Source organism: Castor canadensis, chromosome 1 (assembly GCF_047511655.1).
Source record: "Castor canadensis chromosome 1, mCasCan1.hap1v2, whole genome shotgun sequence".
In the NCBI taxonomy this organism is placed as follows: Eukaryota; Metazoa; Chordata; class Mammalia; order Rodentia; family Castoridae; genus Castor; species Castor canadensis.
Window position 1 is genome coordinate 134806922 of NC_133386.1, and position 72089 is coordinate 134879010.

Below are 72089 nucleotides of genomic sequence, written 5' to 3' on the forward strand. Positions count from 1 at the left end.
TAATATCTTCTTGGTTCAGTTATGGTTGGTTATATGCATCTAGGAGTTTACCATATCATCTAGGTTTTTTAGTTTACGTGAATATAAGTTTTCAAAGTATGCTCAAATGATTCTGTGGAATTCATTAGTATTTATGGTCATGTCCCATTTTTCATCTCTGACTTTAGTAATTTGGGACTTTCCCTCACTCATTTTATCATGCAGACTAAGGGTTTGTTGATCTTGTTAATATAGTCAAAGAACCAATTTTTTATTTCACTGATTCTTTGTATAGTTTTTTTTTTTTGTCTGGATCTCATTGATCTCAGCCCAGATCTTTATTATTTCTCTCTGTCTGCTAATTTTGGGTTTGTTTTCTTAGGAGCTTAAGGTATATAATTAAGTTCTTTGAGAGGTGTCAGTTTTTTTAATGTAGGCACTTGTAGCCTATAGACCTCCCCTTAGCATGTTCTTTGCTGTGTCCCACAGATTCTAGTAGGTTGTATTTTCATTTTCATTGGATTTGAGGAAATTTTTATTTCTTCCTTTATTTCTTTGGTTCATTTCAGTTTTGTGTTGTTCATTCTCCAAATTTGTTTGAATATTTCTGTGGTTTAGTTTTTAGTTGAGGTCTAGTTTTATTCTGTTCTGATCTGATATAATGCCGGGGGTTATTTAAATATTCTTGAATTTGTGTAGATGTGCTTTGTGTCCTACAATATCTATTTTGGAGAATGTTCCATGAGCTGTAGAAAAGAATGTGAATTACCTTGTTGTTGAGTGAAATACTCTATAGAGAGCAACCATGTATATTTCATCTAATGTGTGGAGTAGCTCTAAAGTTTCTTGGTTGATCTTTTGCCTGGATGACCTATCAATGGTTGACAGTTGGGTATTCAGGCCTCCAGTATCATCTGTGCTCTTAGGTTCATTAGAGTTGCTTTTTTTTTTTTTTAATGTATGTGGGTGCCCCTGTGTTTGGAGCATATATTTTAAGGATTGATATTTTCTCTTGCTGAATTGTTCCTTTAATTAATATGAAGTGACCATCATTGTTTCTCCTGATTAATTTTAGTCTGAAGTCTACTTTTTCAGAGATGAGTATATCTACTCCTGCCTGTTTATGGGATCCATTTGCTTGGAAAACTTTTCCCACACTTGGACTCTAACCCAGTGTTTTTTTTTTTTTTTTTCAGTGAGATTAGTCTCATATAAGCAACATATGGTTAGATCTTGTTTTTTAACCCAGTTTGTTATTCTATGTCTTTTGATTGGGCATCGAGGTCATTTACAGGCAGTGTTAATATTGACAGGTGCCTGTTTTTTCCAGTCATTTTCATTCCCCTGTTGTTCAGTTTTCCCTATTCCTTATTTATTTTTCTGCTTGCTCAAAAGAGTTTTTTCTTTCTTGAGTATTCCTGTCACACTCTGTGTTTGTTTCTATGTAAAAGTCCTTCAGGTATCTTTTATAGTCCTGGCTTGGTAGTCACAAATTCATTTAGTTTTTCCTTGTTGTGGAACATTGTAATTTCTCCTTCAATTAGGAAGATAGTTTTCCTGAATAGACGAGTCTAGGTTGACAGCTTCTTTCAAGGCCTGAATTATGTCTTTCTATGACCTTCTTGCATTTAGAGTTTGAGTTGAGAAATTTGCTGTTATTCTAATGGGTTTGCCTTGTGACTTGTCTATTCTGTCTATTCATCTTTTATTTAGGTTGATTGTTTCATTATTTCTTAATTTAAACACTTCTTTGCATATTTTGGAAGCCATCATTTTAAAAATAGGTCTTTGACAAATATTTTCCTTCAGTCCATGGCTTGTTTCTTTTAGCCATCCATGCATTTTCATGATATTTGAAGTATTTCTTATATACATAGTCAAACACTAGTATAGAGAATATAATATACAGGAACTCAAGGCAAGAAAAGTTTCACAGTATGACCAATCACCTGGCTGGTGTCTGGGCAAGGAGAAGCTCTTCCAGAAATAGTAATGCTGGACCCTTGTTGGTTTTTGTAATCCTCATCTTCTGGTAGCAGTTAGCAGCTGGAGGAGACAACAACACACAGCAGTAGGAGGCACATTTTAGTGATACAGCTCTACTATATGACTTCAGTGTTGGAACCCTTAGCCACATAGCAACTGTTACACTTTTCGGACAACTGCTAGGATTCTCAGCCCTTGAAGCTTAGAACTTTAAAGAGACCCATTTTTTTTCTTCTCTGGATTTTTATGGCTTTCTATCTTTCTTCAACCTCAGCTCTCTACCATATCTTATCTTTTCTCTATTTCTTTTATTATTATTATTCATATATTCACATGTGCATACATTGTTTGGGTCATTTCTCCACCCTGTCCCCCTCCTCCACCCTCCTCCCCCCATTTCTGCCATCTCTCAATGTCTCTGCTGCTTTTGCTTTGTGTTGTTCTTGCCCTGGCTGCTCTCTAGAACTCTTCAGCTGCTTGTCATCACTAGTGTTATCGTCATCTCTGCTGCTGGGGTGGAGGATGCCCGTGCCACCAGTCACTACCACCACTGCCAAGTCTCCTGTTTTCTCTGTCACTATTTCTGCAACTCCTGCTACTGTCACCACAATAACTACTGGTTCTACCACAGCCTCTGCCTCTGCTGCTGCTGTCCCTGCCAGTGCCTTTGGGCTTTGTCATTGCTCTTGCTGCAGATGCCACTGTCACCTCTGCTCCTATGAGAATTGTGGTTGCTTCTGCCTCTGATGCCATCTCTTCTCCTTTCTTCCTTTTACCAATTCAACCCTCTCTACTAATGATGAAGACTAAAATTATGCAAGAAAATACCACCAGAAAGAATTTTTTAGTGGTCTAATGTTGCAACACTAGGGGCCAGCACAGGAAGGTTTTTCCCAGCTGATTTACAAAGTGAGCTGATTCCCCTGAATACATAGCCAGAAAGGGGTGTGACAAGGGTGTCTGAACCAATCATGGCAGGCAATTCATGCAAATGAAGGATTGTCTTTACAGCAATTGCAGGCTTTCTGTGAGGCTAGGAGGCAGAAGGTTTCCCTTTCTGATTTGGTAGATATGACCTCAGGGTCATCTAGATTTCACTGAAGCTTTTGATGGAAAAGTATGGTGCAAGTTCTTATAAACAGTCATGGCTGCTGTGATGCCTCCCTGACTTGGAGTTGTGCTTTGGCAGTTAAAAGCTGTGGTTATGGTGTAGCTTTTTTCAGTGGTCAAAATAGTGAGTTTTGGTGTGAGGAAAGTCTGGCTGCTAAACTAGCAGTTCTTTAGTCAAGGCAGCCAGGTAATAGAAAAGGGTCCACTGCTGTAAATTAGGGAGCCAATTTGACCCAATCCCCCAAAACTTAGGTTATTTAAAGTAAAAAAAGAAAAATTAAGAGAGGTATTATTAATGAAAGATTACCATTAAAATAAAGGTGCTTACCAATACTTAACAGTGCTCCATAATGCTAAAGTCCTGCCTCAGAGCTTCAGGGAGAATTGGGTCTGCCAAACTGCCTCAACAGAAATAAAATATTTAATCTTTAACAAAGCCAGAATTCTAATATAGTGATGTTATTTCATATTGATATTAAATTTATCTGCATACTATGCTAACTCCCCTGTTAATAATTCCTATTCATGGGTTTGCAGTTTAATTGTGTGCATTCATATGTTATCTACTATATTAACCTTTAATAAGCTTAAGAGGATCTCTCATACCTCTAAGAATATTAACACTTTAAAATTTAAACAACTTCATTTTATAATCCTTATTAAAGATTATAGTCTGTCAAAAGTTATGTTTTGTATTATCTCATTATATATGTGTGTATAAGTAAATATGTGTGTATATATATATGTGTGTGTATATATATGTAAATATGTGTGTGTGTGTGTGTGTGTATATATATATATATATATATATATATATACTGAATAAATTAAACAGGTTGAATCTTCAAGAAGAGAAAACTGGAGTTCAGAGAATTTATGAAATCAATAGCACAAAATTAGTAGAATAGCAGGAATTATGTTTTACTTAGATTTATTTTCCAGTCCTGAACATATATGCTTTTTGACTTGAGGGAAAATCTGATACCTGGGGATAATGAACATGCCTGCAATAATTTTGTCATTTATCATGTAATTCATTGCTTTAAATCCTTCACTTGTTTAGTATGGGAAATGTCTCCCTGAAACCTTTGTGTCCCAGAAGAGAACTCATGTATTTTCTCTTGGAACATCCCTGTGGACTTCCAGAAGAGCTCAAGGGTCTGATACAAGGATTAAAATGCATAATAGTCATTAAAATGCATAAAATTAATTAAAATACATAATATTATCTTAATTAGCAAAGCAATTCATTTCTGAACATAAGAAGAAAGACTTTCTATCACTTACAAAATATTTACTAGTGATAATCTTACCCTATAAATGGAAATGCATGACAATATTCAATCTAACACGGAGGATTCAACCTAACTGAAAATTATCCTACAGATGGAATCATAGTCCTTCCATGGTATGCAGAGCAATTGGGGAGGATTCTTTAAGTATTTGGTTCATTTGAGCTTTAAATTAGGAATGTGCTTTGGTTTACTAGTAAAACAATAAGAGAATAGGACTTGTAGAACTAAGAAATTGCATTCATAATTCACAAAAATTACCAAACACGCATAAATATTGATGTTTAGTTTTACTGCATTTGGGGTTTTTTTCTTATCAATGGAATTAAATGAAGTTTAAGTTAATTTTCTTGTTAGGAAATTCTACAAGTCAAATTAGCTTTCTTTTTCTAATTTCACGGTGTACTTTGCCTTGATTGCACTATGAAAGTTAAAATATGCAAGCATGTGATTTTGCGTTATTTTACCAGATAATAATTCCTGAATGGTCACATATCTTAATATCCACAATGTGGTCTGGTGGAAATAGCATAAATATGGAACAAGAGAATCCTAGACTACTAAATGGGTACTAACTGTGTGATTTGGTTGTTTACTAGCTTGGACTCAGTTTTCTCATCAGTAAAAGGATGCTGTAACAATTATTTTCCATGTTATTATGAATATTACATAAGAATATGTACACAGGGTGGAGGTGTGGTTCATGTGGTAGAGCACTTGCCTAACAAATACAAGGCCCCGAGTTCAGTACAGTCAGAAGAAATGTGCACAAACCAGTATATTAATAATGTGACAGATGCTATTGTACCTTTTCTTCCTCGTGAGCTCAGTGTTGGCGATACTATTCCCTAGGATGCTGAGTGATTTTTCGTTTAATGACTGTGAGAAATAAGGAACTAATTTTACTTTGATCTTCAAGATTGGTTATGTGTTGCTAAAATTATGTCCATTACTTATTTTTTACATCAGTCAAAACGAAATCAGACAGATGTGAACACAGTTTTAATTTCATAAAATATTAGCTCACAGAGAGGTCTGTGTCCTTGGCACTTTGGATCAAGGGTCTAAAGTTCAGACTTTTTGACCATCTTGCTTCCTGTTCCCTATGGTAAATTATGTAATTGCTCCAATGCGACTTGACTGAGAACAAAATAAAGTTCAATGCGTAAACCATTTTGTTGCTTTAAAGTCAAATTAAAGAAATCAAAGTACAAGAAACATTTTATTCACAAAAATGTAAAAGGGGTTTGTAGTTATGCGTAGTAATTATTTGAATGGTATTCAAATGGGAAGGATGCACTGATGTGGGTGTACTTTCAGTCTAATACACTAGAAAATAACAGGCTTCAATAAGTCTAATCTTATTAAATTTCACTGTATTATTAACTGTCATATAAAACCATATATTTAACTTAAAAAAGAAATAGCTTTTTTGTTCAGTATAAATTGTTCAAGGCAAGTTGAAAAGTTGATGTCACACATTCTTATTTACTTAGGTTGTAGCTTAGTAAAATTGGAAGTGATGTGTCACATGTTTTTATCTTTCATAAATCTTTAAAATATTAATTTAATAAAATAAACTTAATGTATTTCATGAGTAAGAGCTTGCAGTAATGATATCTTATTCATATGATTGATACATCACTGAGAATTTTGGTCAATCTCATTTGTTCTCTTGCTTTAAAAGTTAAATACTTTTTCCAAGCTCACACCCTCATTAAGTGCTAAATTTGAGATTGCAGGAGTTTATATTCTCAGTATAATTTTATGTATGTCCCATACTTTCTTCTGTCAAATTTGTTAAGGAATTAACAATTAGAGATTTAAGAGAAATTTTTCCTGTGTATATATGCCAATTTTTTCTTACATGTTTTGAAAAGAAATCCATTAGTGGATCACCCACCAGTATTTTTCTAAAACATGCTTGCATTTTTTCTATTTTCATTTATTTCTATATGCCTAATTCCTGTCCTGTTCTTCACTATAGAAAAAATATATATATGTACCAAAGAGGAGGAAGAAAGAGAATGAGGAAATTTTTAAACGTGTATACTATTTGTGATATTCAGTTAATACATGAATGCATAAAGATACATATATAAATATACTGTCAATTGATGTTTCAATAGCTATTTCATTAATCTACCACTAAAACTGGTATAGAAATTATTATTTTGTGTGTGTTTAGAAGTATTTAGTACATTTTCTCAATGTACTAAGGAATTACAATTTATTTTAATTTACATCTCTAGAATTCTCCAAGAACTAATTAAGCATTTTGTTTGTTTGCTTGCAAATCTCACATTCTTGAAGATATTGATCCTATACTGGAAAAATCTTCCACAGGATCTTGGGGAAAAATGTGCCCTCCTCTGCTAAGAACACGTTTTTACTGTCTCTCCCAATATCCTCTTGACAGATGGAAATTTCAGTATGACAATATGAAATATGCCATACTAAAATATTGTTAGTATATTTCACATCTAATATTAATCATTCATTCATGTCTGCTTCCAGGCAAGCCCATTGAACAGCAGATATTTCTATCCTTTAAATGCAGTTTGCTATATAATATGATGAATGAAAAATAAAAGGCGACATGCTGAAATTTGTTGTTTTCTTTGGTGGGGGGATTCATTGCTTCAGATTGAACCCATGGCTTCACAAATACAAGGCAAGTACTTTAACATTGACCTACAAACCCAGTCCTCATTCTGAAAACTTGTGCACATTTTGGTGGATCTTATATTTGCATTTCAATCACAAATCATTCTGTACATATATTGAATATTCTTCAACTTTTTTGTTGTTGCACATTTGTAGCTTACATGGTTTTTTTTTGTTCTTTAGCAATAGCTTCTGTGAAAATTGTATTAGTACTTTTTGCGTGATATTTTATTTATAGAAGTTGTGAATACTTCATGAGATTGATAATAGTTTAACATATTGATTATTATTTATGACATAAATGAATAAAATATACTTGAGGTCTCTGCACACATAATCAGAATATAAATTCTGACATCTGGAATTAATATTAAATTAAAAATTTTAAATACCAGTAAAAAAAAAACTACCCAAGGCCAGAAATGAATAATTGGTGGTATTTGTTTCAAGAATGAAAAGTGTAAAAACAGAACAAAAACTCCATAAAATTCAAAAGTAACATTGACTTATTTCTATGCAAACAAAGTTCACCTATTTGAAGATCATCTGTTCACCCCAGTACTTTAAAAGTACTAATGCAATGGGATAATTTTCCCATGAAAGAATTTTGGACAGTTTGGACAGAAAGCATGTCCATAGGGAGAAATTGAAAAGTAAATATATTCTATCTTATTTTGAGTTAACAAGTAATATTTATTTAATAATTTTCTCATTGATTTCCACAGTTAAACTTAAACCAACATGACAATGTTAAGTATGTTTGCTCTTATTTTAAAAATGGACACACTGCAGAAAATTATTCTGTGTTTTATATGAAACCTAGTATGAGTCCTCAGTCTCTGTGAGTATGAAGACAAGATAATATGAAAGCAGGTGAAGAAATTTGACAGAAGATCTACTGAAAAATATGGCTAGGGTTGTAACTCAGTGATACAAGTTTTGTTTTACATGTTGAAGTCCTGAGGATCAATCTCCAGCATGATTAAAAAAAAATGAAACACAAAGAAGATAAACTAAAACTTGATATTAGACCAATTTAATTGACAGATTATTTTAACATGACAAGTTTAGCTAACAACTGAAGATAAAAATTTTCAATTCACTTAAAAAGAATACTGAATCATGTTGGACTGATGTTTATCAAAGTCAATCCTATCAATGGCAAGGATTTCATTATCCCTTACCAAATCATGACAATTACATGAGGATATAATTGTCATATACTATTTCATGGGTATTTCCTTTAGAGCATACAAATAACAACTGAAATGCCAAGAATATTATCAGATTTGGATTTACACAGAATTAATACAATCAATGTGACTGAAGTCTACATGTTTATACTGTCAGGCTTCACAGATGATTATGAATTATAAGCCATCTTATTTTACTATTTCTAGCAGAATGTGATAGGGAATTTAGGACTGGTTGTACTGGTAATAGTGGATTCTCAACTCCACAACCCAGTGTACTATTTTCTCAGTGTTTGTCATTTTTAGATTCCTACTATTCTACAGATGTCAATCCAAAAATGTTGGTCAATTTCCTGGCAACAAATAAGTCCATTCCATATGGTGGATGTTTAACACAAATGTTTCTCTTTGTGACATTTGGGACCACAGAAAGTTTTCCTTTGGCTGCAAAGGCTTATGACTGCTATGTAACCATTTACAAACCACTTCTGTATTCAGTGAGCATGTCACCCAGAGTCTATGTGCCACTCATCTTTGCTTCCTATGTTGGTGGCATTTTACATGCTATTATACACACAGTAGCTACATTTAGCCTGTCCTTCTATGGATCTAATGAAATTAGACATGTATTCTGTGATATACCTCCACTACTTGTTATTTCTCATTCTGAGACTAGCATGAACCAGCTTCTATTTTTCTATTGTGTGGACTCTATTGAGGTAGTCACTATTGTGATTATCTTAATCTCCTATGGTTTCATTCTTTTGGCCATTTTGAATATTAATTCTGCTGAAGAGAGGTGAAAAGTGTTCTCTACTTGTGGTTTTTACCTAACAAGAGTGTCCTTTTATCATGGAACAATCCTCTTCATGTATCTAAGACCAAGTTCCAATTATGCCTTCGAACATGATGTGTTAATGTAAACATTTTACACCACTGTGATTTCCATGTTTAACCCTATTACCTATGGTTTGAGGAATAAGATGTAAAAAGAGGCAATGAAAAAATTATCTGAGAGAAATTGGTTTACAAATAATGTACATTTTTAAATTTGAGTAGACCTAAAAATTAAGTTGCAAATAAATTCATTTTGTCAGAAAGCAGAGAAAATAATCTTAACTCTACATAATAGTGCTAATATTCCAAAACTATTTCCAAATAATGCAGTATCTGCCTTCCAATATAACATTCTAGAATTATCATCATATTTTTTCATTCATATGTCTTTGACTATGTTTAAATTCATCTATATTATTTAATTATTTGTACACATGTAATGCTGTTGGTGATGGTGATCTTTACATGACATCTTCTTCATGAACTGAGTCTGAAATGATTTCCTCAAGATTCTATGGCTTGAAATATCCCACATTGGTTATGTTCCAGTATAAATTTAATTCCTCATTCTTTAATCCCTCTCCTATGAAATATTGCTGAAATTACCTAATTTATCCTCAAATAATTAATCAAACTAGTCATTTGTACATTCTTTATACCTCTTTGACTTAAAACTGTAGATTTTTCTCCCATTATAAAGCATTTGCTTTCCACTGTCCAATAACAGAAATTAATTAGCTCTATTCTAAAACTCTAAAAATTTTAGTTGATAGTATATAGTAATGTTTATTGAAAGTATATCCAAAGATCCAATAAATTAAAAATATAATATAGATAATAACCTAATGCTGCTCCAACATCTAAACAGCTAGCCTACTTTATGGTATGATCCTTGCTCATATATTACAAGTCCTTACTCATTTCCTATTCTGTCTTTGTAGTCTCTCTGTAAGGAATGGCCTTGCACTTGTTATCATTCCACAAAGTGTATGCCCATTGAAGAAGACCCAGAAAATAGAAAAAAAATCACATTTTGGTTAAATTTATACATTCTTTTGCAGTATTTATTCTCTATATTTATTTTTGTTCCGAAATTTCTTTACATAAAGAGATATTAAGATGAGACATTGACTTGTCAATTGATGGAACTCTACCTCTGGAAAGGGAGATATTTTTGTATCTATACAGGAAAAATTGCATCAACCATATCAATCAAATTTATTTCCTTTAAGAATTAACTCAAAACATGTGGGATTGATATTCAAAACAATAATTTCTAGTACTTCAATATCTAAATTATTCAGATTCATTATGCAAAAGAGTAGCCACACATCTTTATCAGAACAAGTAAATATTCATCAGAAGAATGTAAACTCAAAGTACATTTTTAAAAAACTCAGCTAAGAGTGGTGAAATATGTCTATAATTCCAGCTCCTCAGAGGGTAGATATCAAAGGATTTTGGTCTGAGTCCAGCCCAGATTTAAAAAAAATGTTGGTAAGATTCTATTTCAAAAAGTTACCTGGGTATGGTGGCTTATGCCTGCTATCCCAACTATGGTTGATGTGGAGGTACTTGATCATGGCCAAAGCAAACGCTGGAGATCCTATCATAAAATAATTAAAGCAAAACACCTGGAGGGATTGTTTAAGTGGTAGAGTACTTGCCTAACAACCTCAAGGCCTTGAGTTCAAACATCAGTGCTGGGCCCATTCCCCAAAATCCAATTTTCTGACAAAACACTTTCATTGCATACAAGATTTTATTTTCTTAAACCAAGCTCTTCAATGCCACAGCACCTAAAAATTTATCTTTTATTTTTATATTTATGGAGAGTTTTGTGGAGGAAAGGAATAATCTACCTAAAATATTTTTGAATGCTTTTCTCATGAAAAAAATTGTGCAGCTTTCTAGGATCATATTTCAGATTTTCAAATCTTCTCCAGTTAATTGACTTTTTTTTTTTTGCTGCTTTAAATTATCAAAAATAATCATTAACTTATAAAGGAGAATATGGGCAAAGGGAACTAAGATAATTTCATTTACACATAAAAATGTCTGATTAATATTTTAAACAAACTCAATAGGAATGGATGTCCTGGTAATCTGTAATAAAATTCCAGTATTCTCCTTTTAATCCCAGAATGACTGAAGCCAAATAATGAGGATTGTCACTTTCAATCATGTGCTATTTGTTCCTGTCAACATAAAGTAATGAAATTATTAATCAATCAGGTTAATAACACTTGATTCTACATATCTCAGCTCAGTTCTACTTTCCTTCAGAATAAATCTTCCAGGCGCTGGTGTCTCACACCTGTAATCCTAGTCACCCCAGGAGGCAAAAATCAGGAGGATCATGGTTCAAAGCTAACCCAGTCACATAGTTTTCAAGACCCTATCATGAAAAAAACTGAATACAAAAAAGGGCTAGTGTAGTGGCTCACATGGTAGAGCTTCTACCTAGAAAGTGTGAGACCTTGAGTTCAAACTGCAAATTCACCAATAAATAAAATAATAGTCATTTGACTTCGGTTGTCTTCTTGTGACCTATTTTTCTTATTACTTGACTGTTGCTATTATTTTTTTCAGTACATGATTTCCATTTAGACCTATCACAGTGCTGACAAGATAATGTATCCATGAAGCCTTATAATTTTATGAGCTGGGTATGAAATTTACTTTAGACATATGATTTACTGAAGAAAATATTTACTTAAAAAATGATGAGTCTGTGAATGAGTTACATTACTGAATTGCTTAGATTGTTCAAGGTGCTTAAATGTTTCAATGGGCTTAGATGTTTTCCCTTCTGTTCATTCAATATTCTTTTTGTTTTCTGTCTTTATTTACTATTTATTTTTGTGGGATGTAGATTTGAAACTCAAGGCTACATGATTTCAATATACTTTTAAAGTTCTTCCCTCTCTTTCAGATTACTTGCTACTTATCTACTAATTCAACTTACTTTTTCACAGTCACCATTTAAGATTATAATCTTTTTGAAACTGTAGCTAAATCATCAGATTTAAAATTTTGGAGTTCAGGAACATAATGCATCAGAGTCTGTGACCTTGGCTTTCTGAAAATTTTGAAATTAAGGGGCTCAAAGAAAAGTCTCTATAATATTCTCAAATCCTTATTTTTTCTGCACCTTTCACCCCTGTGAAAATTAAGAGATTAAAATTTGTCCTCCCCAAGTGGGGACATCAAAATGAGGAGACATCTTCCTCAAACCAAGTCAGAAAAATTAAATCTACATAATCATCAGAGACTACTTTGAGAACTTATATTCCAGTAAATTGAAAAATTGTGAAGTACGGGACAAATTTCTAGATACTTATGACCATCCAAAAGTGAACAAAGAGGATATTAAACTCCTAAACCGATCTATAATACATAATAAGATTGAAGCAGCAGTAAAGAGTCTCCCCCCCAAAAAAGTCCAGGACCTGACTGATTTTCAGCCAAATCAAAATCCAAAAAGGAAAACTACAGGCCAATTTTCTTAATGAACATTGATGCAAAAATCCTCAATAAAATAATAGCAAATTGAATCCAAGAACATATCAGAAAGATTATTCAACGTGACCAAGTCTGCTTCATCCCAGGGATGCAGGTATGTTTAAATATATGCAAATCAATAAATGTAATGCAACACATTAGTAGAAGACAAAAAAAGCTTGATCATTTCAATAGATGCAGAAAAAGCTTTTGGTAAGATAAAAGGCCACTTATGATAAAAGCTTTTAGAAAACTAGGAATAAAAGGAATGTATATCAACATTATAAAGGCTATATATGATAAACCTACAGCCAACATCATACTTAATGGGGGAAAACTGAAACCATTTTCCCTAAAGTCAGGAATGAGACAAGGATGCCCACTCTCCCGATTCCTACTCCACATATTCCTGGAATTCCTAAGCAGAGCAATAAGGCAAGAAAAAGAAATAAAAGGAATACAAATAAGTAAAGAAACTGTCAAAGTATCTCTATTTGCAGATTACATGATCCTATACCTCAAAGACCCAAAATGAACTAAACAGAACTTTTTCACCAAATGGCAAAAAAAAAAAAAAGAAAAGAAAAACATTCTCACCAACCCGGGCCATAAAGAAAATGCAACTCAAAACCACACTAAGATTCTACCACACTCCTGTTAGAATATCTAACATCAAGAACACCACCAACAACAAATCTTGGCTTGGATGTGGGGAAAAAGGAACCCTCATACACTGCTGGTGGAAATGTAAGGTGGTACTACTACTTTAGAATCATATGGCGCCTTCTTAAAAAACTAAACATAGATCTGCCATATAATCCAGCAATACCACTCCTAGGGATATACCCAAAGAATATGACTCAAGTTATTACAAAGGCACCTGCCCACCCATGTTTATTGCAGCACTATTCATAATAGCCAAGCTATGGAAACAGCCAAAATGCCCCACTTCTGAGAAACAGACTCAGAAAATGTACTTATACACAATGGAATTTTACTTGGCCAAAGAAGAATGAAATTTTGTCATTTGCAAGTAAATGGGTGGAACTGGAGAACATCATCTTAGCCAGGCTCAAAAGGCCAAAAATTGCATACTCTCCCTCATACGGGGATTATAGACCTAAAACAAATGGAGTAATATTATTGGACATTGGTCACACACTAAGGGTAGAATGCACACCAGATGAATAAGAAATGTGAAGGAAACCTAGAACTGAACTGTGGTTGGTATGCTCACTGTAGAGGTGTGAATAAAGTAATCTTAAACTGGCAGAGACCACTATGGAAAGGTGAACACAAAGTAGTGGAGGGGTCTGGCAGCAATGAAGCAATGTGGGTTTCAATATACAAGTGCATAGAAGCAATGCTAGGAATCTCCCTGCATAGCTATCTTATCTCATACTAGCAAAACTGCTATGTCTTTCTTATTATCTCCTATGTTTTCTCTTCAACAAAATTGGAGAAGAGGATGGAACAGGTTCTGCCCAGAAGCTGTTGGGTGGCGGAGAATGGGATGAGGGGTTATCAGGCCTCAACAATGTATACATATGTAAGTAAATGCAAAAAACATTAAATAAAAGAAAGAAAGAAAAAAAAGTCATTCACAGAATATCAGCATGTAAAAAAATTAAAATATAAAGCCTGGGCTACATCTATTTGACTTAACCAAAGAGAGAGAGAGAGAGAGACAGGGAGGGAGAAAGAGAAAAAATAATGAAAAATGTAAGGAAGGATAGAAAAAGCAGGTGATGAAGGATGGATATGATCATGTACATTACATGTATGTATTAAAATATCATAGTGAAATCTACTAAAATGTTAAATAAAGGAAAGAGATGGGGATGGGTGAAAAGATCGTGTAATGGTGGGGGTCATCTGATCAATCACAATATATGCATGTATGGAAATACAACATTGAAATCCCTTTTAAACTTAATATATGCTAATAACTTTTAAATGAAGCAAAGTATTTAGCAGAATAAGAGCAGAGAGGATGAGATTAGGAAGATCTGTTCTCATTTTCAGGTTCTATTACATTTTTAAAGTGCAGAATAGAGATACTTTACTGTTTGGAATGATGGAGATATATAAAATGATAACAATGGGCGAAATTTAAGAGATTATAGAACATGCATTTCTATATAGGCTACCAAAACTGAATCCCATTTAACACTCACACTAATTTTAAAAATTATAAAATCTAAAATGTGCTAGTTTTCTGTGTGCTTAATGGAGTGCTGACCATGTATATACCCAAATAATTTGAAATCCAAGAAAAGAGAAGAGTCCCTGAAAATAGACCACATGAATCATTTCACTTTAGAAAATAGACAAACACATGTTAGAATGTGTAGCCATCATACAGTATGTAAAAACAACTCACCTACATTTTAAGGAATTGTTAAAGTCAACTATAAGTAGTTGAAAAATAAGACTCCTGAAGTGGAAGAGTGAACATTTAGTGTCATTTAGTGTCAAAATCTTCTCTGCCACATCATACCATTCTTTACAGAAATGACTAAGAAACTCAACTTGTATATATATATATATATATATATATATATATATATATATATATATATATATACATTGTCATGTAGCTTTTAAATAAAGTCATTGATAAATACTTGAGAAATGTTATAAGACAGATGGTAAGCAACATGCATGGATATGCCAGAAACATCATGGAATCTACAAATATATCCATTCAAATACTGGAAATAAACAGGAATACATATAAACACATTCAGAAACCAGAAACAAAGAAATCCTTCAATGGGCTCGTGAGTAATGTCAATTCAGATTAGGAAAGAATATGTGGACTTCACCTTGAAAGTAAATTGATAGGTACTAATTTAATAGAATGATAAAAAAGTGATAATTCAATCTGCAAGAAAATGGCCACAACATTCAGCAGTCTAATACACAAAGAAGGAAATATTAAGATACATTTTTGGTGATATAATGGTCGGCACGTCTTTAAAACAAGAAATGAATCAAACCATTGATCCAAAAATATAAGACCTAAGAAGGACAAATGTGAAATGCCATCAGGAAGTGGATATCTTCATTTTAGGTGAAATAAGGCAGATTTAGGAAAGTATAATTTCTGTTCTTTATAAGCAGAATCTTGTAAAACAAGATGACATGAAAGTGGAAGAAAACTTTAGAAAATCAGAAGTATATGAAGGTATGACAAGAGAGGGTAATGACGGAGCACATAAACCAAATGTATGCACATATTAAAATATCATGACTAAACATATTATTCTGTATTAAAATTGTTTCTGTATATAATAACTTCCTCTGTCTATTTATAAATAAAGAGCATGACAGTCGGTCATGATTGGGGTTTCTCTTAATCCTAAGAATTTAATACAGTTCTTGGAAACAAGAGAACAGCCAATATTAGATATAAAACATTAAAAATAATGAAATTACTCCTATGAAACTGGATAAAAAATGAAGCTCAACTGATAAATCTCAATGGTGATAAACTAAATTAAGTAGAAAACTGTGAAGTCATTTAGAGGGAAAGGAAAATCACATACAAAAGAAAATGGCATAGGGATTATAGCAGATGCAATGAGAAACTGTCAATTACTGGAATTATTAGTGATTAATATTTAAAGTAGTAAAACACAACTATTAACATATTTTAATATCCATTTAAATATCTAAATTATCTTAAAAATAGATCAAGACAGGATAAAGTCTTTTTTGGGAAAATTAGTTAAACACACGAACACACAATCATGTATACGCAAACTAATGTTGAAATAATTTATAACCATCATGGCTGTGCTCCAATTATTTTCCAAGAATAGGGAGTATGGTAGCAGAAGGAAACATAGATCTATGCAAAGAAAGAACAAGAAAAATGTGAAAATGAAGATAAATATAACAAATTTTAGAAATTTTAATTCCTTTAAAAATAACTAACTAATGGAAAACTATATTAAAGCATTGGAGGTTCAATCTGTATCAAAATGTAAAATTTATGACAGGAATAGCACAAATATTGAAACAGTAGAATTGGATTTACACCACCATTCTTATACTAAAAGTTACATTGAATATGTATACTTTAATGCATTAAACCAGCATGTTATAGTTCAAGTACACCAAAAAGAAGAGAAACTACCAAAATTATTAATATCACCAATCAATGAAGGAATGCCAGTATGGACCTCACAAACATTAAAAGAAAATATAACAATCTTTTCCTAATAAATTTGTAATTATTACCTACAAACAATTTGAAATCTTTTTCCTATTTCTTTTTTTCTTTTCGTTCTCTCTTTCTTTTATTTATCTACTTATTTTGTTCATTTATTCACATGTGCATACATTGTTTGGGTCATTTCTCCACCCTGTCCCCCTCCCCCAACCTTCCCCCCTTCCCCCACTCAGTTCCAGGCAGGTCCTATTCTGCCCTTATCACTGATTTTGTTGAAGAAAAGACATAAGCATAATAAGAAAGACAAAGCGTGTTTTTGCTAGTTGAGCTAAGGATAGCTATACAGAAAGATTCCTGCTATTGCTTTCATGTACCCATGTGTTATGACCCATGTTGATCCAACTCTAACTGATCTTTCTTTATTCATTTATCCATATGTGCATACATTTTATCACTAAAATTTCTCTTCCTTGCCTTACTGGTCTAAAAAAGAACTCAAGCACTATATTGAGTAAGACTGGAAAAAGTGGGCACCCTTTTTTAATTACTTATTCATAGGAAATGATTTTCATGTTTTCTGCATTAGGTATAATGTTGGTGATTTGTTTAACATAGATAGCTTATATTTGGTTTAGGTATTCTGTTTCTATTATAATTTCTTCAGGGCTTTCATCATGTGTGTTGTTGAATTTTGTTAAATGCCTTTTCTTCATCTATTGAGATAATCATGTGATCTTTATCCTTCATTCTACTTACATACAGATAAACATCCTGAAATCCCTAGAATCCAGCAAATTTGATCATGGTTTATGATCATTTTAGTGGTTTGATTAATTCATTGTGCAAGCAATTTATTGAGTTCTTTTCTGTCTATGTTCATCAGGGAAATTGGTCAATAGGTTTTTGTTGTAGTCACGGTAATTGTGGTAGTTCTGTCCTTATCAACTTTTGGTATTAGGGTAATATTGGCTTCATAGAAAGAGTTTAGAACTACAATTCCCTTTCTGTACTATGCGATCATTTGTGATATATTACTGTTTCATCTTACTTAAAAGTCTCTTAGAATTTATCTGTGAATCTCTCTGGTCCTGAGATTTTCACTGTGGGGATATTCTTTATTAATGCTGCAAATTCACTGCTCATTATACATCTATTTAGGGTTTATATACTCAGCTCACTTTTAGTGGGTGAAATTTGCTTAAAGTTATCCATTTTTTCTAAGTTGTTTGGAATTGAAGTTTTCAAGATATCCCCAAATAATCATCTGGATTTTATTGGCAAAAGATGAAATATTTCTTTTATATCTCTCAAGTTATATCTACATTAAGACAATTTGACACTATATTTACACAACACTAAAAACTTCAACAAAAGTTCTTACATCTGCTCAACACTTTCAGCAAAGTGGAGGAAACAAAATCGAAATATTAAAATCAATAGGTTTTCTACATATTGATAATGAATACATTTAGAAAGAAAGTAGGATGGTCATCCCATTCACTACACCCTCAAAAAATACCTAGGAATAAACCTATCTGAGAAATAAACTCACTGTAGAAAAAAGATTGAAGAAGAAATTAGAAAATGGTAAGACCTCCTAAGTTCAAGTATCATCAGAATTGCCATTGTAAAAATGGTTACACTACTGAAAGCAATCTACAAAGTCAATGGAATACCTACCAAAATCCCCATGACATTTTTCACTGAAGCAAGAAAAAACCCCAAAATTCATTTGGAAGCCCCCAAAACTCCAATTATCCAAAGCATTCCTGAGTAAAACTAGCAGTGCTGGAGGTATCATAAAAATCGATTTAAAATTATACTACAGAGTCCAATAAGTTCAACAGCATGGTACTGGCATAAAACCTGATATGCAGACCAAAAGAAAAAAAGAGAGGACCCAGAAATAGGCCCATGCAGCCACATGTGATTCTTTGCAAGATTTTTTCTTTAATGTTGTTTTTGTGAGCATTTCTGGGTTCCTTAGTGTAATTTATCATTGTTGTCTTGAGATCAAGAATTGGTCATCCATTTTCTTTTTTTCCTCTGGATCCTGTTTCTGGCTGCATGTATGAAAATGAAATCTTTTTTTACAAAGAAGATATGCTAATAACTTTAAATGAAGCATAGAATTTTTCAGAACAAGAACAGAGACAATAAGACCAGGTATATCTGTACTTATTTTCAAGTTCCATTGTATTTTCTAGGTGCAAAGTAGAGATATTTTACTGTTAATAATTATGGAGATATTTAAAATCAATGGATAAGACATAAGGGATTGTAGATCATGCATTTGCACACAGGATACAAAAACTGCAAACAATCATTCTTCACATCATTTAAAAAATTTCTCAAAATGTAAACTGTAATAACTTTCTGTGAGACTAATCCAGTGCTGAGCTTGCATATATCCAAATAATCTGAAATTAAGAGAAGAGTCCTTGAAAAGGATATAAAACACATGAATCACTTAACTTTAGAAAATAGACAAACGATGTGAGAGTGTGTGGGCTTTACATAAATGTATAGAAACAACTCAGCTACATTTTGAGCAATTGTAAAAGTCACCTACATGTAGTTGAAAAAGCATACTCCTGAAATGAAATTAAACATTATTCTAAAAGTCTTCTTTTGGGCTGGGATGTAGCTTGGTGGTACAGTGCTTGCCTCACATGTGTGAGGCCCTGGGATCGATCCCAGCACCAAAAAGGGAAAGCCAAAAAAAAAAAAAAAAACACCTCTCACCTAAAATTCTTCTCTTCTAGGTCATACAAATGCTTATGGCAATGACTAAAAAATACAACTTGTGCAAATACAAATATTCCTGTTAATTTTTAAATAAAACCATTGATAATTACTTGAAAGTGTTACAGGGATGAAGGTAAAAACACACATGAATATGCCAGAAACATCATTAAGTCTACAAAAAACTGTGCATTCAAATACTGGAAATAAATATGAATATACACGAACACATTCACAAAGAACAGACAACTCTCCCAACAGGCTCAGCAGGAGAGTCAATACAGATTAGGAAGAACATGTGAACTACAAATTAAACTATATGAAATTCAAAAAGGAACTACAGATCATAATATTAGGTAAAATAAGTCAGATTTAGGGAGGTATTTAAATGGAATATTATAAAACAATATGACATGAAAGTAGGAGGGAAGCTATTAGAGAATATGAAGTGTATGAAGGGGAGAAAAAGAGAGGGTAATGAGGGAGGAAATGAACAAATGTATGCATTTGTGAAAATATCATAAACTCACTACTCTGAATAATTAACCTATAAACAAAGTTCCATGTGTAAATTGTTTCTGTATACAATATATCAAGTTCATATTTAATAAAAATAACTTGCTGTGAATTTATAATCAAATACCAGTGGTTATTTACACAAGGGCATATGACTGAAGTCTAAAGTACTTTGGAGGTGATATTGGGGATATCTCTTGACCCAAGAATTTAATACAGTCCTGGGTAACATGGCAACAACCCATCTCAGAAATAAAAGGGTAAAATATAATTAAATGCATATTCCGAGACTGGAAAAATTTCAGTTCATTATATGAATCTCAATGTTGAAAACAAAGATAACTAGAAAACTGTGAAGGTATTTAGAAGAAGATAGATATTACATACAAAAAATGTCATAAGGATTATAGAAGATACAATGAGAAAATATCCCATTACTGAGATTACTGGTGATTATTATTTAGTAGTGAAGATAAGTACTAAACAATATTTAATATCTATTCAAATATTTTAAATATCCATCAAATAGATCAAGACATGATAAAGACTTTTTCAGGAATATTAAGTACACAAGTACACTTACATATAAGCATATGCAAAACAATGCAAAGGTTAAGTTAAAGACATTATGGCTGTGCGTTAATTAATTTCCAAGCATTGGGAGAAGAGTAACAGAAGGAAAAAAGATCTATGCAAACAAAGGAGGAACAAAAAAATGTGAAAATGGAGAAAATATAATAAATTTTAGAAATTTTAATTACTTTAAAAATAAATGATTAAACCAAAATTATATAACAGCATTTGAGGTTGAAACTGTAACTAAAAATAAAATTTACGATAAGTATACCACAAATATTGGAAGAATGAAATTCAATCTACAACACTGTAAATGTCTTATAATAAAAGATATAATGGATATGTATTAAAATGAATATATTAAAATTTCATTTTATATTCCAGGGTTTCCAAAGAGAAGAGGGAATGCAAAAGTTATCAAAATCAGTAATCAAAGAAGAGATGCCACTATGGTCCCACAAATATTAAAAGGATATATATTATAACAATCTTTTGCTAATAAATTTGTAATTATCACTTGAAAACAAAGATAATTAAAATTTTTCTTTTCCTATTTATGTCACTAAAATTGCTTTTCCTTCTCTTATTGCTCTAACTAAGAACTCAAACACTACATTGAATAAGACTGGAAAGAGTGGAAACCCTTTTTGCATTCCTTATTCTTAAGAAATTACTTCAGTTATTTGCATTTGTATAATATCAGTAAAGGTCTGGGATAGAGAGACTATATATGGTTCAGTTGCGCTCCTTCTAATACAAATTTCCTCATAGCTTTCATCATAGCTGTTGAATTGTGTCAAACAATTTCCACATCTATTGAGATGATCATATGAGCTTTATCTTTCATTCCACTTATGTGCAGTATTACCTATATTGATTTGTGTATATTTAAACATTATTGAATCCCTAGAATGCACCAAACTCAAACATGGTTATGATCATTCTAAAGGTTTGTTGAATTCATTTTTCAAGTACCTTATTGCATATTTGCCCATTTATTTTCATCAGGGAAATTGGTCTATAGGTTGTTATTGTAGTCATGGAAATTCTGGTAGTTGTGTTTTCACCCACTTTTGGTATCAGGGTAACAGTGTCTTCAATTTATGCTGACAGAATGGTAGACAGCAGTAGTAAACTATTTTTCACTTTATCACGATATTTATTATGCAAGGATTTTAGATATAAGTAACATATTTTAGGTTTAACAACTTTCCTGACGGTTGGATATTATAGGCACAAAATGTTTTTTTTTTCAGCAAAGGCTTAAGAATTTTCTTAGAATTTTCTTTATATCTTATAGATTTTATGTCTATTCCAACAGCATAAGCTGATTCTCTTCATAGAATAAATTTGGAGTCTGCTTCATACCTTTATCTGTTACCATCCTAGACCAAGGAGCAATTACTTTTGTGTTTAAACTTACTGCTACAATCATCTAGCTCTTGTGTGGTTTATCTTTATTCTTCTCATGAAACACATTGAAATTGACTCAAAAGGAAGAAGTTTAAAGCATAGAGCCTAACAATAAAGTTTTATCTTTACTGTTTTGTAGAGTGATATGGATAAATACTAGACTGAACATTTTAATCACAAAATCTACAAGGCGTTTTGTTACCAGAAGGAAAAGTCCAAACCTTTGTAATTGTCAACTAGTAGAAAACATTTTTCTCAGTCCTTGCATCTATGTACTCACTTAAAAAATATCTACCATACATTAATAGTAAAAGGGTTCATTTTGATTATTCCATAGATGCATGCAGTGTACCTTAAACAAATTAACACCTCTATTATATTCCCTTAACTACCTCACTTCCTCCACTCCCCTTGAAAAACTGTTTAATATGTTTATGAACTTATCTCTTTTTATCTGTCTTGCTCACTTAGTTGTTACTGCATGAACTTCTAGCTCCTTCCAGCAAATGCTAGTCCTCTAACTGCCTAGAATTTTTCCATATTCTTCCGTTCCGAAACTCCATGCAAATAAATTCATATTGATTTTGTTCTTTTCTTAATGAGACCATTGCTCACCATTCCACATCTTTCTCTCATAGTTCATTTCTATTTCAAAGTGGTTCTTACCATCTTAAATTTTACATATTTTGCATGTGCCTTTTGTTTTGTGTGTTTTTGCTCATGATTAGATAACTCTATGAACAACAAATATTTCCCAAAAGTTGAATCAAGGCTTCAATAAGAATACTTAGTAGCTATATTTTACATGAGTAAACTGGAGCACAAACAAATTACATAACTTGTTCATGATCGATCACTCCACTAGCAAGAATAATCTCACATTTGGATTCAAATTATCCTTGAGCCTCTACTACTCATCACTATTCTCGTATGTCATTTTCCATAATATTATCTGCCATGAAGAAACTGGTTTCTTTTTGTACTAAAGAAAGCATAAACCAATCAAAAGTAATCGTTATTGACAATGTATGCTGTTGTCAAATATTATCTACAGCTGCTGTATAAGACAGTGTGATTTAGGGTAAATCATCTGAAATATATAGAAACAGTATTACATTACAATAAAAGAGAACATGGTAAAGGAATAACAACTTGTGGTATGATGGGGTTGAGAGAAATTTTATTTTTGGAAAGAAAACTGAATTCATTTTTCCATGGTGCTTTGCATACTTTTCAAATCTTATACAGCACTTTGACATGACTTTAACTTGTGTTCTAGAATATATAGATTAAATTTCAAAATAAAATTTCATGACTTGCCTTGGTAAGGATTTTAGGATGCCATTATATCTTCATTGTCATAAATTTTTCACCATCAAGAATATATAAATGCAAGGCAAATATTTAATTCAAGAGTTCATTTTTCAAAATATTAGAATGCTAAAGGAATCAGATATATAATTCATGAATTCTCTTTTAAGAATATTAGAAAGCAAAATAAATCAGATGAAAAGCAATACACCAGTTTACCAAGACTTGCTATACCAGCAGTTTTCTCATTTGAGCCTGAAGTTCATGATATTGATGGAATTAATGTGTTTTCATGTTTCCTCAGAATACACATAAATGGTCTCACTGCATAAAGATATTTAAGTTGTTAAATTTACTGTGTTTTAGGTCCAAAGAAAAGACAAGTGAAACTCATAAATTTGGCTATATACAGAGAAAACAACCATCTCACAGCTTTCATTAACAAAGAAATGACCAAATGTTACAGTTTTAACTAAATGCAGAAATTTCTGCACAGGAAACTATAGAAATTCCATTTGTATAAGTATGTTTACTTATACACTCACAATTATTTACAAAGAACCTGCACCAAACTATGAATAACTGTCACAGTGTTTCTTCTCATAAATTTTTGTATTTTTAAATTTGTCTCCAATACTAGAATACATCATTTTCATAGAATTGTCAGGTGAATTCTACCAGACTTATAAAGATAAACTAATACCATCACTCTCTGAACTTTTCCATGAAATAGAAAGGGAAGGTACACTGCCTAACTCATTCTATGAAGTCAGTATTACACTGACCCCCAAACCAGATAAGAACACATCCAAAAAGGAACACTACAGGTCAATATCCTTAATGAACATTGATGCAAAAATCCTCAAATAATGGAAAACTGAATCCAACAACACATCAGAAAAATCATTCATAATGACCAATTTGGCTTAATCTCAGGGATGCAGGTATGGTCCAACCTGTGCAAATCAATAATTGTAGTAGAGGACTTTAATAGAATCAAAGAGAAAAACCACTCGATCATCTCAATATATTCAGAAAAAGTCTTTGATAAGATTCAACATCACTTCTTTATAAAAGCTCTAAGAAAATTAGGAATGTACCTCAACATTGTAAAGGTTATATAGCCAACATCATACTTAATGGGGAAAAGCTGAAACCATTTCCACTAAAGTAAGGAACAAGACAAAAATGCCTACTTTCCCCACTCTTACTCAACATTGTCCTGGAATTCTTAGCCAGAGCAATAAGGCAAGGAAAAGGAATACAAGTAGGTAAAGAAATAGTCAAATTGTCTCTGTTTGTAGACAACATGATCCTATACTTCAAAGACTGAAAAAACTCTGCCCAAAAACTCCTAGACACCATAAACAGCTTTAGCAATGTAGGAAGATACAAAATCAACTTACAAAATCAGTAGCCTTTCTGAACATCAACAATGAACAACTTTGAGAAATAATGTAGGAAAACAATTCCATTTACAATAGCCTTGAAAAGGAATCAAATACCTTGGAATAAACTTAACAAAGAATGTAAATGAACTCTACAAGGAAAACTACAAATCACTGAAGAAAGGCATCAGCGAAAAGACAACAGAAAGTGGAAAGATCTCCCATGCTCATGGATTGGCAGAATCAACATACTGAAAATGGCTATACTACCAATAAGCAATCCATATGTTCAATGCAATTCACATCAAAATCCCAATGACATTCATCGCAGAGATTGAAAAATCTACCATACAGTTCATTTGTACACATAAAAGCATATAAACAGCTGAGGGAATACTGAGCAAAAAGAGCAATGCTGGAGATATTACAATACCTGATTTCAAACCATACTACAGAGCTATAGCAATAAATAATATTGGCAGAAAAACAAATATGAAGACCAGTGGAACAGAACAGAGGACTGGACATGAACAGGACTAGGAAAAGGAAAAGAAAACTAAACCTTGAATGTGTTTGATGTGGTCACTGTAGCAGAGCAAGGTACTAACCTTGTTGTGGCCTGAGCCACTATGGGAAGGGGACCAGGAAAAAGTGACGAGGTCTGGTAGAGATGAACTAATGTGGGTTGCCATACACATGTGCATGGAAGCACATGTAGGTTTCTGTTGTAGTCATGATAATTGCAGCAGTTGTGTCCTTATCCACTTTTGGTATCAGGATAATATTGGATAAATAGAAAGAGTTTGGAAGTGCCCTTCCCTTTCTATATTATGCAATAGTTTGAGATGCATTGTTTTTAGATCTTAATTAAAAATCTTTTAGTATTTTGCTCTGAATCAGTCTGTGTGGTCCTGAGCTTCTTATAAGGGGGAGATAACTACTTCTATAAGCTAACTGCTTATTATGGATATATGTAAGCTTGATATCATCTTTGTTTAATTTTAGTAGGTCATATGTGCCTGAAATAATCAATTTCTTTTAACTTTTCTAATATTTTGGAATGCAAGTTTTCAAAATATTCCCAACTAATTATGTGGATTTCAGTGATATAAGATGAAATAACCCCTTTTCAGGTCTCATATTATACCTATTTTAAGATGATATGACCCTATACTTAAAGAACACAAAAGGCTCCAACAGAAGCTGATACATTGGATCAAAATTTCCAGCAAAGTATAGGATGCAAAATTAAAATACAGGGATGAATAGTTTTTCTATATATCAATAACAAACTTGTTACAAAGTAAATCAGGACAGCCATCCCACTCACAATAAGCTCAAAATATATTGTGGAATAAAACTACTTTTACAGTGAAAATCATAAAAATCTAATAAAAGAATCTGAATAAGACCCTAGTAAATGGGAAAACCTCCTATCTTCATGGACCACCAGTGTTCATATTTTGAAAATGACTGTAGCATTGAAAGTAATCTACAGAATCAGTAGAATATTCATCAAAGTCTCCATGACATTATTTACAGAATTAAAAATAAATTGAAAAAAGCATATGGAAGCACAAAACTCCAACATGATTTAACATGAAAATATTAATTTTATGCAAAACACTTGCAAACTGTCTGAACATCATAGTAATGAACAAAATAATGTTACTATTATCTACTAATTGATATTTGTAGAAGCAAAAGACAATGCATATTTTGCCATTGTGAATTGCATTCTTTTTAAATACTATATTGCATTCATCCTATACAGTATTTTAACATGGCAACCTGAACCACAGTATTACAATTTAAATTATTTGAGACAGCATCTTATACTAAATAGAGCAAGCAGTGATGTAATTTTGAAATTATGGGGCAAAACCCATAATTTCTCATACTGCTTTTAGAAGATACCCTTTTAAAATACCGCAAAGATACGTATTGGTCTACAAGAAAAAGAAGATAAAGTAATCTTAATTTAATGAATTTAAGAATTTTTTCTACTTAAATGCTGTTTACAACATTACATATTCTAATGAGAATTTTTGCAACACAAACTGACACAATAAATTTTCTAAATTATGGGAATAAGTGAATGGAAGGTAAAGGTGATTGATATAAAAATCACTAGAAATGTGGAAAGAAGTTATGAATCTATGAAATGACATAGGCATTTACAATGTCAGAGGTGAATCCAAAAGGTCAAATATAAAATTTTGTTAAATTCTTATTTCTAATTACAATTAAGAACAAATAGTGATATAAACAAATATACATTGCAGACAACAGAAATACAAAAGCCAATAAAATCACAATACTTTCATATGTCATCAATAATGAAAAAGGCAAAATCTTGAAATAAGAAAGTGGAGAAATATAACACAATTTAAATATTTAATATATTAGTTGAGAGTTAATTTTTGCATAATTTCATTTAACTGTTGAAATAGAGAACTTGTGCTTTCAACATTAAGAAAGCTTTTAGAAAAAAAATCATGCATAATTTTATGCAAACAATCTTAATATAAATTTCAAAAATAATTGACTCATGAAACCGTATTGGTTTAATATTGTTATTCAGTATTATAAAAGTTCAAACAACAAAAATTACTTAGAAAATAAATATTTCTAATATATCCTTTATATCACAGACAAAATTAAAACTTCAATTCCAGATCATATAGATAAAATTTAAAAATAAAGAAATGTTAGAAACTGATTTGGCCAGAAAATATGGGATGCCAATATATCTTAATTCATTGATAATTATTTATAAATAAAAATTCATCAATAAGAATGAAAATAGATGAGGTAAATATTTAATTCAAGAATTCATTTTTCAAGAATATTAGAAAGCCAAAGGGCGAAAGGCAATGAAGCAGCTAACTAGTGTTCTTTTTTTTTTGTATTGCTGGGATTTGAACTCAGGGCCTTGGACTTCCTAGACAGCTGCTATATCAATTGAGTCACTCCAAGAGCTCATAGTGCTTGATATTCATGAAAATGTTTGGATTTCAAGTTTCTTAGAAAAACACATAAGAATTCACACTGCTCAAAGATTTTTTAGTTGGTAAATTCAGTGTGTTTCAGGTCCAAAGCATTGCAAAGATAGACTTGTGATTTAGTCTAAATACTGAGAGCAAATTCATTTCATAGCATTCATGGACAAATAGATGACCAAAATCACAGTTTTAACAGAATGAAAAAGGTCCACATAGGAAATGACAGAAATTCCATTTACAAAGGTCATGGACAGATATAAACTCATGATTATTTACAGAGAATATGCACAAAACTATAAATAACTGTTACAGTGTTGCTCTTCATAAATTTTTGTATTTTCCAAATTGTCTCCAATATTAGAAAACACCATTATGCTATAACTCATTTTTACTTCAATGGCTTAATTTACTCTCGGTACAAATAGGGAAACTACTGACTGTTTTCCTTTGTAGCTATTTTGTGTTCATGAATTAAGTGAACTGACCTGAATTTGTAAAACAACAGTGCATATTCTGTAAAAGACATGTTCATTACAATATTGCAGGAATGTAAATCCTGCAGTGATAATGGCCAGCACTCAGGATTATTGCATTATATTCATCTTATCCATCTTCTGATCACATGAATGTGGAATTAGTACTTATGTTGTAGAAAAAACTAAGTTTTAAACCTTGAGTTACTTATAAATGCTTGTATATCTAAGAATGTATTTCTTACTTTAAAGAGAATGACTTCTGAAATGTATCATTGTCTAAAATGGATATGATTTTTAATTTAAAAATGTAAAATTGGAATATATTAGGAATTTTACAGGTTATACTGCTAAGAATCAGGTCATATTTTCTTATTGTGAATGTGATTTTCCATTAAAAATCTCATACAATTAGCCAATAGATTTACACATACCTTATGACTGCAATCACAGCATGGAAACTTAAATACATCCTCCTGCATAAGTCCAAAACCATGTTTGAATAAATATATGTCAGCTCCACAGAAATATAAACATGAAGCAAATCAATTCTTTTTATACACCATGTCCAACAGAAAACAAAGAAAAAATGAGTTGAAATGCTTAATGTTATTGTTTTCTTAATACCTTGGAGCCACCTCTCTTCTGCATGACTCTATTGAAAGCATTTTTCACTTCTTTGTTTCTAAGACTATAAATAAGGGGATTCAGCATAGGGATCACAATGGTGTAAAAAACAGAAGCCACTTGATCCTTTCCCAAAGAGTAGGACTTAGTTGGTTTTAAGTATGTAACGATCATGGTGCTATAAAAGATAATGACTCCCAGGAGATGGGATGCACACGTAGAGAAGGCTTTCTGCTTTCCTAATGTGGAATCAATTTTCAAAATAGTACAGAAAATGGACATATAAGACAAATATATTGTGATAAGTGACACCATTAAGGTAGAACCTGCAAAAATGAATGCCATAATTTCAGTGTAAAATGTATCCTCACAGGACAGGGCTAAAATTGGGGATGTGTCACAGAAAAAGTGATGTATTACAATGGACTTGCAGAAATGTAATCTACTCATGCAAATCATGTTGACCGAGGAATCCACAAAACCTATCATATAGGTTCCAGTGAGGAGGGAAGAGCACAGCCTTGAGGACATAATAACTGGATACTGTAGAGGATTACAGATGGCTACATAGCGATCATAGGCCATGGATGAAAGAAGAAAACATTCAGCACCACCAAACAGGATAAAAAAGTACATCTGTGTGAAGCAGCCTGTGAATGAAATGCTCTTCTTGGAAGTCACTAAGTTCCCTAAGGTTTTAGGCGTGATGACATTTGAGTAACAGAGGTCAAGAAATGACAGGTGACGGAGAAAAAAGTACATAGGAGTGTGAAGCTGTACATCCAGGTGAATGATCATTATCATCCCTACGTTCCCCAGCACAGTGACCAGGTATATCAGGAGAAAGAGCACAGAGAGCACCAGCTGGATCTCTTCTGAGTCTGTCAGACCCGTCAGGATGAAATCAGGCACAGGCGTGTCATTCCACATTGCTCAGTGTTTTGTTCTATACAGGTTAGAAATCAAAGTTTATGCTTAGCTGAAATGATTCTAAAGTGGATTTTATTTTAATTGGCTTCCCTGTATTTTTATAAGTCTCTTAAGTAGTCTCCTAATTAATACTAAACTTATGAACTATCACTGAAATAATTGATTTTCATCATTAGAATTTACTTGAAGGGCAGAATGAAGATGATCCATGCATTCCCCAAAGGTGAAAATTAGCCAGGGAGACACTTCTCCTTCCCAGGAAATATCTGTTTGTATCAGAGAGACACCTTCATCCTCAGGCGGTAAAACAAAAAGTTATAAAATCCAGTTGCCAACCTGACCCACGGGACCATGGCTTTCCGGGTCCCAGGGCATGCCCCCATGCAGCCTTTCCTTTCTCTTTTCTCCAAATAAACATCTTTGACCTTGATGCTCCAATCTGCCCTTGATTTCTATCTCAGAGAGGACTAAGAACCCTCATTACCCAGAAGTTCCTGCATATCATCTGTGTATCATACTTGAAACTATTCTAATTTCTTTCCATTAACATATTTAATATACATTCAATATTATACCATTGGTTCTATGTCATCCAGATATTTTAAGGTAAGTCCAAAATAACATGCCTAAAGTCAGTACCAATGAATGATGACTCTATGATTTTATTTTATAATTTTGATTTCAAAGAGCATAATAGTGTAACCCTTTTCATAATGAGTTCAGGAAACTGAACAAAATGCCAGATATATAATGGACAATGATAGAAAACATCTTTAATGTATCATTTATTGTTTTGCTCTTAATATTCACAAACTCTAAGAAAATTTTATGGTTGTGTTTTCTTAGTGAATATTATGAATATAGATCACATAAAAGCATTTGCATCTAGGAGATGAAATGTCTTCCTAACTTGATAATCTGGAAACAACTTTCTTCCAGAATTGTTTTCAAAATATTCACATTTATTTTAGAACCTTAGTCTACATTGCTTTTTCCAAAATGATGCCAATACACAAGGTAAAGCCCAAATAATACATGCATAAATATTCTTCTAATAAAGATCCTCCATCATTTTATCTGATATAAAACATTTCAGTTTTAAGAATACTTACTGTGAGACAAACTTAGTGGAAAAATCCTTCTTGTAATATCGTAGGTCCCAAAATTTATCAACCCAACTTTTCTTCACATGTAGAATGTGAAATCTACTTGAGGTGAAAAAATCTGTAATGTAGCACTGGTGGTCCTTGACATAGTTATCTTTAAATTTTTGTGCAGTCATATCAGCCTTGATGTCTTCTTTAGTTTTCTTAAAGAAATATTTACCAGGAATGTATTTTTCAGGAGAATTCCAAGATGCTAGAGCTACTATGAATATATGCAGAGCAATGTGTGCTGCGCTTCTTAGTCTGATAAGTCCAGAGTGCCTTGTTCAGTGGACATGGGGATGATGCAACAATTTGCCACCTCAGGGACCAATTTCCAATGAAAATTACTTGGCATGTTTTCAAAATTTTAATGACTAAGTAAGCAAAACTTTTGCGTTTTCACATAGAAGCTTCACAATGAAGAAAATGGTGAACAGATCTCTGCTTGGTGTACTAATTTATTAAGATATTTTAAAATTTACTCATAATATTTACATAAATGTTTGAAGCATAAGATTTACATAGCATGGTTAATAAATTAAGAAAAATTTTACTGGTGTGCAAACGAGGAATTTTTCAGAAAATGCTTAAAGTTGTATGACTAACACTATCAAGGATGAAATATTTTATATTTAATATTGAAATGTATGTTTCTATCATTAGAAAAATGTGTTGTTTAGAAACAATAAAAGAACCAAAATTCAAAGAATTGAATGAAAGCAATTTGAAACTGTTAATATATTAACATGATTTCCCTTTCCACATAATACTTATTTGAACACATACATATAAATTTGCATAATTATTACTAAATTATTTATTCAGTTTCATGCCCATTTTCCAGCTAAAATTCATATAATAAACCATCATTTGTGCTATGTTGACCTTTCATAAACCCCACTATTTTATCTGCTTTGCGTTTGCTGATGTCCCATCATTCAGTAAGTGAACTGAGTGTTCAGCAGGTGATAAACACACCTTTTGAGGCATCATAGAAATGTGCAGATTCTCTGTACTGGTTTCATATTGTCACCTATTTTCTGTATGCCAAAAATAAACAGTGGGCTTTCATATCTTATTGCCCTTTTTTAAGTTTAATAAAAGATAATCAACTACTCAGGATGTAGAGATCATGAGGATCTTGGTTCGAGCCCAGGCCAGGCAAAAGTTTGTGCGACCCCCATGTCAACCTAAAGCTGTGAGTGGTGGCACAGTCCTGCTATTCCAGATGCTGCAAAAAGTGTAAATGGAAGGAAGGCAGTCCAGGCCAACCCTGGAAAAGTCCAGCCTATTTGATGCATTGAAAGAACCTTTATAAATGCTACAATATACCCCTACCCAGGAGAAAATAAAATACCAAAAAGTGAGACACTGCCTCAAATATCACCAGAGCAAAAGGCTTAATGGAGTGGATGAAGAGGTAGAGCACCTACCTAGCCAGTGTCAAGCCCTATGTCTAATCTCTGTGTAGCCAAAAAGAAAAAAATTAAGAACAGCAAAAGAAAAATCAGCCCTACCACTGGGGAATATTTTCATTTAATTCAGGGGTCAGCAGTCATCTTCCTATGTGTGTAATCAAGCTGTTTTTTGTTCAAATAACAGTTCACAGTATCTGTGGCTGGTGTATAACTCAGTCATAGAGCACTTGCCTGGCATATGCAATGCCCTGGGTTTGTTCCTCCACATTAAGAAAGAAAGGAAGGGAGGAAGAAGGAAAGAAGTGAGGAAGGGAGGAAGGGAAGAGGGAGGAAGGGAGGAAGTGAGGAGGAAGGAAACCCTTTTTCTTAGCACTTATGACTTTATACTTTTTATTAGTTTTTGAATTCTATTTAGACATTCCACTTAACTGAAACTACAATTTATTTGCCTCCCCTCATAATTTTATCAGCAAGGACATAAAATTTACCTAGAAAATATAATTTACTAAAGAAAATATTTACAAAGTACAGGATGAGTCAATGAATTAGTTACATTTCTTACATGCTTAGGTTATTCAATGTGCTTAAAATTTTTAATGAGGTTAGATGGATTCTTTTCTGTTCATTCAATGTACTTTTTGTTTTCTATTTTTATCTAATAAATGTGCTAATTAATTAATAATGTATTTTGGTGGGACTTTGGTTTGAACTCTGGGTTTTACAGTTGCAAACAGCTTCTCTACTTCATAAGCCATAGATGCAGTCCTCAACATACTTTTACCTAAAGTTCTCAGTTTTTGAAGCTCATTAGTCACTCACATAACAAGTCAACTCTTTTACCCACTGCTACCAGTTCTGCTTATAATCATTTTGGAATCTTCGCTGAAGCTTCAGACAGGTAATGTTGGGGGTTAGGAATATAATGCATCATAGTCTGTAACCTTGGTATGCTGATTATGTTGAAATTAAAGGCCTCAGAGAAAAAATCTATTTGATCATTTCCAACCCTCATTTCTTCCATTCTTGTCCCCCCACATCAGGAAAGAGATTGAAATTTCTCTTCCCCAAATGGGGACATCAAAATGAGGGGATTTTGTTCCCAAACTAAATCATAAAACAAAGAGACATCTCTCTGAACTTCTACATTTTCTGTGTTACAAGCTGACCATTAATGAATTCTCTGGCACAACTTATTTGAAAGTATATAACTTGACACTCATGTCAGATAAGTCCAGACTTACACAAAAAGAAAGAGTGAATAAAAAGAAGGAGGAGTAAGAAGAGGAATGGAAGGAGAGAGAGAAAAGAAGGATGAAAGAAAGAACAATAAGAACAACTATGCAAGGAAGTCAAGAAGAACCTGACAGACAGGCCTTGTGAAATCCTTCTCCTTCAATCTGTTATCTGTAGATCATAACCTTTTGTTAAATCACATAGTTACAGAATTGGCCTTTCTTCATGAAACATAAAAATAAAAAATAGGCAACATTCCCTGGGTCATTAGGTTTTCATGCTTGCAGGAACTTGTGTAACATAAAACAGGTAAACTGATTTTATAAGTTGTACTTCTATTCCTATCTTTAAACCTTAGGCACATGGAGGAAAAGTAACTACCTTATGGTAATTATAATTTACACATACACGAAACTTTTTAGACACAGAACAATTATATAAATTCTTTACATGTATTATTTCATGTGATCTTTATAACAACCCCAAGAAAGGTTTTTCTATTCTCTTTTTATCACAGATGAGGTAAACATGTATAAAAATTTAACTAATTTACTCAATTGTCCACAGTGTTAAGAATGTCATCAACCCTCAAATGTAAGCAGTTTGGGTACACAGTTTCCCCCTGTCAGCTTGTTGCACATGGGATGCAATGAGTCACTGACCTCACTTAACAGTTTTTTTCTCATTTTCTAGACAAAAAGTTATGAAATACTGAAAGTCTTCATTTAGTCAGTGGCAGAAATAAAAGACAGGAATGCATTAAAATCTTTTGGAGCAGTACCTTCACTGGATATTATAATTCATAGCATTCATTAGATGCATAGTTTGTACTTTCTGAGCTTGTGTGATCAACACTAAAAAGGGAAAGAAAAATGATACAAGGCAGGAAGCATGGATAAAGTAGATGAAATAAGATGAATATGATCAAAGTACATTAAATGTACATATGAAAATAGCATAAAGAAATGCATTAAAAACTGTCAAATGGAGGAAATAGGGATGAGTTTAAGTAAAGTATAAGAGATCAAACACAATACATCCACCTATGGAAATACGACAATGAAATCCCTTATGCAATAATTTTTAAATGAAGCAAAGAAATCATTTAGTGGAAAAATAGCACAGAGCATGAGATTAGTTAGCTCTGTACTTATTTTCAGGTTCCATTACATTTCAAGGTGCAGAAAAGAGATATTTCACTGTTAGCAAATGGAATTCTCCATGCAGGAGATTTTAATGAAACCATAGCAATGGATAAGACCTAAAAATTTTAGAGCATGCATTTCCACACAGGATATAAAAACTGCAAACAATCTTAACCTGATATTATTTTTTTAAGAAATCCATAAAATCTAAAGCCGAATCCAGTGCTGAACTTGCATACATCCAAATGATCTGGAATTCAAGGAAATAGAAGAGTCCTCAAAAAGGAAACAGAGCATTTGAAATCATTCAGTTTAGAAAATAGACAAATGGTGAGAGAATGTGTGGCTGTCATGAATGCATATAGGAAAACTCAGCTACATTTTAGATAATCATTAGAATCAACAATGAATATTTGAAAAAAGCAGACTACTGAAATGAAAGAGTGAACATTTTTTTTCTCAAAGTTTTTTCTGCCAGGCCAAAAAATGTTTATGAGAATGAATAATAAAAAACTTGTGCAAATACACAAGTTCTTGATAGTTTTTAAATAAAGCCATTGATAAATCCTTGAAAATATTCTTGTGCAGATGGTAAACAACATGCATGAATATGCCAAAAATATCATGAAGTCTACAAAAATGTGCATTCCAATACTGGAAATAAATAGGAATACACATAAACACGTTCACAAACCAGAGACAAAGAAAACTTCCAGTAGATTCATCAGTAGAGAAAATGCACATTAGGAAAGAATAAGTGAACTTGAAAGTAAACTGATAGGTATAAATCAAACCTAATGATAGAGAGGCAGTGCTAATAAAAAAGTGAAAGTGCATTGCAACCATATCCAACCATGTAATATACAAAGCAGGAATAATGAAAGATAAATATTTGAAGATATATTGGTCACTCTTTGTCTAAAAATAAGAAATCAATCAAAACATTTGTCTGAAAATATGAGAGGGCATCAGCAAGGACAAATATGAAATGTAAACAATAACTTCAGATCATGTTGTCAGGTGAAATAAGGCAGATTTTGGCAAGTCATATGTATTTGTCTATGAGTGGAATCTTGAAAAACAAGATAGTCTGAAAGTAGGAAGAAAATTATTGGAGAATAGTATGTTTATGAAGGTGAGGGTAACAAAAGATAATTGATGGCAGAAATGAACAAAACATATGCATGTAGTAAAATATCACAATTAAATTGATTCTTCTGTAGAATTAATATATTTATAAAAATTTGCATGTGTAAATTGTTTATGTACTATATCAAGTTCATATATAATAAAATCACTTGCACTATTTATAATAAAAGAGCATGACATAGTAGCATGTAACTGTATTTCCAGCCACTCAGGAGGTGGTGATGGGGTTAATTTCTTGATCCCAAGAATTTGATACAGACCTGGATAACATAGCAGCACCCCATCTCAGAAATAAAAAGTTAAGATATAATAAAAGTTTATCATGAGACCGGAAAAAATTCACCTCAACTCAGAAATCTCAATACCGATAAGGAAAATAAGGGGAAAAATGTAAAGGCATTTAGAAGAAAATACATATCACATACAAAAGAAAATGGTATAAGGATTATAGCAGGTGCAGTGAAAAATTACACATACATTTAATTATTGGTGGTTAATATTTACAGTTGTGAAAGATAATTATTAACACAGATTAATACCCATTTATATATCTAAAATATCTTTGCGAATCACCAAGACAGGATAAAGGCTTTGTCAGGAAAATTAACTAAACCAAAAAAAAAAAAAAACCACACAATCATGCACACACAAATTTATACTAAGGCAACTTATAAAAATCATGTCTGTGCCTCAATTACTTTCCAATCAAAGGGAGTTTGATAGCAGATGGAAATATAGGTCTATGCAAAGAAAGAAGGAGTAGCAAAAATTTGAAAATGAAGATGAATATAACAAATTAAAGAATTTTTAATTAACATTTCTATTATAAATTACTAAAGAATATTAAATAAATAATGAATGTATAATAAACAGTAAATGATTGACATATTTGGGGGTCAATGTACACTAAAATTAAAAGTTATAACAAGTATAGCACATATATTTGAAGAGTGGAATTGAGTCTACACCACCTTAAGTGTCTTATATTACAAGTTACATTCTTTAGGTACACTATAATATATTAAACTTACATTTTATAAAGCAAGAACACAAAAGAGAAGCATATGCAAAAGTTATCAATACCAATAATGAAACAAGGGATGCAACTATGGTCCTCACAAATATTATAATAATATATATTATAACAATCTTTTGCAAATAAATTTGTAATTGTCATCTAAACGGGGTAACCTGAGTTCTTTCTTTTCCTACTTATGTCACTAAATTTCTCTTTCTTCCCTTATTGCTCTAGGTAAGTACTCAAGCACTACATTGAAAGTATCTGGAAATTTATTAATACTTTTTTCATATTCCTTATTCATAGGAAATGATTTTCATGTTTTCTGCATGTTGTACAAATTAGCTATAATTGTGTCATAGAGAAACTGTATTTGGTTTAGGTGTGCTCCTTCTGATACTGATTTTCTCAGGGCTTAATCTTGCATGCTACTGATTTTGTCAAAATCTTTTTCCACATCTATTGAGATAACCATGTGATCTATATCCTTTGTCCCATTTATGTACAGTAATATCATTGTTGATTTTATATACTAAAACATCCTGGAAATCCAAGAATGCAGCAAATTAAATCATGATTTAAGATCACTCTAATGGTTTGTTGAATTCTTTTTGCAAAACATTTTTTGAGTATTTTTGCATCTAGATTCAATAGGGAAATTGGTCGCTTTTTGTTGCAGTCATGATAATTGTGGTAGCTGTGTTCTTCTTCACTTTTGGTATTAGGGTAATATTGGCTTCATAGAAAGAGTTAGGAAGTTCAGAGTTTCAGGTCTGATATTTAGGTCCTTGGTCCACTTTGAGCTGATACTGGTACAGAGTGATAGACATGCATATAGTTTCAGTTTTTTGTAGACTGCTACCCACTTTTCCCAGCAACATTTGTTGAAGAGGCTGTCTTTTCTCCATCTTATGTTTTTGGCACTTTTGTCAAAAATGAGGTGGGTATAGTTTTGTGGATTCATATCTGGATCTTATATTCTGTTCCACTGGTCTTCATGTCTGTTTTTATGCCAGTACCATGCTGTTTTTATTACTATTGCTTTGTACTATAGTTTGAAATCGGTATTGTAATACCTCCAGCATTGCTTTTTTTTGCTGAGTATTTCCTGGGCTATTCACAGTCTCTTGTGTTTCCAAATGAACTTTAGAGTAGATTTTTCAATCTCTGTGATAAAAGTCTTGGGATTTTGATGAGAATTGAATTAAACATGTAGATTGTTTTTGGTAGGATAGCCATTTTTACTATGTTGAATCTACCGATCCATGACCAAATATCATATGTTCTCCCTCACATGCGGACTTTAGATCTAGGGCAAATGCAGCAATGTGGTTGGACTGGTATCACATAACAATGGAAGAGCACATGTGGGTGGTATAGAAATAGGAAAAAAACCCAAAACATGAAAACGTTTGATGTCCCCACTCCAGAGTTGCTAATACAGAAACCTTAAAACTACAGAGGTTATCACGAGGAGGGGGTCAGCAACCAGGGTAAAGGTCAGTTACAGATGAATCAACATGGGCCGTAACACATGTACACAAAAGCAATGCTAGGAATATTTCTGGATAGCTATCCTTAACTCAACTAGCAAAAACACTTTGTCTTTCTTTTTATGCTTGTCTCTTTTCTTCAGCAAAACTAGTAATAAAGGCAGAACAGGATCTGCCTGGAACTGAGGGAGGAAGGGGGAGAGAGTTAGGGAGGGGGGAAGCAGGGAGAAATGACCCAAACAATGTATGCACATGTGAATAATTGAATAAAAAAAAAAGCAAGAGTTAAGAAGTACATTTCCCTTTCTATATTATGCAATAATTTGAGAGGTATTTTTCTTCAATCTTATTTAAAAATCCTGAAGAATTTAGATCTAAATCTGTGTGGTATCTTTTCATTGTGTTTTTTTTTTAATTTTTCAGTTATTCATATGTGCATACTTTGGGCCTTTTCTCCCCCCTGCCCCCTGCACCCTCCCTCTCTCCCCTATCCCCTCGCTTCCAGGAAGAACCTGTTCTTCCCTTATCTCTAATTTTATTGATGAAAAGACATAAGCAATAATAAGAAAGACAACGCATTTTTGCTAGTTGAGATAAGGTTAGCTATACAGAGAGATTCCTAGCATTGCTTCCATGTACAATTGTGTTACAATTCAAGTTGATTCATCTCTACCTGAACTTTTCACTAGTTCCTGATCCCCTGCCCATATTGACCTCTGTTGCTTTAAGGTTTCTGTATTAGCTCCTCTGCAGTGGGGACATCAAACACTTTCATGTTTTGAGTTTCCTACCTATCCCTATACCTCCCATATGTGCCCTCCCCTTAACATGTGAATGAGAACCAAGCTGCATTGATTTTCTATCACACCCAAGTCAGAACATCTATCATCAAGAAAACAAAGAATAAAAATTCTGGGGATAATAAGGGATAAAGAAACACTTCCTTATTTTATTATTTATTGGCATATCCTGGCTGTAAAGGAAGATACATTGGGATATTTACATATGTGCTTAGAAAAAAATCTAAGTAAGCCCTACACCCTCAATTGTCCTCCCTTTTATCCCCTTTCTCCTTTTAGAACAATTTCAACAGGTTTTATTATTCTAGTTTCATATGTGAATACACAACACTTATTCAGCCTTTCCTTATGCCCATCCCTCCCATTGGTACCCACTCCTGAAAAAGACAGGTTTTACCCCCCTGTTCTTCAATTTTTTGTAAAGAGCATATTGATAGACCAAGGGAATTTCACATTGGTATGTCAGGCCTATTATTTAACTTGCTTTAATCATATAACACCCCCATTACTTACTCTTTCTCTAATATTCAACAGCTTATGGAACATTAGGTTATAGTATACTCATATTTAGATGATATGTTTCAATAGTTTTCATTCTCTGAAAAATATTTCAGTTGACCTCCTCACTCCTGTTGTCCCCTGAGACAAATACACTAAAACAGCTTTGTACTCTCTCTCAATATAAATGTATGTATGTATATATTATCATATATGTATTGGTAAGTTAAATAACTTATAGGTCTAGCTTTCTCATATGAGGGAAAACCTATGATCTTTCACTTTTTTTGTTGTTATTGTGCTGGGTTGGGGTACATCATAGCATTTACAAAGAATCTTACAATATTTCAAATATGTCTTGTTTGAAATCACCCCTCCACTGCTCTCCTTCATTCCCCATCCCCCTTTATTGAGCCTTGTTTACTTACTTAACATGATGTTCTCCAGTTTCACTGATTTACCTGCAAATAACATAATTTCATTCTTTTTATAGCTGAATAAACTCCTTTGAGTATATATACCAAATTTTCTTAGTCCATTCATCAGTCATGGGGCTCCTGTCTTGTTTCTAAAGCTTAGCTTTTATGAGTACTGCTGCAAAAAACACAGACATGCAAGTGGTTCTACTATATTCTGAGCACATGCCTTCAGATAAATGCCCATGCAGGGTATTTCTGGATTAAATGATAGTTCTGTTTCTAGTTGTTTGAGGGACATCCATATTGTTTTCCTTAGCATTTGTGCTAATTTCCATTCCCATTAGCAGTGTAAAGGTATATTTGTTCTTCACATCACCACGAGCATTTGCTGTTGTTCTTGTTATTGATGGTAGTCATTTTGACTGGGGTGCGGTGAAATCTCAATATTGTTTTGATTTGTACTTCCTTTATAGCTAAGAATGTTGAACACACACCTCAACAACTGTTATTTTTTACCACATTGTTCTTTATTCTGTGTATAATATTTTTTCTATATATTTGAGAAAATTTAGCCAAAATCACAATCTTATATCATCACCTCTAGATAACATTTGGAGCATACACTTACGGTTAAGAGTTAAATTTCCTTTGTTTATGCTTTCATTAGTACAAAAGAAAGCAAATTTGATTATAGGAAAACAATATTATGCAAAATGAAATATAAGAGTATGGAAATGAGTAGAGGGCTCTACAGTTAATCCTCTGTTTTCAAATATGTCTGTTCTAACACAAGTGGAGTGATCATGAGCAAGTTATATAATTTCTGTGCACTCCAGTTTAGTCATATATAAAACACAGTTACCAAATACACTTATAGAAAAAGGGTTGAAGAAGACTCCAACCTCATTCTTTTAATAGAGTAACTTATGCTGATGGAAAGGATATAAAATCTGTAAGACATAAATCAAATTTCAAGAAAATTTTTATGTCTTTGCTGAAAGAAAATAAGGATAGCTTTCCATTGCATGAGATTAAAATTCAAGAGAAAGTCAACCGGGGTTATAATACTTACAATAGAAGGAAATATCACAAGAAACTCCCTGTGCAACTACCTTTATCTTAAATAAGCTAAAATGTCATGTTTTTCATTTTATCATTTCTCTTTTTTATTCTACAAAATTGGAGAAGTGGAGGGCAGAATAAATCCACTGAGGGGATGAGCCGGCACCAGTGGGAGAGGGGAAGTTTTGGGGAAAAGTGGTAGGACAGTGAATGTGGTGCAAAAAATGTGCACACATATAAGTAAATGCAGTAATGATACTGTTGAAACTATTCCAGGAATCCAGGGAGAATGGGATGAAGGGGAATGGTTCAGGATATTAATTCATGAATGATATACTTGATATATTGTAATAATCTGTGTAAATGCCACAATGTACCCTCATGCAGCAGAACTGTAAAGGAAAAAAATGAAATAAAATTTTGTACCTATAATTCCCACTTGCCAGCAAACTTGTTAAACGTAAACTATGAAACCTTAAAGTGACAGAGGTTAACATGAGAAGGGGATCAGGAACCAGTGTAAAGATCAGTTAGAGATGAATCAACATGGGTTGTTACACATTTGTATACGAAAGCAATGCTAAAAATCTTTCTGTATCCAAAAGAGAAAAGCAGGTTCTAACTGGGGGCTGGGAGGTGCTGGACCAAATAACGTATGCACATGTAAGTACATGTAAAAATAATAAAATAAAATTAAAAAACCTTAATATGAATTTCAAAAATAAATGATTTATAAAATCATATTGTATCATTAAAATAACCTATTATTAAATTTTACAGAAGTTTTAATGAAAAATAACTTAGAAAGCAAATACTTCTAAAATACTATTTAAATAGAAGAGAAAATGAAAACTTCATACCTAAAATATGTAAATTTTTTTAAAAAGACATTTTAAAGTTGATTTAGCCAAAGATAAAATGATGCCACTAAGTCATAATTCATTGTCAATTCTTCATTTTGCACATTTTCACCACAAAAAATATGGAAAAGATGAGTCAAAATTTAATTCAAGATTTCATTTTTCAAGAATTTTAGAAAGATAAATTAATCAGATGAAAAACAATACAGAAGTTTACTAAAGTTCCTTTTTTTTTGTAGTGCTGGGGTTTGAACTCAGAGCCTTAGACAAGCAGGCGTTCTGCACTTGAATCACTCACCAGCCTGAATTTCTAAATGTTCATGGAAATTTTTGTTTTTCACACTCTCTATGGTTAAACACATCAGAGGTCTAACTCATGAAGACTTTAAAGTTGGTAAATTTATTGTATTTCAGGTGCAGGCATTCAAAGTGAGACCCACGATTTGTCATAGGAAGTGTTCTTGATGCTAGCCATTCTAACAGAGGTGAGGTGGAATTATAGTGTTTTTTGATTTGCAGTTCCTTTATGGCCAGGGATAGTGAGCATTTTTTCATGTGCTTTTTGGCCATTTGAAATTCTTGCTTGGAAAAAGTTCTGTTTAGTTCAGTTGTCCACTTTTTTATTGGTTCATTGAATTTTGAGGAGTTTAGTCTTTTGAGCTCCCTTTATATTCTTGTTATCAGTCCTTTGTCTTATGTGTAGCTAGCACATATTTTCTCCCACTCTGTGGGTGGACTCTTCAGTTTAGAGACCATTTTTCTTATTGTTGTTATGCAGAAGCGTTTTAGTTTCATGTAGTCACATTTGTCCATCCCTTCTGTTAGTTGCTGAGCTGCTGGAGTTCTACTGAGGAATTCTTTGCCTATACCTATTGCTTCCAGAGTACTTCCTGTACTAACTGCAAGATTTGGGGTCTGATATTAAGGTTGTTCATCCACTTCGAGTTGATGCTACTACAGGGTGACAGACATGGATCTAGTTTCAGTTTTCTCCAGGCAGATAATCACTTTTCCCAGCAACATTTGTTGAAGTGGCTGTCTTTTCTCCATTGTATGTTTTTTGGTGGCTTTGTCAAAAATAAGGTTGGTGTAGCTGTGTGGATTCATATCCTGGTTCTGTATTCTGATCCAGTGCTCTTCACATCTGTTTTTGTGCAAAAACCATGCAGTTTTTTATGGCTGTGTACTATAGTTTGAAATCAGGTATTGTGATACTTCCAGCATTGCTCTGTTTGCTCAGAATTGCCTTGACTATTCATGGTCTTCTTTGTTTCCAAATGAATTTTTGGGTGGATTTTCAGTCTCTGTGGTGAATGCCATTGGGATTTTGACAGGAATTGTGTTGAACATGTAGATTGCTTTTGGTAGTATAGCCATTTTTACTATGTTGATTCTGCCAATCCATGATCATGGGAGATCTTTCCACCTTCTGTAGTCTTCTTTGATCTCTTTCTTCCATGGTTTATAGGTCTCCTTGTACAGGTCATTTACATGACTTGTTAAGTTTATTCCTAACAGAGTTTCTATTTATGTCTTTAATCCAGTTTGAGTTGTTTTTTTTTTAACTGAGAGCGAGAGGTATAATCTCATTCATCTTCATATGGCTTTACAGTTTGGTGAGTACCACTTACTGAAAAGATTGTCCTTTCACCAATGCACATTTTCACAGCTTTAAAAAAAAATAACCAACTGTAGATGCTTGGGTTGACCTCTAGGCTCTCTGTTCTGTTCCAGTGGTCCATGACACTAGTTTTATGCCAATACCATAAGTACTCTAATTTGTACCATTTTTGAAATAGAATAATGGAATACTTGTTTTTTTTTCTTGTTTTGCTCAATATGTACTTTGGTTATTTGCTTTTTGTTTTGCTCTTTTGTGTGTGCATATAAATTTTACACATTTTTTCCATATAAATTTTACAAATGTATTTTCTAGATCTGTGGAATGGATTATTGATATTGTCACAAGGATTGAATTGAATCTATATATTGCATGAGATAATGTGAACATTTTAACAATAATATTTCTCCAATACTTGAATATGAAATATATTTCCATTTTTTAAAAACCTTAATTGCTTTCATAATGTTTTAACTCCAATTTTTTATTGGAGAGTATTAAATTATACATAGAAAGGTGTCTCATCGTATTTCCATAAATAAATAACATTTTTAATGTACTCTGATCATATTCACCACTTCTATTACTCCTTCTGATCACCTCCTTCCACTTCTCCAGTAGCACCCTTTTACTTTCATGACCTTTCTTTTTGTTATTGCTGCTGTATTGTGTTTTTTCCTCTTATCTTTGACAATTGAGAAAAACTATGGAATGCATATCTGTGTGGACGTGGATTACTGCGCCTAACATAATGACTTTCAGTTCCCTTGATTTTGCTGCAAACAACATATACTCTTTTTAATGACTGAGTAAAACCCCATTGCACAGATACTCCACATGTTCTGCATCCATTCATTCATTGATTGGCATCTCGGCTGATTTCATAATCTGGTTGTTGCAAATAGTGCCACAATAGACATGAGTGTAAGTTATCTCTAATGTAAGCCAGCGTATTCTTTCCTAACCAGAAATGGTATGGCTGAATCATATAAGATTTTTATTTTTAATTTTTAAGGCATCTTCATGCTGATTTTCATAAAATCTGCATGTCTTTACTCTGCCACAGGGAAGAAATAAGAGTTTCTTTTCCCTCACATTTTCACCAGCACTTGTTATTTGTTTTCTTGATCATGGCCACTTTGACTGGGTTGAGATGGAATCACAGTGTAGCCTTTGAATAGCATTTCCATGACAGCGAAGGATGTTGAACTCTTTTCATATATTTATTGGCCATTTTTCTTCTTTATTTGGGAAGTATCTGTTCAATTCATTTGCCCATTCATTATTTATTAGATTATTTGTTTTATTCTGGTGTCATTTTCAATTAGTATGTTAAGATATTACAAGCAAAATAATTTCATTAAAATATCTGCATATTATTTATTTTGCTAAGCAGTGTATTGAAACCAAAAAAAAATTAGAAGTGTTTTTAGTTGGGAAAAAATTGAAGTTTGATCAAATAAATTTAAGGATATTAATGCTGAAAGGATTTATTGAAACTGTCTTCCAGTAGTTGTGATTGCTGACAAAGAGTAAAGAGCACTTCATTTAAAAAAAAATTTTTAAATACATTCTTTATTTAGTCTAGATATTAGTCCTTTGTTGGATGAATATCTGGCAAACACTTTCTACCATTAGTAAGCTGTCTCTTCATTCTGTTCATTCTTTCTTTTGCTATGCAGAGTCTTTTTAATGTAATACAGTCCCATTGGTCAAAATTCTTGCTGCTAGGTACTGAGCTGTTGGAATCAGAAATTGCTTTTCTGTTCCTGTATCTTGAAATGTTTCCCACTTTCCTGTATTAGTTTCAAAGTTTTAAGTCTTTTATTGAGGCCTCTGATCCTTTTAAAGATAATTTTTCTGCAGGTTGAGAGATAGGGGTCCAGTTTCAGTCTTCTAAATGAGGATATTCAGTTTTTCCATTGTGATGTGTTAAAAAGGCTGTCTCCATTAATGTTTTTAGAATTTTCATTTTAGAGATCTTTCATTCATATGGTTAAAGTTATTCTTAGGCATTTATTTTAGTTTTGGACCTAAGTTTATTCCTAGATGTTTTTGTAGCTATTTTAAATGTGATTGATCTTTTGATTTCCACTTGAGATAATTTACTATTTGAATTGGTATATAGAAAAGCTAGTAAATCTTATATTTTTATTTTGTATCCCCCAAATTGAATAAAAATGTTTATTAATTCAAGTAGCATTTTCTGGAATATTTTGGGGTTTTCTATATATGTGAGTTTATGCCTTATTAAAATAGTGACAGTATGAATTCCTCTTTTCTAACATGCATTCCTTTTATTTCTTTGTCTTCCATGATTACTTTACTCTTCAATTCAAGTACTATGCTGAATAAACATGATGTTGACCACTTTTTTAGATCTCAGGGAGGAATATTTTGGCATTCCCCCTTTCACCACAGAATTTGCTATTGTCTTATAAATGGCAGTTATTGTGTTGAGGTATTTCTATACCAAATATATGGTTTTTACATGAAAAGACATTGAAATTTATGAAATGCATTTTATACACCTATCAAGAATGGATTTTGTTCCACATTCCTTTGAAAAATTATGTCATGTCTAGCAAGTTGCGTATTTTGAAACAACTTGGCATGGCTAGAATAAATCACATTTTACTATAACAAATGATGTTTTAAATATGCTGTTGAATTTGGTTTGCTAGAATATTGTTGAGGATTTTTATATCTATGTTGATCAAGAATCTTGGCCAGTACTTTTTATTTTCATTGTATACTTGTGTGGTTTTTGTATCAGGGTAATGCTGGCCTCATATGATTTGATTTGGAGAGTTATTTCCTTTCTGTTCTTTGGAATGATATTAGGTGGATTAGTGTTAGTTCTTTTTCTTTTTTTCTATACAATCTACACATCATTTTAAATTTTCTGATGATCACATCAAGAAAAGAAAACGACATGAAAACAATTTTGACGTGCTGGGGGGATTGAACCCAAGGACTTACACATGCTAGGCAATCCCTACTTCCCCACCTAAGCAGTGACACCAACCTTTTTTGTTTTGGGATATTTTTATTTGTTTTTTGGCTTTTTTTTAATTTAATTTAATTTTTTTATTCATATGTGCATACAATGTTTGGGTCATATCTCTTCCCTTCCCCTTCCCCTCCCTTCCCCCCACCCCCTCCCTCTCCCCCCAACTCCCTTGACACCCAGCAGAAACTATTTTGCCCTTATCTCTAATTTTGTTGAAGAGAGAGTATAAGCAATAATAGGAAGGACCAAGGGTTTTTGCTAGTTGAGATAAGGATAGCTATACAGGGAGTTGACTTGCATTGATTTCCTATGCATGTGTGTTACCTTCTAGGTTAATTCTTCTTGATCTAACCTTTTTTCAAGTTCCTGATCCCCTTCTCCTATTGGCCTCAGTTGCTTTAAAGTATCTGCTTTAGTTTCTCTGCATTGAGGGCAACAAATGCTATCTAGGTTTTTAGTTGTCTTACCTGTCCTCATATCTTCCTTGTATGCTCTTGCTTTATCATGTGATCAAAGTCCAATCCACTTGTTGTGTTTGCCTTTGATCTAATGTCTACATATGAAGGAGAACATATGATTTTGGGTCTTTTGGGCCAAGCTAACCTCACTTAGAATGATGTTCTCCAATTCCATCCATTTACCAGTGAATGATAACTTTTCGTTCTTCTTCATGGCTGCATAAAATTCCATTGTGTATAGATACCACATTTTCTTAATCCATTCATCAGTAGTGGGGCATCTTGGCTATTGTGAATAGTGCCGCAATAAACATGTGTGTGCAGGTACCTCAGGAGTTACCTGTGTCATAGTCTTTTGAGTATATCCCCAAGAGTGGTATTGCTGGATCATATGGTAGATCAATATTTAGCTTTTTAAGTAACCAATAAATTTTTTTCCAGAGTGGTTATACTAGTTTACATTCCCACCAGCAGTGTAAGAGGGTTCCTTTTTCCCTGCATCCTAGCCAACAACTGTTAGTGGTGTTGCTAATGATGGCTATTCAAACAGAGGTGAGGTAGAATCTTATGTGGTTTTAATTTGCATTTCCTTTATTCCTTTATTTCATGTGTTTTTTGGCCATTTGAATTTCTTCTTTTGAGAAATTTCTGTTTCGTTCACTTGCCCATTTCTTTGTTAGTTCTTGTTTAAAATGTGTGTTTGAACTCAGCAGAGAACTATTGTGTGTTGGGCTTTATTTGATTGAAGGTGTTTTTCATTGATTCTAATTTGTTGTCCATTATTGATTTGTTCAAGTTTCTTATTTCTTCATGATTCAGTCTTATTGAGGTATGCGCATCAAGAAATTTCACTTCTTCTAAGTTATAAAACTTCCTGATGTAGAGTTATTCATAATAACCTGTAACGACCCTGTGCATTTCGATGGTGTCAGTGCTAATATCTCATTTTGTTTTCCCATGCTGACCATGGAACCCAGGTAAGCACTCAATTAATGACTCAACTAAGTCCCTTTCCATTTCTTCCTTATTAAATGTGTCTTCTGTATTTTCTTTCTATTCTACTTAGCAGATTGTCAATCTTATCTTTTGAAAAATCCACACTTTGTTTTGTTGAGCATTTTTATTGTTTGTACTCAGTTACATTTATTTTTGCTCTGTTTTTCTTTATTGTATTTTATTGATGTGCTGGGTAGGGGTAGATTGTGGCATTTATAAAAGTTCTTACAATACATCAAACATATCATATTTGAATTTATCCTCTTCATCATTTTCTCTTATCTCCCTTCTCCCATACATGGAACAGTTTCAATAAGTGTCATTTTTCCATTTATATTCATGTGTGCACAGTATTTGAGCCATATTTATTCTCCTATACCCTTTCTCCAGCTCCTTTGCTGTCCAATTGGTATCAACCTCCACCCCCAAGTCAGTATTTGTCCCTCCCTCCACTCTCCAATTTTGCAAAGAAGAAAAATAAATGACATTTTTGTTTGTTTATGATAGCTACACAGGGAATTTCCCTGTAGCACTTCCACATATATATGTTTCATAGCCTGATTTGGTTCATTTCCTCTATTTTTCTTCTTTCTACTTAAGTCCCTTTCTTATGGTTGTTTCAAGCAATTTAAAACTTCTATACTCATTCTTGTACACAGAGTACATCAACCATATTCACCTTAACGTCGTTCTTTTACCCTCCCCCTCCAGTGTGTGACCACCCCTTGGCATTTCCTGTGTTTCATAATATTGCTACATTTTTATTAGGTCTGTGTTCTGCATATGAGAGAACATGCTGCTTTTTTTTTCTTCTGAACCTGGCTAACTTCACTTAAGATGATGCTCTCCAGTTCCATCCATTTACCTGAAAATGAAAAAAAATTCATTCTTCTTTGTGACTGAACAGAATTCTAAGTACCACATTTTCTTAATCCATTTGTCAAGAGTGGGGCATCTTGGTTGTTTCCACAGCTTAGCTATTGTGAATAATGCTGCAATAAATATGGGTGTACAACAGGTGCCTTGATTTAACCTGACTTACATTTCTTTAGATATATCCCTAAGAGTAGAATTACTGAATCAAATGGCAGATCTATTTTTAGATTTTTGAGGCACTTTCATACTGTTTTCTGTAGTGGTTGTACTAATTTACATTCCTATCAGCAGTATATGAGGGTTCCAAAGTCTACATCCATGCCAACATTTGTTGTTGTTTGTCTTCTTGATGAAAGCCATACTAACAGAAGTGAGGTAGGATCTTAATGTCATTTTGACTTGCATTTCTCTTATGGCCAGGAATGGTGAGCATGTTTTCATGTGTTTTTTACCCATTTGGACTTCTTCCTTTGAAAAATCTCTGGTCAGTTCTTTTGTCCGTTTCTTCATTGGACCATTGAATTTTAGGGAGTTTAAATTTTTTGAGCTCACTATATTTTCTGGTAATCAAACTCTTGTCAGAAGTATAGCTGACAAAATTTTTCTCCCATTCTGTGGGCAGCCTCTTCAATTTAGAGAACATATTCTTTTGTTATACTAAAGCTTTTTAAGTGCATGTAGTCCCACTTGTCAATCCTTTCTCTTGGTTGCTGAACCATTTGATTTCTGTTAGGGAAATCATTGCCTATGCCTATTATTCCAGTATTTTCCCTGCTCTTTCTTGCACTAGCTTCAAAGTTTCTCATTTTACATAAAGGTCTTTAATCCACTTGACTTGATACCGCTACAGGGTGAAAAGTATGGATCTAGTTTCAATTTTCTGCTCTGATATTTATTATTTCTTTCCTTCTAGTAGTTTTGCATCAGTTTTTTTTTTTTGTAGACTTTTTAGATTCAGGGATAGTTCATTTGAATCATTTTTACTTTTTTATGTAGGCATGTCTTGCTACAAACTTCCCTTATTATACTGTCTTGTCCTTCTTCCAGTGTTTGTGTGTGTGTGTGTGTGTGTGTGTGTGTGTGTGTGTGTGTGTGGTCTTTGTCCATTGTTTTTTATTTCAAGGAATTTTTAATTTTTCTTGTTGATGTCATCATTCATAACTTGTCTGTTTTAACCTTCCTATGTTTTAGTCTTCCTTGTAAAAGTCTCTTTCAGTTTCAAGAACATGAGTTACCATGCTATTGAGGATGAGTCCAGTGGGGACATATTCTCTTAGCTTGTTTGTCTGGAATATCTTTAACTTGTCTTCATTTTTAAAGCTTACCTTTGCTAAGTACTGTTTTCTTAGCTGACACTTTTTTAAATTTGTGAAAATCTCAATCACTTCTGGCCTGTAAGCTTTCTCCTGAGAAGTTTACTATTAGATGAGTTGAGTTATTGAGTTATTTTTTTTTCTTTTTTGAAAATTGCCCTTTCATCTTTCACTATTGAAAGTTGGATGATTATTGCATTAGGTTCATTTCACTTAGTTGTCTGGTCAATGTTGACCTATTTTTACTGCATATGTGCCTCCTTTTCTAGGTTTCAGAAATTTTCTGATATGGTGTCTTTCAATAAACTTTCTACTCCTTTGAGATTCTCAAGTACTTCCTGAACCCCAATAACCTGAATATTTTCTCCTTTACTATTATCTTTGACTTTCCACATACTCTATTTGCATCTTTTGATTCACTGTTTGTTTTCTTTTTTCTCTGGATGACGTATTCTCAAATAGTCTGCATTCAAGCTCACTAGTTCTGTCATTTCCTACAGGTGCTTTCTATCACATTTTAAAATTCACTTTGTGTATTTTTCAGTTCAAGAATATTTTGCTTAACATTTATTTTATTTAATTATTTTTATTTCTGTTTTTCACACATTAATAATATGAGGATTTCTTTGAGACAATTCCATAAGTGTGTACAGTGTACCTTTATCAAGTTCATGTCCTCCATCGTACTCCCATTCTCCTTATCCTTTTGGCCCCATCTTTCAATGAGTACTTGGTGGCTTTAATTTTCCTGCCTTCATATGCATATATGCAGTATACTTCCATCCTCCTCCTCCCTCAATGTCTTTTCTTTTTCCCCTCCCCACTCCTGCTAAATACCTTCTAGACAGTACCCTGTATATGCTCATGTCCTATTAAAATTATTATCATCATCATTTTAAAACATTATTTTTCCCATGTTGTTTTATTTAATAGCTTCTCTGTGTTTTCTTAAAATTCATTGAGTTAACTTGAAAGAGATGGTTTATATAGTCCATCAGAGTTCCCTCACACTGGTAAGTATCAGGTCAGTTTCTGAAACCATTAAGAAAGGCTATAGTTCCCTTAATGCTCTTGATGCTTACTGGCATGTAATATCACCTTAATATTGAATGACCAGTTTTTTATGTCAGTCTTTGTAATCTAACATTTTTCTGCTTCGATTTCCACAATTGAACCTGCAGAGTCACTTGTAATATCTCAACATTAGATGGAAGAATAAGTTCAGATGTCTAGCAAGTCCATTGTCATGTCCAGAACTACTCATGTCCATAACAAATCAGAAGTTGTAACAGAGGTGAGTTAACAATATTTTAAATTTAGATAATTTTAATATTTGAGACTATAAAATGGTAAAATGGACAATTTTTTAAATAGCTAGCTTTTGATAATGTTGTTTAAGCAGTGTTTTTCTTTTTTCAAGATTATTTGGAATTTTTTTCATTTATTGTTGTGTGGATGGGGGTACATTGTGGCATTCACACAGGTTCTTACAATATATCAAATATATCATACATGGATTCACCTTCTCAACCACTCTCCTTTAATCCCCTATCCCCAATTCCTAGAGTAGTTTCAGCAGGTATCATTTTTACATTTCCTCACATGTGTACACATTTTATTGTACCATATTCACCCTCTTACTCCTTTTCCTTCAACAACTCCTGCTTCCACTGGTGACAGCCTTCTGTCTGGGCAGGACTTGTTCTGCCCTCCTGTACTCTGGTTTTCTAGGAAAACAAAAGAGAAAACATAAAATGATAAACATAATATTTTAGCTTGAGATAAAGGTAGCTACACAGGGAATTTCCTTGTAATATTTCCATATATATATATATATTTAACCCCAATTGGCTTATCTCCTTTAATTTTCTTCATTGGTAATCAATGAGTTGAAGACGATGAGGCTGGGGGATCATGAATTCAAGGCCAGCCTGGGCTACACTTAATGACTTAAAAATTGACCCACATTCTATACCAGAGGTGGGAAAAGTGGTCAGCATATATGTATTCCTTTTCCTCATGGGCACAGAGCTACAATAGTTTGCATTCTCCCTGAAGTTTGTCAAGGGTATGAGATGTCATCCACAGACATACTACAGGGTTCTTGCACTCAACAGACTCTTAAGAACAAGAGGCTGGAGCATTGGAGTTACAGACAGGAAAGAAACTATACTGATAGAGAAGGGCTAAATGGAGAGATGCACAGTGGGGTCCAGAAACCAGTTACCTCTTGAGCGCTGGAGTGGGAGGATATATATATATGAAAGGCTTCCAACCTATCCTAAAGAACAGCTTCTGGTAGAATCCTATAGGTCCATTCTTGGTCTGCACTGGCTTTCTGTACTTCCTGGTCCTCTGGAAAAGCTGGATTTTTCACTTCTCCTAGTATGCAGGGGTTTCCACATTCCTAAAATGTTACAGGGCTGATTTATGTTATGGGACTTCTATAAGTTAGTTTTGGCAAAATGGCTGAATTCCAGCTAAAGCTATGCTCAGACTCTTACCCTCATACCCTAACAAACCATTTTCTCTGTGACTGTCTTGTGCCAAATGGCTTTCCTCAGTGTTTTTTTCTGTAGAGTTTGTGTTTCCCTGAGCAAGAACTGATAAAAATTTGAAAAATCATGACAAAGGAAGTAAGCTACCAAAAACATTATTGAAACAAATGAAAAGATATCACTACAATCTAGGGGTTTCTTGTTTGCTATTATATTGAGTACATAGTGATCAGAAGAAACATTTTAGAATCTTAACATGAAAATTTTCTAATTCTGCAATTCATAAAATACTTTAATCAATATAATAATTTGCATGAGTCCATACATTTAATCAATTTTGCAATTGTGTATTAATTAACATAATGGTTTATGGAAAAGCAGATTAACTTTACAATGAATTATATTTTATCAAATATTAATCCTAAAGACAGTTTTTTGTATTTTTGGTTTATCATATGACAGGACTATGAAAAGCCACAGTACTTCAGTACCTGAGCTGACAGGTGTGTGTCAACACTCAGAGCTTTTTCTGTTGAGATGGGGTCTCATTACTTTTCTGCTGGGCTTAGCCTGTAACCATGATCCTCCCTATTTTTGCCTTCAGTATAACTAGGATTGTGGGTGTGAGCCACCAGTGCCCAACTAGTCTCTAAAATTTACATTTTTGTGACAATATACACATGCTTTTAGAATCCCAATGAATTACTTTTACTTAAGTTTATTTAGCAGCACAATAATTTACTTGCATGTTGGAAAGAATGCTATGAATATTAAGCAATCAGAATAATGAAAAATGGAGGGTTAAGAAGTAGTTGGGGATGAAAAGTGTACAGAAAAAATGGACATTATAAGTTTATATATGTATCATGCTACACTTTCTGAAGACCTACAGTATATTTCAAATTGTTGGATTATATCTATTTGCTTCATCCATGGCAGATTATCAAATAGATGCAAAGAATGGATCCTAACCAAGAGATACTGAACCATCTTTTGACAAAATGTGACAAAAGTCAGCCACAAGAAAAAGGAACAAGTCTACCTCTAAAGGTGAAATAAATAAGAGAAAGACAAAAAAAATACAAAAGGTTCCTGGCAGAAGTCAATAAATTTATTGTAATCTGTGTATGCATTTATATACAGTCATGCATTGAATTATAAAAAATTACATGCTACACTGTAATCAGGAGATTTAAAAAGCCCAAGATGTTGAACTCTGTTGGGCTTATGTACAAAAGTATGCAAACTACTGAAAAAGAGAAGGATCTGAAGATCCCTGTGTAAAATAGAGATATTTGAGCCTATGATGTGAATGATTCCTTAAAATAAAAGAAAAATGCTGTATCTGATTTAATTCTTTGATTGAGTTTGATTTTAACACTATATACAGAAATCTATAAATCCTCTAAACAAAATAATGTGCTTTCAGAGAAAAGAAAATACAAATGCACACAAGCAACTTGAAAATTATCTTAATATTAGAGAACACCAAAAGACCTTCTTTACCTACTATTCTTCCTCACTCCCCACAGCACTCAGCTCTGCTGCCTATTCTATGATCATTCATCTCTAAACCCATTAACATATACCATCATGTGTATTCAATAATACACTCTCCTCCTTCTTAAGTAGGCAATGTATTTTATTGTTTTTTTCAATAAGTTTGACTACTATGAAGAAGGCAAATCCTTAAATACATATAGAAGTCATATATTCTTTCTGTACATTCCAGAGGAAAAGAGAGATTGTCAACACCCAAATCAAACTTGTAGGACTCTTACACAACCTTTAAGAGAAGATACTATATATTTTTTTCCAACTCCAATGAAGGGCATATTTTACATCTGTATTTCTCAGGCTATAGATCCAGAGATTCAACATGGGAATAACCATGTTGTAAAATATGGAAGCCACTTTATCAGTGTCAAAGAATGACTCGATTTGGGTTGCACAAACATAAATATCAAAGTCATATAGGAAACAATGACTATGACCACTGTCAGATGGAATCCGCAAGTGGAGAATGCCTTATGCCTGCTCTCAGCACTGTTCATTCTGAGAATGGCTATAAGGATGAGCCGGTAGGACAAATGAATTATCAGAAGAAAGAAAATCAAGTTAAAAGCGAACAAGGTCAAAATACTTCAATTTCATGTGTATTTGAGCACATCAAAGATAACAAGGAGATGCTTTCACAGTAGAAATGACTGATGACATTGTAGTCACAAAAGGATAAAGTGAAAATATTTATGTTTTGCTAGAAAAGATCCCAATGTGCAGTAGAGATAGGGGATTGCCACTATTACCCAGCATATTCTTTGAGACATGATGACTATGTAGAGGAAACGGTTACAGATGGCCACGTAGTGGTTATAGGACATCACAGACAGAATAAAAAGCTCACATATAATGAACACAACAAAGAAAGCTATTTGCTTAGCAAAAGAATTGTAAGAGATTACGTTTTGTTGTATAATAAAATTTTCCAACATTTTGGAGCCCACAGCTGTAGAATAACCAACCTTAATGAGAGCCAGGTGTCTGAGAAAAAATGTACATTGGAATTTATAGCCTGGTGTCCACCTTGGTGAGAATGATCATGCCCAAGTTGCCCACCACTGAGATCACATAGATGACAAAGGATAGTATAAATAATGGAGCTTACATCTCAGGATGATCTTTGATGCCCACCAAAATGAATTCACTCACCAGTGTGAAATTGCTTCTCCATCCTGGTTTGTTAGAAAACCTATTCTGGATAGAGAGCAGAGAGTCAATAGATTTCAGAAAATTTTAAATTGTGGAATTTTATTAGACACACTAATGTAAATAAGATACTTCCAAATTTTGAATGTAGAATATGTGAAAATAAAACCACCTTTCATATATATACATGTGTGTGTGTGTGTTTATGTACATGTATGTGTCTGTGCATGGGTGGAGGGGAGAGAAAGAGAGAGAGAGAGAGATAATTAGTGGTTCTGAACTAGGGTTGTTTTACTCACAAAATAGCATTATTCAATGAGTATAGATATATACAATTTTTCAACATTTATAGGCAAGTTAAGATTCTAACCATCCTACTGTATCCAATGTCCAGTCAAAACCATTTGCAAAGCAAACTATATTGAGTTCCAAGTTGTAGAACCCAGCTAGATATACATATAGATAGAGAAATAGACAGGAATAGGTAAAGGATAGGTACATAGATAGATTATAGATAGATAGATAGATAGACAGATACATTATAGTTGCAGTTATATAAAGATATAAAAAGAAAAAATCTTTTAAAGTGTTTACACTAAAAATGATATTTTTTCAATTTCATTATTTGTTATTTATAATTTAATTACAATCACATTTTATATTTAATAACTACATTCAGTAATATGGCATAATACATATCCCAAGAAAAAGAGTGTTTAATGATACATTTGATAAATCATACAACTGTCTACTTCAGAACTTAGACCTATAAAATATTTACACCTACAGGTGGACTAGCTGAAAATGTTGAAATACTTGGTACATGTTGAGCAGATGTATAAGTGACAAAACTATGGCAGATGATCCTGAAATTTTTCTTTCTATAGGGACACATCTGTGAACATCTGTATATACATACAATCCTGTCATATTTTACTGTAGTATGCATACATTCACTTTGGGCAAGTAATTTATCTAAAACTCTTTATTTACATATATCAAACAAGCATATTCTTTCAGGAATTTGCAAAAGAATGAAGGAAACTTAAATGATTCTGTGGGACTTTACTACCTGAATATATCTCTCATTGATCAAATTAATGTGTATTGTTTCCTTTTAGTGGTGACATTAACTTACCTGAAAAGGGTTTTCTTTACATATACATGGGTACCTCCTACAAGAGAATAATTTAACTTTTTTGTCAGCTCTAATGTGATGAATAGATGAGGAAGAATTTAAGTTATGATATAGTACATGCAACTTATTCCAATCTCTACCTCCACAACTCTAAGAATAAAATTGTGTTGCAGTTTTAAGTTATTTTACTTCTAATTTTGTAACTATTTAATTTTTTAAATAAAATTTAGCTTTATATAAATTTACTTAAAATACTTATCCTACCCCGGGGCATTTTCATTATAATTGAGTTATAAATTTGTGACAAATCAGATAAACAGCAAAAACCCTCAGTCCCACAAATTAATATTTATGCTCTCTCTTCAACAAAATTAGAGATAAGGGCAGAACAGTTTCTGCTCGGAGGTTGGGGGTAGGGGAGAGAGTGTGAGGGTGGGGGGAGAGGGTGGGGGGACAGAGACGACCCAGACATTGTATGCACATATAATGCATAAGAAAAAAAATTGCAATGTTTTATATTGATAAAAATTTTAACTACTGCACACATAACCATGGAGACACATATATGTGGATTTCTGATTGGGAGTTAAAATCTTACTCTGCACTAAGTCCACAAGAAATACTTTTAATTTTTCAATTTTTTTAAAGAGATGTGTGTTATGTTGCTCAGGCTGACCCTAAACTCCTGGGATCAAGCAGTCTTTTTGTTGCAGCCTCCTCAGTACCCAGGAGTGTGCTTGTTAAGTCTGTTCTTTAAATAACTAGAGCACACATTATTAAATGAGAAAAGCACAGAAACCAAAGTTCATGGAACTAGAAGGCAGTTTAGAGATTATGTCTAAGGAAGAGGAATGCATTTCACTTTGGCAAGTTGACTGTGAAGATCTGGTAGTGGCTGCTTCAATTGCTGAGTTAAGGACTGTGAGACATTATCTGAATTTAGGTGAAAAGGTGCAGTGAAAAATTATGAATATCTGCCATAGCTGGAAGAGCAACTACTGGAAACATGTTTTCTCCAAATATAGCTTTTCTTAATTTCTTTTAACCCCCTTAGATTTCAAGATGCATAAAGTGAGAACCTGAGAGAAAAAATAATCTATTGTTGATTCCATTGCACTTGTTGAGTGTCAGAACTGGAACCCAGATTTCCTGCTTCATAGATTGATCCTATTTCTTCTAGACTCTTATTTCAAGTCAGAGTCATCACTTTGAACATGAATCTAAGCATATTGTGTTACACATTGGCCATTTTGAATGAGTTTATTTTCAGTAAGCTCCCAAGATCCCTTAACCTGTCATATCCCTAGATGATTAGCCAGGTCTGCTTCCTCAACTACAGCACTCATTGTCTATGTAAACTTAAGGATAAGTTAAGAATAAATTATGTTTTCAGAGATTGAGACACAGTAGCCATTCAGTTAAACAAAAAAAGAAAGAAAATCTAACAAATGTATATCACACACGCAGAATAAATATGTGCATAATCAAAAAAATGTATCTTAGTATTTCTAATAGCTCAGATATTTAAAACTATAACATAATAGTGGGTGAATGGCATTTTAACATAAGACTTTGTTAATAAATTATGAGTACCAATGTTTACAGACTAATAAAGAGAAATAGATATGATACAACTTACAGTAAAATGGTAGTGACACCTGTTTCTGAATAAGGAAACAAATAAGATAATAGGATTTTGGATTATGTGCAATAGGTTCTTAAACACACTTTGCACCTCATTTCATTTAAACTTTTTTGTGTAAATTTGTGGCTGCCTGATATTCTCCCCTGTCCAGTGTGGTCTTCTTTCTTATGTTAAATATGAAAAAAGGGTATCATATTATAACATTAGAGAAATGCTTCAGTAAATGCAATAAAAAACAATACAAATCTTATTTTCTTGTGTATTGCACTGGTTTGGCTTGCACCCATGAAAAATTAAAAATTAAAACACAGAAAGCAAACATGTTTTTCAATAAAAAGGACTGATAAAAACATTTGCTCTCAATAGCTTTGAAATAAAATAGAAAGGCAAATAGCTTTTCCAAAGTTTACAAACTTTCCTGAAGATTTGAATTTTATATTTTAAAATTCTATTCAGAGTAATGCAGCCAAATTTCACTACAAAATGAACATTTTATTATTACCATAAAGCCAGGTACTTAATATATCTCCTGATACTCAAATAATGCCTCTCAAAACTACTAAGTATAAACTGGAAACTCCACATTCTTCATTTAAGGATTCAGAAATTAATCAATCACATCTCTGCTTTTGTCACATAATAATTACATGTTAAATCATTTTTCAGTAGATAACAAAAAATACCCTAGAGCTAGAAATAACTGAGAATTAGAAGAGCATCTAAATAAGATAACGAATCCTGAATTTTCAAATTCGATTTTTAAAAATCATGTTCCTTTATGTTTTGCCTATTTGCAGTTTTTTCCGTGTGTGTGTGTGTGTGTGTGTGTGTGTGTGTGTGTGTGTACCTTTCTAAGTTAAAGCAGTGTGTGTTTCAAAGGTATTTATGAATACTTGCCCTTTCACAGTAAGTAAAATTTTCAAAAAGTAATAAGAAGGAATAAAAAGGGGTCTTTTATCTGTTTAGAAATTAAGGAGTAATAGAACTCACAGAAACCAATTTGTATATTTTTAAAGCTTTTGTGATTCTGCCTGAGGAGATGCCAACCATTTATCAATTTTCCTTAAAACATGTCAGAGTCTCAGGAAATACCTGGAGGTTATCCACTAAATGTCAGGGAAAATTTCTTCAACTGTGACTTTATTTATATATTTTTTACTTAGTTATTTTTCTACCTAGAAATTCCACATATTAGTAATTATCTAAAAGTATTGGTATTAGGATGTAAAAACTGTTAGTACTTTCATGTACATTGCAGCATAATTGATAATAGATAACATCTGAAAAATAGGATAAATATCCATTCATGGGTGAATGGATAAATGAAATTTATTATATTCAAAAAAGAATATTATTCAACATTAAAAAATGTAGTATGTGGTAGCCTGGATGAACATGGAGAATATCATGCTAAATGAAATAAGCCAATCATGAGAAAAAACAAATATTGTATGATCCCCAGTACACAAACTACATAAAATATTCAATTATATCAAACCAGAAAGTGCAATGAAAGTTTCAAAGAGTTTAATGTTCGGGAAAATGGGTAGTTTCTATATTCAGGACCCAATTAGGAAGAATAAAAATTTTAGAGATTTATTATCAAACATTGTGCCTATCATTGTCAGAATGGTATAGCCTATTTAGAAGTGTGAATCTCAGAAGACGCACAATAAAATAAATTTTAAAAGGATAAAGTTCCAATGCATGCAATGACAGGTATGGATCATGGAAACATTATATTCAAGGTAATCACACAGCTGGGTGCCAATGGCTCATGCCTATGTCCTAACAACTTGAGATACTGAGATCAAGAGCATCACAGCTGGAGCCAGAGATTAGGAGGACTATGGTTCCAGACCAACCTTGGCAAAACAGTTTATGATACTCTATCTCTATGGAAAAACAGCAGGGAAAAGTGACACATGCCTGGCATCCCAGCAACTGTGGGAAGGGTAAAATAGGAGGATTTCAGAACAGGCTAGTCTTGACAAAATGGGAGACCCTATCTCCAAATTAACCAGATCAAAAAAGTGCTAGAGGAGTGTCTCAAGTGGTAGAAAGCCTGCCAAGCTGAGGTGAAGGCCTGAATTTAACCCAAGTAATCACCAACTTAAGAAACAAATTCTAATGATGAGTTTATACTAATGAATTTAGTTATTATACAATTGTATAAATACTAGATATATATAAGAAAATATTGTAATCACATATGAAAAGTATTTTTGACAGGGAAAAAATGAAGTGTTTCTGTCAGCTATAGGTGCCCATAACATACAGAAAAAAATTAAACTATTTGATTTAAAAATAATTGTTTGTTCCTCCAATAACTCCAATGAATAAATATACATTTTATAATAGAGAAAATGTTTCTAATATTCAAATTTGAAAAAAATCCTACTATGAATTACTATATTGTAATATGCTACTTATATTATAAATCTTACTGTTGCTTTCTGTGAGATACAATAAACTGAAAATACAAAAAAGATCTTCAGGTTTAGTATTTGATAAGGTATTTCATTCATTTATTTTAATCTGCATTTCCATAATCCACCTTATTAATGCACTCACAATTGTAAAGCTGATTAATGTATGAAATCATGCTATTTGTTATATTGATTAAAGTGTTTTATGAACTGTAGTCATGGAAACTGTTCATGTTTATAGCCTAAAATGTTGCTTCTGATCACCATGTAATCAATGTAGTAGCAAACAAATAGTCCCTAGATTGCAGTGATATCTTTTCTTCTGTTGCAATGACATTTTTGGTGGCTTACTTCCTCTCGCACCACTTTTGAACTTTTTATCAGTAGTTGCTTAGCAATTGGAAACAAAAGCTCTGACACAGAAAAAAGCACTGTGGATAGCCATTTGGCATAATGGTCTTAGAGAGAGTGGTTTACTAAGGATGTGACTCTGTAAAGCTGATCATAGTTTTGGCTGGAATTCAGGCATTTTGCCAAAACTAACTTCAGGGAGAATGTAAACTATTTAGATCTATGTCAACAAGTAAAAAGAAAGCCGATCTGATAACCTTTCTCCCACCTCTGATACAGAATATGGGTAAATTTTTTGGCATTTAAGAAATTATTTTAGCAAAATTAACAAAAATTATTCTTTTTTTTTAAATGTCAATTTTTTCATTTTATAGGCTCAAATATTAAAATTATATTACATGTGTGTAAATTTAAAAATTAGATTTGTTGAAATTATTACAGGAATGGGGGAAGGGAAGATAACAGAGAATTATGGAGAGGTGGATTCTACTATGATATATTTGATATATTATAAGAACTTCAGTAAATGTCACAATATACCCCCAGCACAGTAATAAAAATAAGAACCAAAAAAAATATTGCCAACTCACCTATTACAGCCTCTGATTTTTAAAATACACATGGATATTTCTTTTTTCATTCATTTTAATCATTCCTTTCTTATCTTTTTAAAATTATTATTGTTATACTGGTGGTACAGTGTGACATTTACCAAAGTTCATGCAGCATATCACAGCTGAATTCATGCTTTTCATCATTCGTTCTCACTTATCCCACTTCCCACCATTCTTGGAACACTTTCAACAGTTCTCATATTTCCATTTTGATACATGATGATGTAATATATGTAATATTTTTACCATATTCACCTTCCCTCACATTTTTCCTGCATCCTCCCACATCCAACTGGTGTCAAGCCCCAGACAGGAACTTCCTGTTTTCCATTTTTGAAAAAAGACATTTTTATTTACACTAGACAGCCACACAGGGAGTTTCATTGAGACATGGATAGGTTTTGAGACTTAATTCTATATCAAATTCAGACAAGCTTTTGAATTATTTAATAAAGAAATATATCAAGGTATAATGTTTAGCTACATAAAATTTCATGTGATCTAATTATTTATTGTAAGTACTTATCATATGCATGAAGTGTATATTTATAATCGGATGTCAGGAGAATCAAACTCTTCTTTACTCATAGTGGAATATATACTGATAAAAGTCATTTTGAAATAAATCTATCCTTATTTAAGTAAATTGAATTTGATTTTTCCCTAGTCATGGACCATGACACAAGATACATCAAAGACTATTTATTCATTGAGCAGCTTGTACACATAAACAATGTAGTTAGTTACAATGACACATATAGAAATGAAGGATTGGTGACTAGCTAAATGCTTATTATTGTAAGAACAAACACATTAAGTGGTGGGTAGGCACAAATTTTTGTAATTTTTTTCAGTAGAATTCAGCAAATTCATGATGAATAGTAAAATGAGCATAGTTCATAAACAAACTGTTGAGCAAAGAAGAGATGGTGATGGAGGTTGAATATAAATGCACATGTATGAAAATAGAATAATGAAATCTGTTAAAAATATTTAAAAAGGGGGAAGGAGAAAAAAATTATAATAAGAGGGGTGAATTTGATTGAAATACATTATATGCATCTATAGAAATATCACAAAGAAACCATTTGTAGAATAAATAAGCTAGAAATTAAGTCAAAGGAAAGAAAACTAATAAACAACTCATGAAGAAACCTCAAAATAGAAGCATAGGGAACAAAAGAAGGTAGGAGAAAATGACTCCCCAAAAGATTAACAATCACACAATAGAGGATTTGGTGCACAGTGAAAGGGATGAATCCCCAGTTGCTCAGGTCAGAAGAATGATGATAAGAATGGTAAATGAACTTAAAGGAGCTTACAAAAACAACTCAATGAATCCCAAGACAATAAAAAAACTAAAAAAGACATAGCAACAACTACATGAACAAAAAGTTTCAAAAACTTCAAAACAATACTTAGGAAGTTATTTTTAAAGAAGAGATAAATGAAAAAAAGATGACAGTACAAAATATGAAGGAGGAACTTAACATAGGTATGAAAAATCTTTAAAAACAACAAAAACAATAAAACAGAAACCCTGGAAACAAATAGTTCCTTAGGTCAAGTAAAAAATACAATTAAAATGCATACCAGTACACTGCAGTGTGGGGCAGACAGAGTTTCAGGGCTTGAAGACAAAATAGATAATAGTAATAATATAAAGAAACCAGAATAATTCTTAGACAAAAGACTGAAGCTCTGTGGAAGGAATATTCGAGAAGACCCCAACTCCATCAAAAGACCAAACCTGCAAATTATGGTCATGACAGAAGGAGAAGAGATGCATGTCACAGGTATAGGAAATGTATTCAACAAGTTAATAGCAGAAAATTTCCCAAATCTTGAGGAATAAATGACCATCAAGTTACAGGAAGCTCAAGGATATTAAACAGACATGACCAAAATGGAACCTACATGGCATATTATAGTTAAAACAATTATCACAGAGAGCAAGGAAAGAATATTGAAGGCAATAAGAGAGAAAAACCCAATAACATATGAAGGTAAACCCATCAAAATAACAGCAGATTTTGCAACAGAAACGTAAAAAAGCAAGAAAGGCATGGAGTCAGGTATTTCAAGCACCAGCAGAAATTAATTTCAATACTAGAATCCTCTATGCAGCAAAGCTATTATTCCAAATTGAATTAAGAATAATAACCTTCCATGAAAAACAGAAACAGAAATAGTACAAGACCATTAAACCAGCACTCCAGAAGATTTTAAAAGGAATCCTACACACAGAAGACAAAAATAAACATACCTATGAAAGGAGAGGAATCAGTAAATCTCAAGAGAAGAGCAGGCAAATAATTAGAGTACAAAAAAATTAATTTATGCACACAAACTCTTGCACAACTAAAAGACAGGAATCACCACATACCTCTCAATAATAAAACTGAATATCAATGGTCTCAATTCCCTAATCAAAAGACATCAATTGGCAAAGTGGAGTAAAAAAGAAGACCCAAAGATATGTTATTTACAACAAACCCACCTCACAGACAGAAACTAATAGTGGCTTAGGGTGAAAGGGAAGAAAAAGTCTTACCAAGCTAATGTTCTCTGAAAATAATCATGAGTAGCTAGACTTGCATTAGAAAAAGTAGACTTCAATCCTAAATTAGTCAAAAGAAATAAAGATGATCACTTCATACTAATAAAGGGAAAAATATATGAAGAGAAAATAACAATTGTTAATTTATATGCGTTCAATGTTGGTGCACCTGACTTCATTAAACACACACTACTGCACTTAAAGACACACATAGACCTAACCCAGTTGTAGCATACTTCTACATTCCTCTATCACTAATGGTTAGGTCATCCAGAGGCAAAATCTACATGAAACTTTAGAATTGAATGACACCATAGATCAAATGGACCTGACAGGTGTCTACAAAGTATTCATTGGGCAACAGCACAATATACATTCTTCTCAGCATCTTATGGAACATTATCCAAAATAGATCACATTTTAGATCAGAAAGCAAGCATTTAGAAGTATAAGAAAACTGAAATAACCCTCTGAGTACTCTCTGACCTCAACCCAATAAAACTGGAACTCAAGAACAAAAGAAACAACAGAAAATACTCAAACACGTGGAGACTGAGCAACACATTGCTCCATAATCAGTGGGCCATTAAAGACATAAGAGAGGATACAAAAATGTTCTTGACATTTAATGAAAATGAAATAACAATCATTCATAATCTATGTAACATAGCAAAGGTACAGCTAAGGATAAAGATTAGAATATGAATGCCTATATAAAAAACACAGAAATATCTCAAATAAATGACTTAATGCTATATCTCAAACTCCAAGAAAAACAACAAGAAGCTAAATCCAAAACTAGCAGAACAAGAGAAATAATAAAAATAAAGGCCAAAAACAACAAAATAGACCCCCCCAAAAAAAAGATACAAAGATTCAGCAAAACAAAAAGCTAGTTCATTGAAAAGATAAAAATTGATAAACACCTAGCAAATCTGACTAAAATGAGAAAGGAAATGACACAAATTAATAACTAGAAATGAAAAAGGGGAGATCACAGCAAACACCAAGAAAATCTTTTTTTAAACGTAATTCAGCACATAAACAGAAACAAGGACAAAAACCACATGATCCTCTCAATAGATGCAGAAAAAGCCTTTGACAAAATCCAACACCCTTTCATGATAAAAGCTCTGAGGAAACTAGGAATAGAAGGAATGTTACTCAACACAATAAAGGCTATATACTACAAACCTAAAGCCAACATTATAGTAAATGGAGAACAATTGAAAGTGTTCCTACAAAAGTCAGGAAGGAGACTGGGATGCCAAAAATCCCCAGTCCTATCCAATATAGTTTTGGAATTCCTAGCCAGAGCAATAAAACAAGAGCAAAAATAACAGGGATTCAAATAGGAAAGGAAGAAGTCAAACTATCCCTATTTGCAAATGACATGATCCTATACCTAAGCAACACCAAAATCTTTATCAAAAACTACTAGAAATCACAAAACCTTTTGGCAAATAACAGGATAGAAAATTATTATAAAGAAATAAGTAGTTCTTTGATATACCAACAACATACAGACAGAGAGAGAAATCAGGGAAACAATACAATTTAAAATAGCCTTAAAAACAATAAAGTGCCTTGTAATACATTTAATGAAAGAAGCCAAAAACATTTTTAATGAAAACTATAAACCACTGAAGAGAGAAATCAAAGAAGATATGAGAAGATGGAAAGATCTTGCATGTTCCTGGATCAGTAGAATCAACAATGTGAAAATAGCCACACTACCAAAAGCCATCTACATATTCAATGCCATCCCTATCAAAATTCAATGACATTTTGCAGAGAAAAGGAAAAGCAATCATGAAGTATACATGGAAACACAAAAGGCCTCAAATATCCAAAGCAATTATAAGCAAAAAGTCTAAAGCTGGAGGTATCACAACACCCTTCTTCAAACTATACTACAGAAACATAACAATTGAAATACCATGGTATTGGCGGAAAAATAGATAGGAAGACTAATGGATGACAATAGAAGTTCCAGATATAAACCCACATATCTACAGCCAACTGACCTTTCACAAAGGAGCCCAAAACAGACAATGGAGAAAAGACAACCTCTTCAACAACTGCTGCTGGGAAAACTGGATATCCACATGTAGAAGACTGAGACTAGATCCCTGTTTTTCAACCTGTACCAAAATCAACTCAAAGTGGATCAAAGACCTTAATATAAGGCCGGAAACTTTGAAATAACTCCAGGAAGCAGTAGGAAATACACCCTAATAGATAGGTATAGGGAATGATTTCCTAAACAGAACTCAAAAGCTCAGCATCTAAGAGAAACAATGAAAAATTGGACTTCATCAAACAAAAGAGCTTCTGAACAGCAAACAAAACAGTCACCAGACTCAAGAGACAGCTCACACAATGGGAGAAAATCTTGACCAGCTACTCATCTGATAAGGGACTAATATCCAAAATCTATAGGTAACTCAAAAAACTCAGCCCCCAAAGAATCAACACCCAAATGAAGAAATGGGCACATTAGTTAAACAGAGAAGTCTCAAAGGAAGAGGTACAAATAACCAGTAAATACATATAAAAATGTTCAATTTCCCTGGTTATACAAGAAATGCAAATCAAAACAACACTTAGATTTCATCTAAGTCCACTTATAATGACCATAATCAAGGGTATTAACAACCAGAAATGTTGATGATGATGTGCTAAAACAGAAACACTTATGTAGTGCTGATGGGTATGCAAATTATTTCAACCACCTGTGAAAGCAGTATGGAGATTCCTCAAAAAACTAGAGATAGACATTCCATATCATCCTGTGATATGGCTCTTGGGCATCTACCCAAAAGAATGTAAGACAAAATACAGTAGAGACACCTGTACACAGATGTTCATCATAGCACTATTCACAATAGCCAATTTCTGTTGAAATAGAGAGAAAAGAAAGGAAACCTAAAACCTGAATGTGGTTGATGTGCTCCCTGTTGAGGAGCGAGTAAAGTAATCTTAAAATAGAAGAGGCCACTATGGAAAGAGGACCAAGAAGTACAAAAGAGGTCTGGTATAAGTCAACCAATGTGGGTTGCAATATACAAGTGCATGGAAGGAACACTAGGAATCTCTCCATATAGCTATCTTTATCTCAAACTAGCAAAAACACTATGTCTGTCTTAATATCTCTTAAGCTTTCTCTTCAACAAAATTGGAGAAGAAGAGGGTAGAACAGGATCTGCCCGGAAGTGGGGAGATGGGGATTGGGGGGATTGCAGTAGGGGGATGGGGAGCGGGGAGGTGGCACAAACAATGTATACACATGTAAGTAAATGTAAAAACAATAAAATAAAAGGAAAAAAGAAAAATTACATTAACAAAAGTCCTAACAAAAATATAAAACTAATAAATAAATAAAATAAAATCACATCAAAAAAAAAAAAAAGAACTGCCATATGATCCAGGGATACTGCTCCAGAGTATCTACCATAAAGAATATAAGACAGGATACAGTAGAGACACCTGTACACCAATGTTCATCACCATACTATTCACAATAGCTATGTTCTGAAAATAATCCCAATGTACTACAACTGATGAATGAATTATGAAGTACACAATGGAGTATTACTCAACTAGAAGGAATAATGACATGGAGTTTGAAAGTAAATGGATGCAATTGGAGGACATCATGTTAAGTGATGTTAGCCGGGATCAGAAACAGAAAATCCACGTTTTTCTCTCATACATGGAAGATAGATCCAAAGATAAACATATACACTTAAACAAACATGATGACATACTAACTTAGATATAGACCATGTTTATAGCAGTGGAAGTACTGTATAGAACTCTGGGAAAGAGAGAAATGAAAAGAGAATGGTAGAACATCAGTAATATCACATACTGTAAGAGGTACAGGATATAAGATAAGTGTATGGAAAACTGTTGAAAAACAGGGTGGGAGGTAAAGGAGTAAGGGACAGTATTCAAAGGGATTGAACAGACCAAAGAAAAGCGCACCCACAGTGGGCATACATTGAGACACCACTTTGAATGTCAACTTAAATATTAATAACAATAATCAGGACTGTAAAATAGGCACAGTGTGTGCAAGGGGCGGTGCTAGTAGGAGAGGGGAGGGTGAAGGAAGAAGATGAGGATGATGGTATATGGTTCGTCAACTTCATATACTTATATGAAACAGAACTAAAAAGCTTCTTGCAACTGCTTTAAGTGGGGTGGGGAGGGGGCTGAGGAGGAGAGACAATAAGGTCAAAGTACATAATGTGCAATATAAGTCTAATTAGAATTGTCACTATGAATCCCTCCCATGTAATGAATCTATCCTAATAAAACATTATAATTAAAAAAAAGAAGATACATCCACATGTGGACTTCAGGGTGGGTGCTTTAAAAATCTACCCTGTGTTCATTTTCACCACTGGGAGATGAATTCTGAGGCAATGTCTGCACTCCTTACCCTCTCCTTTGTACAAATCCCTTGGCTACCGAGGCTGATGCTAAACTGTGTAAGCCCTGATTCCCACAGACACAAGGATCTGCAGAGTTTCAGGAGTGCACTGAGCCCCATGCACTTCCTGATGGCGGTGTCGCCAAAACACGTATCTATCTTACTGAGGCACAGGTTTGTTTGGTTCCAGGCAGGTCTGTAGGCTCTGGTTACAAACACAGGTCTGGGAATAGCTGTGCTGCCCAAGTTTAGGGGTGTAGGAGACGATCTCCTTGGCAAAAAGCCTGAATGCTTTCACAGCACAGGCAGTCTCAGGTGAGGTATGTCCTCAATCACTGTAATGCTAGTAATGACCTATACCAAATTGAGTCTCTCCCACCTGCAGATAGGCCTCCAACTCAAGATAGGATTATTCTTATGGCTTTGTCTTTGGGTTTTGTCCTGGGTGTAGGTCTTTTTGGTTTTGCCTCATGTTGGCTCTCATTTCAGTGTGCTGAACATTGAGTTGTAAGACGTAGTCCAGTGCTCATTTTTCTACCCTTCACCCCAGTGAATAGAGCCTTACTTCTGGTTCTGGCACCTGAGGTTGGAGTAGTGGATATGGAAACAGTCTTCTTTTCATTAGATTATGCGTTAGATAAGGCAGTTCCAGTTGATAAATCTACAGATTTGGCCTTAGGAAGGAGGCATGACGCTCTGCCTTACACATGGAATCACGATAGCTAGGCTTTGAATGTCAGGCCTGGACTCACTTCATCTCCCAGAAAGAGGCATCTCTCTGTCCATGCTGAGCTGCTGGGAATTGTGGAAAGGGTAATACAGGCCACTTTCTCCTATTGCCTTCTTCAACTTTCCTCATCATCAATATTCAACACATGAACAGCAACATCTTAGAGCAACGTTCTAGATTGAGTATTTAAAAAATGTTTGGAATCCCAGTAAATATGAGAAGCAACAACAAATGAAACAACATCCTTTATTGCCCACAAAGAACAAAATAATGGTGTTACAAACACCTTATGATTCTAGAAAATAGATTCAGAGAAGACTATAGTAGATGACCACTAGGCAAACAGTACAATATGTCAGTGAGGATTGTAATTGTGTCTGTGTTTAACTTGAGAATTATTAAGGATAATTACTGGAACTAATCTGAAAATTGTGATGACAAGTTTTAACTATTTATGTAAACTGAGAAATGGATTCTTATTCTCCTGTATGATCACAAACCTGAGAAAAATCAGAATAATTTGTGAATGTCTCTAGTTTTAGAAACATGCTTCAGGGAGCATGAATGCAATTTCTTGGCTATTCTCAGACCATCTAAGAAGAAGCATCAGTGTCACTAGGTATTCGTGAACTATCCAGGGAACCTTTAATTTTCCTATTGAGGAATTATTTTTGGACAATTCAGCTGTTTTCATTGCTATTAATTTTAACTGTATGCACTCAAATATCTGGAATTAAGAGTAATATGTTTTGGGAGCAAGGTGTATTAACCCAAAAATGAAATCGCTCAACATTCAGTATTTCTCACAGTAGCTTACTCCAAGCTTTATATCTATGGACAATGATAAAACTCTTTCCCAGTCCCACAGGCATTTTTTTGTGTGTGTGGTGTGTGATATTTCTTTTGGAGCACTCATGTTTTAACTCAGGGACTCATGCCTGCTAAGCAGGTGTGTTTACTACTTGAGCCACTCCACCAGCCCCACACAGGGATTTTCACAAATGCTGTCATGGGGCATCTTGGCTGCTTCCATAGCTTAGCTATTGTGAATAATGCTGCAATAAGAATGTGTCTGCAGATGTCTTATTGTAACATGACTTAACATGCCTTTGGATATATCCCTAAGAATAGAAATGCTTGATTGTATGGCAGTTCTATTTTTAGTTTTTTGAGGAGCCTCTGTACTGTTTTCCATAGTGATTACACTAATTTATACTCCCACCAGTAGTGTATGAGGATTCCATGTTCCCCACATCTTCACCATTTGTTGTTGCTTGTTTTCTTGATGGTAGCCATTCTACCAGGAGTTAGAATCTTAACGTGGCTTTGATTTGCATTGCTTTGTGGCCAGAGATATTGAGCATTTCTTCATGTTTTTTGGGGGGTGTTGTTTTGCTTTATTTTGTTCTGGCCATTTGGATTTCTTCCTTTGAGAAGGCTCTGTTTAGTTCATTTGCCCATTTCTTCATTGTTTCATTGAACTTTAGAGAGTTTAGTTTTATTGCTCTTGTCTATTCTGTTTATCAATCCCTCTTCAGATGTATAGCTGCCAAAGATTTTCTACCATTCTGTGGGCTGCTCTTCGATCTGAGGACCATTTCTTTTGTTGTACAGGAATTTTTACTTTCATGCAGGCCCACTTGTCAATCTTTTCTCTTAGTTGCTGAGCCATTTGAGTTCTGCTTAAGAATTTGTTTATGTCTATTAATTCCAGTGTATTCCATGCTCTTTCTTGCACAAGCTTCAAAGTTTCATGTCTTATATTAATGTCCTTCATCCACTTTGAGTTGGTACTTGTATACGGTGAAGACACGGATCTAATTTCAGTTTTCTAAATACAGCTATCCACTTTTCCCAGCAACATTTGTTGAAGAAGCTGTCTTTTCTCCAGTGTATGTTCTGGGTACCTTGTAAAAACTCACGTGGGCGTAGCAGCATGGATAAATATCTGATCTTCTATTCTGTTAAACTGGTGGTCTTTATCTCTGTTTGTTTGTTTGTTTGTTTGTTTGGTGTGTGTGTGTGTGTGTGTGTGTGTACCAGTACCATGCTGTTTTTATTGCTATGTCTCTGTAGTATAGTTTTAAATCTGGTATGGTGATACCTCCAGCATTACTCTTTTTGCTCAGTATTGCCTGGTTATTCATGGTCATCTTTGCTTCCAAATGAACTTTAGGGTTGATTTTTTTAATCTCTGTAATGAATGTCATTGGAATTTTGATGGAGATCACTTTGAACATTTAGATCACTTTTGGTGATATAGTCATTGCCACTTCATTAGCATGGGAGATGTTTCCATCTTCTATTGTCCTTTTTGAACTCTTTCTTCAATGGTTTATGGTTTCTATTGTAGAGGTCTTTCACTTTAATTGTTAAATTTATTCCTAGTTATTATATTTTTGAGGCTTTGTAAATGAAATTGTTTTGTTATATTCTCTGTTCATTGTTGGTATCTAGAAAGGTTGCTGATTTTTGTAAGTTGGTTTTGTATCTAGCTTCTATGCTGAAGTTGATTATGGTGTCTAGGAGTTTTTGGTGGCATTCTCTAGATCTTTAAGGTATAAGCCTATATCTTTTTCAAATAGGGATAGTTTAGCTTCTTCTTTTCCTATTTGAACTCCTTTCATTTTTATTATAAATTATTTATTAGAATATTTTCATTATACAGTCAGGGAAATCATAATTTCAATTCCAATTAGATTTACACTGTACATATTTACATTAC

The 72089-nt window shown here is 33.2% G+C and overlaps 1 protein-coding gene across 1 annotated transcript; it reads right to left on the reverse strand.

Annotated features, from left to right (window-relative positions):
- Positions 1–28784: 28784 nt before the first annotated feature.
- On the reverse strand, positions 28785–29732 carry LOC141423182 (olfactory receptor 8H1-like). Its single transcript, XM_074072601.1, has one exon. The coding sequence runs from the start codon at positions 29730–29732 to the stop codon at positions 28785–28787; it is 948 nt and encodes a 315-aa protein (XP_073928702.1).
- Between the last annotated feature and the right edge of the window lie 42357 nt (positions 29733–72089).

What these genes read in the sequence shown, in the direction of transcription:
- LOC141423182 (XM_074072601.1), bottom strand. Translation starts at nt 29,732, where the DNA reads ATGTGGAATGACACGCCTGTGCCTGATTTCATCCTGACGGGTCTGACA.